The 72,089-nt window shown below is 38.8% G+C and overlaps 1 long non-coding RNA gene across 1 annotated transcript; it reads right to left on the bottom strand.

Moving 5' to 3' along the window:
- Window positions 1-28,563: 28,563 nt before the first annotated feature.
- Window positions 28,564-42,894, bottom strand: LOC123334522. The gene is made up of 3 exons (XR_006552524.2): window positions 42,772-42,894; window positions 29,484-29,641; window positions 28,564-28,693 (listed from the first exon to the last, which is right to left on the bottom strand). It is a non-coding gene; the product is annotated as an uncharacterized LOC123334522 (long non-coding RNA).
- Between the last annotated feature and the right edge of the window lie 29,195 nt (window positions 42,895-72,089).

Genomic DNA, 72,089 nt, shown 5'->3' with positions numbered 1-72,089 from the left:
CTTCTGGCCCTGGCTGTCACACGCCTGCCTCTCTGCCTCTGGCGGTGGGGTGGGGAGGGGCCTACATGCAGCCAGCTAGCTCTCCTTTGGTATTCGCTCAATTCTTTGTTCTGTGAGCAGTCCAGGCTGCACGTTAGAGCCTTTCTCGGGAAAATTCTCTTTCTTTTTTCTCTCTCTGGCAATCCAAGTTTGGGTTGCTGTCTCATGTTAGCTCCCTAAGATTGTCCTCAGGGCATTCAGTCCCAGTCCTTACCCTAAGCACTGAGTATGCAGCCCATGCCTCCCTGCCCAGCCCCCAACTCCCTGGTGGTGGACGCGAGCGAGCATCTGGCCTACTTCTCTGCTGGCAGTTGAGGTTAGGCACATATTCTGTGGTTCCCACCCCGCCCTCTTCTGGTTATGTTGCCCTCTGAGATTCCAAAACTCCCCACAGACCCGCCTGTGAGAGGGTTTCCTACTCTTTGGAAACTTCTCCTCCTTCACAACTCCCTCCCCAGGATGGGTCTCCTTCCCTAACTCTTGTGTCTCTCCTTTTGTCTTTTATATTTTGTCCTACCTCCTTTTGAAGAGAATGGGCTGCCTCTCTGGGTGCCTTATGTCCTCTGCCAGAGTTCAGAATTTGTTTTGTGGAAGTTGCTCAGCATTCAAATGATCTTTTGATGAATTTGTGGGGGAGAAAGTGGTCTTCATGTCCTATTCCTCCACCATCTTGGGACCGCACCCCTCCCCCATTTTTATAATATTAGTGAATGATGTTTCTTTAGCATTTTATAATTAACATTGTATGTTGTCATCTTTATTCAATCCTCATAAGCTCTTCTTGAAGAATGCATGGTTATTATTTTCTCTGTAAGGAAAACAAGAACCTGAAGTTAAATAGTTTGGTCTGAATCATTGAGCTGTACATGGTGGACCTAAAAGAGAGATGTCATGGGCTGAATTGTGTCCACCCCCCCAATTCATATATTGACGCCTTAGTCCCTAGTGTGATGGTATTTGGACTTGGGGCCTTCCGTGAGATAATAAAAGTTAAATGACGTCGTAAGCATGGGGCCCTAATCTCTCATAACTGATGCTCTTAGAGGAAGAGGAAGGGACACCAGAGTGCTCCCTCTCTGTACACACAGAGGAAAGCCCACGTGTGGATGCAGCGGGAAGGTGGCAGTCTACAAACCAGCAAGAGAGCTCGCACCAGAAACCACCCTGATGGCACCTGGTCTTGGACTTCTAGTCTCCAGGACTGCCAGAAAATAAAACTCTGTTTAAGCTACCCAGTGGGTGGTAGTTTGTTTTGGCAGCTGTAGCTGACTAATACAAGAGCTAAGCTTTTTCACTGCCAGGGTCTCTCTGCTTAACTTCTTAAATCTGTTCTGCATTATGTTTGTCAGTAACTCTCTGAGGATAGGAATGATACGTTCGTATTCCCTGGCATATCTTATTTGCATAGTAGATCCTCCGATGTTTAATAGGTTCACAACAGGTTTACAAGTGGAGGAGGCCATGATGTCAACTTTAAAGTGGAACTGCTCAGATCCAGAGGGGTCCAAAGACAGCAAACGTGGCTCTGCAGTTAGTGAAGAGCAGGGTCTGGAATTCAGGACCTACCACCAGCGTCTCAGCTACAGTGTTTCCATCACTTCAGTGGTGAATGTGGAAACTGAATGTGCCACCCTCTCTGCTGTTACTGTATCTTATTTTTTTAAGTCATTAAGCTGCATCATAGACATTATCTTATTAGGTATCTATGGTACATCTCAATGAATTTTCAAGATTCATTTGTATGGTCATAGAGCTATTAAGTTAACTGAAATAACATTTTATTGAGAAGTTTATTAATGCCTGAATTTGCCTTCAATTCAGGTCAAACAGTATATTCTTTAAAGTATTAGTTGCTCAATAGTGTCTGACTCTTTGCAATCCCATGGACTGTAGCCCACCAGCCTCCTCTGTCCATGGAATTCTCCAGGCAAGAATACTGGAATGGGTTGCCATGCCCTCCTACAGGGGATCTTCCCGACCTAAGGATCAAACTTAGGTCTCCTGCATTGTGGGCAGATTCTTTACAATCTGAGCCACTAGGGAATCCTCTTAAAACAACAACAACAACAACTTAAAATTCTTTTTTTTATTGGAGGACAATTGTTCTACAATATCATGTTGACTTCTGCCACACACACACATCAACATGAATCAGCCACAGGTATACATATGTCCCCTCTCTCCTGAGTCCCCTCTCCTCTCCCACCCCATCCCACTACCCCTAGGTTGTCACCTTTTTAATAATGTTTTAGAATGGAACCCAAATGCCACAGAAAGGCAACGATTGCAACTAGAGCCAGATTCTAACTATAGAAAGAAAAATGGTTATCACATGATATACCAAAAAGGGAATAGAAATCTAGGATTCTCAGTGTGACAAAACATATTTAACAAACGTATTGTTTTGTTTCTTATTAAGTAAAAAATGTTTAAATGTTATATTTGTGTGTGTGAGAATGAAAATGTGAACATATTTATGTGATTAATCTAATTGTACATACTGTGCTTGTCTTTATTTTCCAGAAAGGAAACCCAGACTCAGGAGTCCCAAGGACACATCCAAGGCCCATACATCTGTTTGTCCATCTGTTAAATCAGGCTGTGCAGGTGATTCGCTGCTCTGTGGTAGGTACACAACGTGTAAATGACTGGAGTTGGAATGGAAACCATTGAAACTACCCCTGTAAAGAAAATGGCAGGGTCTTTTACTATTATCAGGAGCTATTTTAAATGCTAAATCAAAAGGATGCCAACTGGTGGCCTTGTTGATAGTCTCGGTAGAGAAGGAAATGTTCAAATTAACATGAAGCTTCAAATCTATTTCCACTTCATAGAGAGGTCTGAAATTGATCATTACAGTAACATGTGAAGACTTGCGCAGCTGTGGTTGGTGGGGCTTTTGTTTAATGGATAAACAACACTTAAAAGTTGATGGTGCAGTTTCTCATTTTTATTTAGTTATGCATCCAAAACATAGGCCAATAAGTTAGATCACAACATTTCAGGCTCTGTTTCTGTTTCAAAAGTGAAGGTTTGAATCATGTGGATGTGAAACCAGCAAAACTCCACATGCAGAAAGGCAGTATGGCATGGTGGAACAGGTGCTGGCAGGGAGGCAGATCTTGGGTCCAGCCGAGATTCATCCCTTAGAGCAATCAGAGGCCCCTGAAGTGACCTTGGGCCTCAGGGAAGCTATTCTCCTCTGATAAAGTCCTTGTTTAACTGCAGACAGTGTGGTGAAAATCGCGTTTAATAGTACCATTTACATTTGTATGATCTTTTATAGTTCACAAAATCCTTCCTCTTTTTTTTTTCCCCCTCATAAATATGGGACTAATTAAGAGAGGCAATGCTCTATTTTTCCCATTTCAGTCGCAGAGAGGCTCGGAGGCTTAGGTGTGCTCAAGGCAAGGAACTGAGAGCAGAGGTCCTTGTCACCGTCATCCAGTAGGGTTCTCTGGCGGAAAGTGCAAATGAGTACTGTGTATGTGAGGGGCAAGCACTTGGCCACGGTAGCCCCTATGGTGAAAATAGTCTGTTAACAACAATCAATCATAACATTGGGCTTAATTTAAAAGTGTGTAATATAATTTATTTTGCCACTTACCCCAGTTTTTGTATGGGTAGATTATAGAATTTAGATGTTTTGTTTTCCACATCCATAAGATGGGGATAAAAAATACAGAATAATTGAGATGTTGTGATAATTAAATCATGTAAATGCTTAAAACTTACTTGGCATCTGGCAAGGATTCAATAAACATAATCATTATTATCACCAAAATTGGATAAAGAAAAGTTACACTTGTATGGGGTGGATTTTAGGGCTTCTGAGATGGCTCAGTGATAAAGAATTTCCCTGCCAATGTAGGAGATATAGGAAATGCGGGTTCGATCCCTGGGTTGGAAAGATCCCCTGCAGTAAAAAACGGCAACCCACTCCAGTGTTCTTGCCTGGAGAATTCCATGGACAGAGAAGCCTGGCGAGCTACAATCCATGGGGTCGCAAAGAGTCAGACACGACTAAGCAACTGAGCCCAGATGCACTCACAGGATGGGTTCTAACCCTGGGAAACCACTTGTAACTGAATAGTCATTTCCTGGTATTTTCATGAAATTGCCTTTACGATCCTGTAACTGTTCCTAGTTTGCTGTGAAGATAGCCTGACGTAGGGGATGGTAGTAGCTCACTAGACTAAGGGCCCAGAAATTAAATTGCATCTCATCACTGAGTTGTTAAACTGTATACCTTCTATCATAGCCTTGATTTCTTTGTGCACAAAATAAGAGCACTTGTATTTTTGTTCTTGCCTTAAGATTTAGGCGATGATCCGTTCACTCACTAAGCAAAGAGACAATGTGCTCATAGTTAAAGAGGCAAAAATTAAAAAGAGATAATCCTTGACCTCACAGATCTTCAAATGTAGTAAGGGGAATTCAATCTGTAAAGAGATGATTATAAGAAGGTACTATATACATACAAGAACTGAGATGTGAAAAATAGAGGCAAAATTAATGACTGCTTTTCAGTAAAATGGTGTGGAGATAAGAGTTGGTTTCTAAGAAAGATGACATTTGAATTGAATCTTGAAAAACAAGAATATAAGGATGGGCTTTTAGACAAAGGGACTAGCATGTACAACTTTACAAAGACTTATACAAATAACCCTTGAAGATCTATACTTTTGGAATTCTGCACAGATGTATTTACAATATTTCCCTAAAAATTTATCAAAGGCAGAAATTCAAAATTAATTGGGTCATTATTGTAGCATTACTCACAACAGCCAAGACAAGGAAACAACCTACCTGTCCACTGATGGATGAATAAATAAACACACACGCACACACAGAAACACATCTGGGAATATTATTCAGCCACAGGAAAGAAGGAAATCTTGCTGTTTGAGACAACACGGATAGACCTTGAGGGCATTGTTCTAAGTGAAATAAGTCAGAGAAAAGCAAATACCGTATGAACACATTGTATATGTAATCTTAAAAAAACAAACTCCTAGAAACAGAGAGTGGAATGGTGATTGGCAGGGCAGAAGGATGATGGAAATCCTGAGGTGTTGGTTAAAGGATACAAATTTCAGTTATGAGATGAATAAGTTCTGGGAACCTAATATACAGCAAAGAATGGCACATGACTAAGCGAATGAACTACAACAAATACGAAGCATGGTGACTGTAGTTAACAATACTGTACCGTACTTGAAAGTTGCTGTGAGAGTAGAACTTTAATGTTCTCACTGTAACAACAACAACATGCCAATAATGTGAGGGGAGGGGTGAATTAACTAACTTTATTGTGATTAATGCTTGTTGCTTAATTACTCAGTTGTGTCCGGCTCTCTGAGGCTCCATGGACTATAGTCTGCCAGGCTCCTTTGTCCATGGAAGGACGGAATACCAGACAAGAATACCAGAGTGGGTTGCTGTTTCCTTCTCCAGGGGATCTTCCCAACCCAGGGATCAAACCCACATCTCTTGTGTCTCCTTCATCGTACACCTTAAACTTACACAATATAATATGTCATTTATACAAAATAAAACTGGAAGAAAAAATAATAAGAAAAGTAAATTGAGGAAGTCAAAGGGAAGAGACAGGGAACCTGAGAAGAGATAAACCTCAGGGTGATTTAGGTACTTTGTTGTTGTTCAGTTGTGTCTGACTCTTTGTGACCCCGTGAACTGCAGCATGCCAGGCTTCCCTGTCTTTCACTATATTCCGGAGTTTGCTCAAACTCATGTCCATTGAGTCCATGATATAATGCAACTGTCTCATCCTCTGTTGCTCCCTTCTCCTCCTACTTTCAATCTTTCCCAGCATCAGAGTCTTTTCCAATGAGTTGGCTCTTCTCATCAAGTGGCCAAAATATTGGAACTTCAGCTTCATTACCAGTCCTTCCAAATAATATTTAGGATTTAGTTCCTTTAGGATTGACTGGTTTGATCTCCTTGCTATCCAAGGGACTCTCAAGAGTCTTCTCCAGCACCACAGTTCAAAGGCATCAATTCTTTGGCACTCAGCTTTCCTTATGGTTCAACTCTCACATCCATACATGACTACTGGAAAAATCATAGCTTTGACTATATGGACCTTGTTGACAAAGTAATGTCTCTGTTTTTAATACACTGTCTAGATTCGTCATAGCTATTCTTCCAAGGAGCAAGAGTGTTTTTTAATTTCCTGAAAGGAAATGTGAGCAGGGAAGAGCCATGTATAAGCATGCTCAGGTGGAAAAATGCAATGTGTAAGGTGTGTTCAATTTATCAAAAAGTGTTTCAGATATGCAGATGACACCACCCTTATGGCAGAAAGTGAAGAAGAAATAAAGAGCCTTGATGAAAGTGAAAGAGGAGAGTGAAAAGTTGGCTTAAAGCTCAACATTCAGAAAACTAAGATCATGGCATCCGGTCCCATCACTTCATGGCAAATAGATGGGGAAACAGTGGAAACAGTGACAGAAGTTTTTGGGGGACTCCAAAGTCACTGCAGATGGTGATTGCAGCCATGAAATTAAAAGCCACTTACTCCTTGGAAGGAAAGTTATGACCAGTCTAGATAGCATATTCAAAAGCAGAGACATTACTTGTCAACAAAGGTCCGTCTAGTCAAGGCTATGGTTTTTCCTGTGGTCATGTATGGATGTGAGAGTTGGACTGTGAAGAAAGCTGATCACCGAAGAATTGATGCTTTTGAACTGTGGTGTTGGAGAAGACTCTTGAGAGTCCCTTGGACTGCAAGGAGATCCAACCAGTCCATCCTAAAGGAGATCAGTCCTGGGGGTTCATTGGAAGGACTGATGCTGAAGCTGAAACTCCAATACTTTGGCCACCTGTTGTGAAGAGCTAACTCATTTGAAAAGACCCTGATGCTGGGAGGGATTGGGGGCAGGAGGAGAAGGGGACGACAGAGGATGAGATGGCTGGATGGCATCACTGACTCGATGGACGTTGAGTCTCAGTGAACTCCGGGAGTTGGTGATGGACAGGGAGGCCTGGCGTGCTGCGATTCATGGGGTCGAAAAGAGTTGGACACGACTGAGCGATTGAACTGAACTGAACTGATGTTGTATAGGAGCCGTGGAGAGTCTAGGTCATATTCTGTAGCAGTGGTCCCTAAGTGCTTCACTGGTAATTGCCTCATAAACAGTGAGAATTCTGGTTGATTTTTGAGTAGGTAAGCACATGAACTCATCAGTGGTTAAGTTTTCTTTTTAAAAAATAACTGTTGGGTGCACCTATGTGCACACAAGGGCCACTATTATAAGTGAAACTTTTAACAGCCCTTTCACTGTTAATTCCAGAAAAATTGTCAGATATTTAAATATTACTGGTTACTAATTCACATAGACTTAATATTATAATCTGGCTTTCATACTTTTTAAAGCACAAGATTGGTGATGTCAGTGTCCATTTTGTGATTTGAACTTATTCAGTGTGAAAACTTAGAAAAATGTTTTGGTGACATGATCAAAATGAAATAGTATATAAGCAACATTATCAGAACTGCATAGTAACCTTCCTTTAATCACTCCTTCCAAATATTTAGATTTATGCCTTAGTACCATTATTCAATGTGCATTCCTGAACTTCTTTAGTAATTAGCTGATTAGTTAATGAATGAAAAACCCAGATTAAGTCAGGGACTCAGCTAGGTGCTAAGAATTTAGAGACGATTCAGGCTTGGTCTCAAAGAGACGAGTACCTGGATAAAACATAGATTAGATGTACTGTGTTCATGGAGGAATGACTGAGAAAATGGTTGCTTTGTTATGCTGTTGTATCATAACTTCATTCTGGATGGGGTAATTGACAGAGCCATCTCTTCCTTCTCCTCACACCTGGACAAACCGGACATCATCCTGACCTCTGTAAAGTTACCTATCTGCAGCCTGAAGAGGCTACTTCAAGCTGTCATCTCAGTGTGGTGAAATCATGGCCATGTCTCAGCAAGCTGTCCATTTGTGCTCACTGCAAGGATCTTTGCCATCAAGTCTTTCCACCCCAAAGTAATATCCTTCATAGGAGAGATATATAATAACTGCAGAAAAATTTGGAGGAGACTCCAAAAAATAGAGGGAGAAGTTTAAAGATGATTTTTTTCACTTCTAATTGGGAATCTTAGGGGCAGCTTATCAGGTCTAAGTGGAGCAGAGGTCCAGAGTTCCCTTCACACGAGGAGATATGAAAGAGGCCTAACAGTGGACATAATGTAGACAGTGAGTGCTGGACTGATGAGAGAGAGACTGGAGGAATTTTTGACATTCCAGCAAATGCCAGTGTGGTGACCAAAAACCATGAAATTAAGCTGGTAACAATTTAGGGGAGGTGGTTATTTTTTTTAATGTGTGAATGAATATGGTAGTTGAAAACATAACTTATATGTAGATCAAATGTCTCCTCCCTCAGAATTCTCTATTAAGAAATTATCTGTCCTTTTTTATGTCTGTCTGAAGGGAAAGTCACTCAGTTGTGTCCAACTCTTTGCGACCCCACCAGGCTCCTCTGTCCATGGGGATTCTCCAAGCAGGAATAGTGGAGTGGGTTGCCGTGCCCTCCTCCAGGGGATCTTCCTGACCCGGGGATCTTCCTGACCCAGGGATCAAACCTGGGTCTCCTGCACTGCAGGCAGATTCTTTACCATCTGAGCCATCAGGGTCCACTCCTTGTCTGAGTCTTTCTCATGGCACTGTTTTTTGGTGGGGGCTAAGTACACTGAGAGTAACTGAGCTACTTCCATCTTTATGAGTTGCTGCCTTCTTATCTAGTTGTGCCATATTTGTTTCGTTACATCCTTCTCTCCGGCAGGACATAACACGATGCCTTGTACTTCTCACACAGTAGGTACTTTGTACATAACACGTGATGAAATTAACTGAATTGTATATAAAATGCCATTTAGTTTGTATTCTGGGAAAGAACCTTCTGTACACCGCGGCATAGGACAATGTGGAGTCACATCACTCTGCTTCTCATGGATCTGAGTAAATTCTCACACAAACACTTAACCAAAGAGCAGGAGTGTTGGTGAGATTCTGTTGGTCACAAGCAGACAGTTTTTCAGAGAATTTACCCTGAGTTTTGTAAAGCAGATGAGGCCATCTTGTGGTTCCATATGGATATTCATTATGTCTTCAGAATGACATTATACTTATCCATCATCATAGAAGTTTCTAAGGACAGGGTACTATTTTAAAGAATATGTAAACCTTCCATAAAGATTTATATTTTCACTCACAAGTAGATTATATATGGAAAAACTCTGGCTATGATTCCTCAATAAACATTAAGAAAATGAACAGAATAACTTTAGCATGGAGTCTATAATTCTAAGAATTTTCTTCCTTACTTGATCCTGGCTTCATTATGTAAGATTTTTCTTTTATGATTTTTATTTTATTCCGTTTTCATAATTGACATTATCTAATCTATTCATTCTTATTATGCGACTTGAAAAATCAGTGAACCGTTGATTTAAGCTTATTTTGGTCACCAACATCTCCATGAATCTGTATGAGGCCCAAAAAGTGGCTACCTCATACTGAAAAAATGAGATATTGATTCTTTTCCAAATTTTAAAATGTTAAAATAGTTTTGTTTATAATTGAAGGGAACTGCAATTATGGGGATATGATTATGAAATAGGCGCTGGAGAGTCTGAGAAAATAGAAACTACTCACCCTATTTAAAATAATTTTTGTATCTCAAATGTGAACCATAATGACCATGAAATCCAAGTTGTATTTTTACAATAAATGTATTGTAGAATACATTAGATGAATACATTAAGAAGAAATATTTATGTGTTAATTAAGGTATATGACAAACCAAAACTTTATAATCTGGAACTAAAAGTTTCAATATTTGACATTTTATATAAATTTACACATTTTATATATTACATTGATATACATTTATTGTATATATTTTATATTTTTCTCAATATGTACTTACATATTTATTTTCCAAAGTATTTGCATTTTAGAGTCAATTAATACTTTACTGATAACTTATTAAAAGACAAAAACAAACAAATAGAACCACAGCACAAAACATTCTCCAGACTGAAAAAGGACTGGCCATTTACATAGAGTATTTCAGCCTGTCTTAACCTGTATTCCACAGCATCAGGCTAAGCAGGACAAATACTTGGAGTGGAAGCAAATGCCTTTGCCAGGCTCTTATAAATTTATGTTCTCAATAATACAAAAATACTGGGAAGAGAGTATATTTTAACTTTCTTTTAGTATCACAGCTATATTTTCCATCTCTTAGTTAATATTAAGATTTAATCACTATTGGGAATTGAGGTTCACAAAGGAGAAAAAATAGTCCTTCAATGACCAAATGTGACTTTCAGAAATCACACTTGGTGATTAATGTGATTAATCCTGCATTTAAATGGAGTCAGAAAAGAAGAAGAACACCTTACTTCTTTGAACTGTATTTCGTATCACAAATGCTAATATCAAACAAAGAGTCATGTGAAAAAACTGTAAGAGGTAATTCAGTACAGAAAGTTACATGGAATTATTTTCTATTAACTAATCAAAATCGTCATTAATGTAAATGAAATCTACTTTAGCTTCAAGGAGTGTTGCTGAATCTTTAACGAATCTGAAAGAATAAAGAACGAATGTATAAGAATAGTAACATAATGGTAATGTATAATAATTATACATTGACCTAATTGCACAATATAGTTCAAAGTGTAATCAGTACTGTGAAGAGCAATTTAGTAATCACTGAAAATTCTTAGGTGTTTCCTTCATGGTCCAGTGACATAAAGCAAATGTTGTATGTTTTATGCCAAAGTCACTCATCACTTTTGAACTGGTTTTTAAGTTTATCCTTATTGAGTAAAAAAAATTCTATTGTTGATTTCCAATAAATATGAAAGTACTTTGACATTATGTTGCTTAGGGTGTACTTAAACTACATGCTTCAGCCTTTCACAGCTCACCCTGATACTGTTTTCCCCCTTATAAACAAATGGAAATGCTCTTTGAGTAAAATCTTCCTTAGCTGATATATTTTTGTTAATATAGAGATATGCTAATTCCAGAAAAAAAAAAAAAAACAAGAATCGTAATCACTAAATCAGAAACATTTTTTTATGAACAGTATTGAGTAACCTCCAGATCTATCTATCTTTGTAATGTAGACAAATTTCAGACAATAGATTTTTTTCTCCCACTTTAAAGAAGTAATTTTTACCTTTTAGAGGTTTACAAGTAGCAAGCTAGATAATCAGGGTTTTTTTGTACTCCAGTGGCACTAATAAATGACCAACAGCCTCTTTGCTAAGGCTGTCTGTGTCTCTCCTGCTTTCTAGGCATGGTGGTGGTTTAGACTCTAAGTCGTATCTGACTCTTGTGACCCCATGGACTGTAGCCCTCTAGGCTCCTCTGTCCATGGGATTCTCCAGGCAAGAACACTGGAGTGGGTTGCCATTTTCTTCTCCAGGGGCTCTTCCCAACCCAGGGATCGAATCTGGGGCTCCTGCATTGCATGCAGACTCTTTACTGACCGGCAACAAGGGAAGCCCTGCTTTCTAGGCATATTCCATTTAAATGGTTCCTTGTCCTCTGTGAACATGTATGTTCACAGTCTTGGCATGTGGGTTGGCCCAGTGGCCATCTCTAATGTTGTGGCATAGACTTGTGAGGGGAGAAAGCATTGTTCTGTTTATCCCCACTGCTTACATCTCTTGTGCATCACCTGGGAGTCTTGTTCAGTTACAGATGCAAGCGGGCTGGGGTGGGGCCTGCGAGCCCCTATTTTTTTCTTTTTAAAAATACATGTTTTATTACAGTTACACAAGAGAGTAGCTGGGAGTTAGGCCAGAGGTAATTGCAATATTGAGATGCCTTTAAAATTTTTATTTTAGTTTAGTCTTTTGGACTGTGCTGGGTCTTCACTGCTGCACAGTCTTCCTCTAGCTGTGGTGTGCAGGCTTCTCATCGTGGTGGCTTTTCCTGTTGCAGAGCCTGGGCTCCAGGGCGAGTGGGTGCAGTAAATGCTTGCGGGCTCTAGAGCTTGGGCTCAGTAGTTGTGGTACATAGGCTTCGTTGCCCTGTGGCATGTGGAATCCTCCCGGACCAGGGATGGAACTCATGTCCCCTGCATTGGCAGGCGGATTCTCAACCGGCAGCCACCAGGGAAGTCTGAGAGTCCATATTTCTAACTAACTTCAGGTGACCCAGTGGCTGCTGGCCCACTGGACCTCATTTTGTCTGCTAGGCATCCCCTATGTGATGTATTTTCATCTCTTCTCTTAATTAAATGAAAGCTCTTGAAACCTATTGTATCTTCATGTTTTCCCAGGAGGACCAAGCACAGCACTGTGCATATAGTGGGTACTCAATAAATGTTTGTTACTTATCAGAAAATAAGCAAGAATAAACCCGTTGCCCTCTGGTGACCTAACTTTTGTTCCCTTTCACAATGCATGAACAATAGCCCTCTTCTTAAACTGTAAGTTGATAGCGCACAACTCTGAAAAGTGGTTTTGCTGAGAATATAAAGTTAAAATTTTAAGGCTATGCTGGAAGTCGCAGGACCAGATGACAGATTTATAGCTGGTTCTTTTTTTGCCTATCCTCTGCCCTCCTTGTCTTGGTATGTTCTAGGTGTGTTCTGGGATGGGTGCCCTTTTCAGCTCATGGAAATCAAAGCACTGCATGGCATGAAGTTCTAGAGTGAGAGCCTCTTCAAGGGAAGGGAAGGTGAACAGGAGGCTGAGGATTATGACTTGAAAGTTCTCTCTAATTTGAAAGCATCAGTGGATACTCACGCAGAACTGCACGTGCATGACTTTGACCTATTTCTCCTCTTTCTAAGAAGTGAAATTGTATGTCTTTGAGGCAATATGTTTACTGTAAGCAATAAACAAATTGATTGCTCCTAAGCATTTTGGAATGCTGAAAAGGTCAAAAGTGTGGCTATTTTGTTTTGCTCTGAGATAACTAGGCATCTTATTTCCAAATGTGTGAAGTGAAGTCATTCCATGGGTCATTTGGACAACTTGACTTCTCTGTATAAGGGGTGGGTAACTCTGCTTAGCATGTAGATACTCTTTTATAGGCTCTGTGCTTAAAAACCATTGTTTCTTTTGTTTCTCCTAATATTCTGTGTAAGTGATGCCTTAGCTAAATGAGAAGAGTAGTTGAGAGCATATTAGCATCAAGTCTTAATATAGAGAGATTAAATGGCCTTCCTAAGGTCAATGCACTAGTTATTGACAAATTTTCAGCACATCTCATCTCAAATCCCCAAGATACTTAACCAAGGTAGCTCCTTCTTTCTTCCTAGACACTTTATTTCCAGGAAGTAGTTAAGGTCTATAAAACTTTTGAAAATAAGCAATATATTTTATTCTCAGAACTGAGAGTAGAAAAGCAATGGTTATATTGTTTTACAACTTATAGTAGAGTTTAAATTGGACTGTGTTTAGAACCCTGAGAAGATAATGGTAAGTCATTCTTCTTTAGAAATAATGTCATCATTTATGGACAGAAAATAATTCTCCATTCTAAAGAATAGGTCCCTGTAGGAGTTACTGAGTTTTCTATAGCGAGAGTTACTAAATAAAATAAATGATGTCCCAGAATATTCTGTTGCCTTTGATTTCAAATAGTGTATTTTATTATGGTTTTCATTCCTGGCTACCATAGGAGGCAGGAAGAAAACCTCCCTTTAGAATCTAGTACCAAAAAAACAAGCGTTTCCAGATCTTGGAGTCAGTGAAAATTCAAGGTACAAAATATCTTTTCTTGCCTTCATATACATTCCCAATGCTTCTCTTTATTAAACATGAATCATTTAAAAACATCAAGTTTTTGAGAAGGCTAATGTCATGGGCCAAAAAGAATGGAATCACAAAACCTGAGATACATTTCTGTCACTGAAAGTCTTTCTCAGAAACGTGTCTTCCCACTTTCCCTTCTTTAACCATTCTGCCCTGGCAATACCCAGAAAATATCAAGTGTTCTTTTCTTTATTGGTTTAAATGGGGAAACCGAAGGACAGAAAGCTTAATGAATTGGTCTTTTTAAGAAAACTTTTGAAGAAGCCATAGTTTAAAAAACAATACAAGTGAACTATGCGGAAGACAAAATTAAACAACATTAACCTGTTAAAAATACAGTATATTTACCAAAGGAATATTAGCAGGTATATCTCTAGATGATGGATCATTGATGGTTTTATTTTATGTTTCTTTTACACATTTTGTTCAATCAACATTTATTGGCTTTGTTAAAAAAACAACAAAAATAGTTTGTAAAAGATTAAGATGTACACATATTTTAAAATTATGCTAACAGTGTTACATACGTTTAGAGAGGTACAAAGGAAAAATCTTGAGAGGCAAACTGAGTAGAAAAGTACCATTAAATTGTAGCTTTGATAACAACCCCTGCTGTTTGGAGGGTAAATAGCTCTTTCTCTCTTATCCACCTCTCTGTCCCAGCTCATTGCTAAATGCATCAGGATTGTGTAGCTGTGTGCAGCATTATTTCTCAATTCTCACAAGTGTCCTCCCTTCCAGGATCACCAGGCTGGCACATTTCCTGTCTCCCCTCATAGTTACCGCTATATCATATGGACTGACGTCTTAGCTGGAGGCCTTTATTCCATCAACCCATCTCTGTTACATCAAAGATTTCTTCACCCACACTTCTGTTAAGGAATCCCACAAAGTCCCTATTTCTTGTTTTCTATTGTTCCAAGTTTAAAATTCTTTTCATGCTCTCTAGTTATGCTATAATTGGCTACCAAATGCCATTCACCACCTCTCAATTCTCATTAATTCTCTCACTCTCCCACGTGAATCACGCACAGTTTCATATTTGTTTGTTCTGCTGTGTATCTTTCTCTTTTCAATCGACTCAGATACCAGTGACCCTTGCATTTGGCCCAGTTCCCACGTTCTGCACGAAGCCTGATGGACAAGTCAGCTTGCAGATAACTCTCTTTTACTGATCCTCCCTTGCTCATGAAATCTGAAGATGAAAATTTATATGCAAAGCAGGAATTGACTACAACCACTTTTCATATACTAGACAAGTAGCTTTTTCATGTAAGGGGAGATGATTCTTTTTTTAGGGAAAAAACTCAATAGACTCTTTGGGAATAGTGAAGCTTCCTTGTAGCATAGATTACTGAAAGATCGCCAAATTCTTAAAATTAAAGAGCAGAAATATGGATTACCTGAGGTTGTGTATAAGAGAGGGTAGGAAGTTGGAAATACTGGAGAAGAGATGACATGGAGTCTGAAAAAATGTAGCTAATATCTCTAAGGGAGCATGGACAGTGAGATGTTACCCATGCCTGGGACAGGCTGAAGAATATATACACTTATTAGCTCTAAGTTAATGTGTGTCCTGTGCCAAAAGCCCCACCTTCCACTGTGCCAGACCTTAAGGAAACCTCTGTCCTGTGTTAGCAGTATCCTGAAGGAGTGAAGGAATCCAAGCGGTGGTGAGCGGGGAGCAAAGCTGTGCAGACCAAGGGCAGCAGCTGCGGAAGTGAGATGTTGAGTGTATACTATTCAAGAACAGAATCAGAAAACTGAAGCCAAAAGACACTGGGGGAAATGCTTCATCAATGATTCCCATCTAGTGGAGTGCTGATTGGGTTTTTCATAGCACATGAGAAAAAGTAAAGTTGCAGTATTTACATATTAAAAGGAAGGGGGCACCAAAGAGTTGGGGGCACCTAGGCGATGGCACCCCACTCCAGCACTCTTGCCTGGCAAATCCCATGGACAGAGGAGCCTGGTAGGCTGCAGCCCATGGGGTTGCGAAGAGTTGGACATGACTGAGCGACTTCACTTTCACTTTTCACTTTCATGCATTGGAGAAGGAAATGGCAACCCATTCCAGTGTTCTTGCCTGGAGAATCCCAGAGATGGGGGAGCCTGGTGGGCTGCCGTCTATGGGGTCGCACAGAGTCGGACACGACTGAAGTGACTTAGCAGCAGCAGCAGGTAGCTGTCTGGAGGGTCTCTCAATTTTGAGCCAACTATAACTCGTCTCTTAAATCTGTGATCGTTTCAGATCCGTAAGCGTTATTTCCTCCACAGATTATAATCTGAGGGAGGAAGTAACTTTTATACTCTTTCACATCTCCACAGTTCCTACTTTGAGGCAGCTGCTTAATAAATACTTGCTAGATTGCAGCTAAATTAAGTTGAAATAAAAGAGTGGTTCTTCTTAATTACAGGAAAGCTCATCAAATGTTATTGCCAATGTTGTGTGTCAAGTCATTTTTATATACTAATTTGTATACTAATTTTTAAAAGACTTTCAGAATACTTATCTTGAAATTTATGTGGAAAGATAAATGAAACTGTATTGTCAGATTTTATATAAAACAGACCAGTCAGAAAACATTTTTTTTCTCTGTACTGAATGGAGAATAATCACAGGGATTTGCATTTCTTGCTGTTAGGATTGTGGTTCTTAGTATTTGAATAAATCTTAAACTAGGACTCTTCTAAAGTAATCTTTCTCTGTAAGTTACACAACCAGATAAGTTATATAAGAAAGGTGGAAAAATTACTTTTATTCAACTTATAGTCTCTGTTTGTTTTGGCTATAATAAATTGTCAAGATATATGCAAGTATGGATGTGAGAGTTGGACTGTGAAGAAAGCTGAGCGCTGAAGAATTGATGCTTTTGAACTGTGGTGTTGGAGAAGACTCTTGAGAGTCCCTTGGACTGCAAGGAGATCCAACCAGTCCATTCTGAAGGAGATCAGCTCTGGGATTTCTTTGGAAGGAATGATGCTAAAGCTGAAACTCCAGTACTTTGGCCACCTCATGCGAAGAGTTGACTCATTGGAAAAGACTCTGATGCTGGGAGGGATTGGGGGCAGGAGGAGAAGGGGACAACAGAGGATGAGATGGCTGGATGGCATCACCGACTCGATGGACGTGAGTCTGGGTGAACTCCGGGAGTTGGTGATGGACAGGGAGGCCTGGTGTGCTGCAATTCATGGGGTCGCAAAGAGCTGGACACGACTGAGCGACTGATCTGATCTGATCGGATATGCAAGTAGTATGTAGTCATTTAGGATATTTGAAGGCTTATAATTCCTACCATTAAGAAGTCAGCCTGTCACTTTTAAAGTGCAGTTTAGGGAAGAAAACAAATATACATAATTTTATATAAATTATATAAATACTAGTATATTAAACCACATAGCATAACTTTCATCTTGTCCCAAAAGGCTGTCTCAATGAGTACGTATCTGTTGGTGAAATCACTCTTAAGCCTTTAGAAAGTGAAATTAAAACTGAAAATAGGTTGGGAGAACTTTATTCTTAGAGGCTAGTGGAAGAAAGGTCATATTCTTTAAGTTTAAATTCCTTTTATCTTATGGACTCTGAACTTGATTCACTTGGAAAAGTGGAAACTTCCTGTAAAAACTAATTTGATGGGTGAATCTGGAGAAGTGAGGTGTAGCAGAGATAATAGTCTTTAGACAGTTTTGCTGATGGATATTGAAGTGAGGCAGGATTATCATTCTAAGATGATTCAAATGTAATTAATGCTTTTCAGAAAATTCCATTTGAATGTGATGTCTGTGATACTTTGAACACAAACAGTGCATCCCCTGAAACTTTATATAAAACATCATATGATTCCTGTAAGTGTTCAAAAGTATCATCCATTATTTGTTATCTGAAAATAGAGAATCATGTTGTGTTAAGGAGGACAAATATATAACTAAATCACATGGCTGTGATTACCTGAAATGAACACAGCATTGTAAATTAACTATATTTCAATATAAAATACTTTTTAAATTAAAAATACTAATTAGTAACTAAGCACTAAAACAATTAATGCCCAGTGGAATATCCTTCCTTTTTTATCACCAGTATTGATGTCAGTCAGCATCTTGTCATATAATCAGTCAGTGCTTTGAAGATTATCAGTTGCTATGTTATCCAACAATACAATTCGGCTTGATTGAAGAGTGAAAGTGCAAGAGTCAAGCTTTACAAAGTGACCTGGGAAAACCACTTGGCTCTTGTACACAGCCCATAAAATGTGAGACTCAAGTCGGAGGGAAGAGGCAACATGGTTTGTATGTGATGGGCTTTCCCTAGGGAGTGATATGAAAACCAAAAGGCTAAAAGGTGAATCTTGAAAACAGAAATGAGCCTCTTTCCTTCTGTGATATGAAATTCAGATCTGAAGGGTAGAATGTGCCATAACACAATTTTCTTAGAATAAATATTTCTTATACAAATCAATGAATAGTTGAGTCATTGTATGAAAAATTAGTGCAAAATTGCAATTATAACAAGAAGTTTAAAGATACAAATTAAATCACCTTATTTTCATAAGTCATAGTTACAGTTTTCAAGGTTAAAGATAATTGATCTTTTTACATAATGTAATATAAAACTATTCATTCTCAGTTTAGGTGGACTCACTTAAAATGATCGTTTTTGGTAGCTCAAATTATCCTTAAGTTCACTTTAGCACTTTTTGTTTTAGTTTTTTTCTTAGACATTAAGAAATATTAAAGAGCATTATTAGAGGGAAATAATTTTTTTGTTTAAAAAGATGGCATATTACGTATTCTTTGTAATTCCTCATTCAAAATGGAAAGGCATAATTATGTTTAATGTTTGAGCTGTAAGAATACAAGAGTTTTGATCAAGCGTTTATTTAGTTGGTTTTCTCAGGGTAACTGCTTACTGAAGGGGCTTCCCAGGTGATGAAGTGCTAAAGAATCTGCCTGCCCGTGCAGGAGATGCAAGAGACATCGGTTCGATCCCTGGGTGAGAAGATTCTCTGGTGTAGAAAAGAGCAACACACTCCAGTGTTCTTGCCTGGAAAGTTCCATGGATAGAGGAGCCTGGCAGGGTATACTCCATGTGGTCACAAAGAGTCGTATTCGACTGAGCATGCGCGCGCGCGCGCACGCACACACACACACACACACACACACACACACACACACAGGAACTTACTGAACACCAGATCCTTCACAATGCCAGCCTTAGAACAGTGAACCAGCACAGTCCTACCGGCTCTTCCTTTTCATGTTCTTGGGCAAATTTCCTGGCCTCTCTAATGCTACCCATTAGAGAATTGAAAGGAATCTTTAATTTCCTTTCCAACTCTACCTTTCTATTGTTTTTGATTCTGAAATGGCCCACATTTAACTCTGATAGGAATCCTATTCTAAAATATGAAGACTATGAAAATACAGTTTAGCCTTCCATTCTCCCAGAGCTCTTCTCCTGGATGCTGCTAACTAGATTTATCTTAGATACTACTTCTTAACACATGATACTGATACCTTAATAGTTCATATACTATATTAAATTATTCCTGGCAGGGTCATTATTAAGTATATTGCTGTTAACTCCTCATCTAGTTGTAGGCAATGAGGACCAATTACATAGTGGCATAAATATACTGGTGCCCCAACTGTCAAGTCAAGAAAGCAACAATTTAAATGTCAAGTAAAGCTACTATACGCTGTGTTTTATGGAATCTACTGTAGAGCTTTAGAAGATGGAAATATTTTAATATCTGTAATGATTTAATTCTTCTCTTTATATTGCAAATAATGCATGTTTATTAAAAAGCATCCTGTGACCTTTGTAAATACTGTCTATGCCCCATTCCATTTAGAAAGTAAAACAGCATGCCCTCAGGATGTAACAAGTAGGTTTTCCTCTATCTTCATTGATCTGGAGAAAGTCCCATCTGATGTGCTATGTGTACCTTTAGTCATATTGAAACAGCAAAAAATAAGATCAAGAACCAAAACTACCAAGTGTGAGTAGTTAAAACGCTTGATTTTCAAAGGCTTTCAAAATGTGTATACATACTTAGGCAAAAAGTCCTTTATCTTTCCAAGGCCAATTTTTCCTTTGATTCCCTTAATTCCCTTCTGCCTCTTTAGTGCCTGTTCCATCAACTAATCCCTTGTTATCTCTTTTCAGTAGTGCCCACTTCATTCCATACATTTCATCTGTTAGTGTATTAATTTATTCAGAAGATTTAACAATATCTTTTCTGTGTTAAGCACTACACAGAACATGTATCAGTGAAAATTAAGAGTGGCATAATCATAACAATTATTAACATTTCTTGGGCTTTTCACACGTTATATCATTCTCACACCAAACCATGTGGTTGACATTGCCCTTCTACAGACAGAGACACCCAGAGAGGAACTTGCTAGTATGGTATGGGGCTGGCATTAGGACCCAGACCTTCAGACTGCAGAGCAGTATGGGGTCTGACCTCAAGGAGACACAGCTCTGTGTAAGAACGCAGACACAGACAGACAAGTATAATGCCTTATATTCATATTTCTTTCTCTTTCAATCATCACACAGCTATCCTAGATCAATTCCTTATTGCCTGTATCCTGGGCTACTGTAATAGCCTATTAACTGGTCTCCTTGTCTCCAAATCTTTCTCCTCTTCAACCTATCCTACAAAAAGTGATATTTTTAAAACAAAGTCCCAGTGTTATCACTCACCTCCTCAAAGGCCTTCAATGGTTTCCTTATTTCCCTACGAGCAAACACCTCAGCATTCAAACCTTTCACACCGAGTCCCAGTGTCCTTCTAGCTTCCTCAATCAGTTCTCCTTTTACCTGATCATCCTGTGCTTCTCCTTTTTGCTATTCAATATCCATGCAACTGACTGTCCCTTCATCTAGAAAGCCTGCTCCCTGTTTCCATAAGTCTGAATTTTGCTATTCCTACACATCTGTATCTTGTGTCTTTGTCCCAGGAAACTTTTCTGATTCCCAATTCTGAGCCTTCCTCACATTTTATATCACTTTCAGGATTCTGAGCCCTCACTTTTTGCCATAGGCATTTATGTATAGGACTTGTGTATCCACAGCATTGGTTTCTTAGGGCTGCCATAACAAAGCGCCCCTAACTGGGTGCCTTAAAACCGCAGAAACTTTTTCTTTCACAGATCTGGAGCCTCGAAGTGTAAAATCAAGAGGTCAGCAGGGCCATGCTCCCTGCGAAGCCTCTAGGACAGGGACCTTCCTTGCCTTTTCCATGCAGCTCCAGTTATTCCTTGGTTCATGGCAACAGAACTTCAATCTCTGCCTCTGTCTTTACATGGCATTCTCCCTGTGTGTGTGTGTCTAAACTTCCATCTTCTCTTAAGGACACCAGTCATACTGAATTAGTGTTCACACTGATGACTTCTTCTTATATTGATTACATCTGCAAAACCACTATTTACAAATAGGGTCATGTTTAGGTAGCAGAGGTTAGGATATTTACATAACTTTTTCAGGGAGGGGGCACAATTAACTCTTATGCTCAGTGTATTTGAGTTCAAGCACTGAGTCTTTAGCTTAGTACCATTCTAACTAGCAAAGCACCCCCAGGACAGGGATGATATATTCTTCATTTTGTATCTGCTTATCATATAGCTTTATTGTTCAACCTTATGCTATAATGAATCAAATTATTTAAATTTGGAAAGATCATAAAAAAGTTCTGAGGCTGCCAAGGAAGATCTATTAAGCAACAATTGTATGGGGTGTTACAAAGCCTCAAACATGGTGGTGGTTATTAATCAACACATTAAAAAAATATCTTAGTTTGGCAGAGAGAAAAGTCCCAAACACACCACCAGAGACTGGCAAATTCAATTTGAGGCAGTACGTGTGAGGGGAAAAAACAATTATCAGTTGAATATACTCTCAGATGAGCTAATAAATTAGCTAATTTAGAAAATTAGGTTGGAACTATTGTGTTATCTTCTGTTTTTAAGTAGTGAACTTAAAAAAAATGGAATAGAGTTGCTTCACAATGTTGTGTCAATTTCTTATGTACAGCAAACTGAGTCAGTTATATGTATGCATATATCCACTCTTTTTTTGGATTTCCTTCCCATTTAGGTCACCACGAATCATTGAGTAGGGTTCCCTGTACAACAGGTTCTCATTAGTTATCTGGTTTATACATGGTCATACATACGTGTATGGGGCCTCCCAGGTGGCACTAGGGGTAAAGAACTCACCTGCCAGTGCAGGAGATGTGGGTTCTATCCCTGGGTCGAGAAGATCCCCTGCAAGAAGAAATGGCAATGCACTCCCGTATTCTTTTTTTTTTCTTTCTTTTATTTATTTTTTTAAATTTTATTTTATTTTTAAGCTTTACAATATTGTATTAGTTTTGCCAAACATCGAAATGAATCCGCCACAGGTATACTCGTGCTCCCCATCCTGAACCCTCCTCCCTCCTCCCTCCCCATACCATCCCTCTGGGTCATCCCAGTGCACCAGCCCCAAACATCCAGTATCGTGCATCGAACCTGGACTGGCGACTCGTTTCATACATGATATTATACATGTTTCAATGCCATTCTCCCAAATCTCCCCACCCTCTCCCTCTCCCACAGAGTCCATAAGACTGATCTATACATCAGTGTCTCTTTTGCTGTCTCGTACACAGGGTTATTGTTACCATCTTTCTAAATTCCCTATATATGTGTTAGTATACTGTACTGGTGTTTTTCTTTCTGGCTTACTTCACTCTGTATAATAGGTTCCAGTTTCATCCACCTCATTAGAACTGATTCAAATGTATTCTTTTTAATGGCTGAGTAACACTCCGGTATTCTTACCTGGGGAATCTCATGGGCAGAGAGCCTGGAGGGCTACAGTCCGTAGGGTCGCAAAGGGTCAGCCAGGACTGAAATGACTTAGCACACACACAATATATGTATATATATATGCTAACATATATAGTGTATATGTCAATCCCAGTCTCCCAGTTCATCCCGCACTTTTCCTCCCCTCTTGGTATCCATACGTTTATTCTCTACATCTTTGTTTCTATTTCTGCTTTGTCAATAAATTCATCTGTACCGTTTTTCTAGATTCTACATTTAAGTGATGTTATATGATATTTGTTTTTCTCTTTCTGACTTTAAGGAGTGGACTTTTGAAGAGAACACCGAAGTCTCTCATGCCCAGAGTATGCTTATTGAGGATCAAAAAGACGGGGTTATGAAAACCAAAATGTCCAGGAAAGAACACAGTTTCCTTGTTAAAGTCAAGGGCTGTGAGGCTCACTAATCTTTTCAGTCAAGCTCCTTTCTTAGAGTGAACAGCAGTCAGGACACTTTCCTGACAAGCAAAGGTCAGGACAGCAATGTCTGAAGACAGGGTTATTCACAAGAAAAGCCGGTAAGTGGGTGCACGTTTGCCAAAGTGCAGACCTTCACCGCGGGAGGCCAATGGACAACCCAGCTGCTGGGCCCACAGAGGCCACTAGGGGGCGCTGAAGAGGGCAAGGCTGTGAATTTAACACACAGAGCCTCCTCGTCTGACAGAATTAAATTTGCTTCCAGTCATCAGTTGGACCCCTGGATCTCCTTAACCAGCTTGTTAATGGCAGTTTTTATCTAAAGAAGACTGAGTAGAGGAGTGACTGATACTTGAAGCCAGAAACTGTAAAGAAAAAGTGATACAGTTTACAGGGGAGACATAGAGTATTTGGGTCTTGGATCTGCCACTTATGAACCACAACTGTGAGCAAGTTCCTTGGCCTTTCTGAGCCCCCTTTTTCTCATTTATAGATTGGGAATAGCACTACCTTGTGGGGATGTCATTAGAGGTAAGTGAAAATATGCATTTAAAATGCTTAACATTTGGAAGGAACAGCTAACTGCTGTTGCCATTATTATTCTATTGGAAACAATATTGGAGCAATGCTGACATCTTTTCATAATGCAGGTACATATTTCAGAGTAAACCAGGCATGATGATTGACTGTTACTGGTTTGACTTGCAACATTTAGATGACTTTTTAGTTTACCTGATAAATTGAATGGAAACTTGGTTTGTTGAGTTTAAAAAATAAAATAATAATATTGAAACCATAGAGGTAAATCCTAGCAGCAGCTAAAAATACAATTTCAAATTATACAAGATTACAAATGAGAAGACTAGCCATCACTTAGACGGTGCTTACTGTATGTCAGACTCTGTTCCTGACCTTTACATACAGTGTGTCTGTGTATCAGTCGCTCAGTTGTGTCCAACTCTTTGCAACTCCATGGGCTATGGCCCACCAGGTTCCTCTGTCCATGGAATCCTCCAGGCAAGAATTCTGGATTGGTTTGCCATTTCCTTCTCCAGGGGATCTTCCCAACCCAGGGATTGAACCTGGGTCTCCTGCATTGCAAGCAGATGCTTTACCGTCTGAGCACCAGGGAAGCCCTGTATACATAGCCACCCACTCAAATTAAGCAATAGTTTAATATTAAATGGCCACAGAATCCTAGTAAACACGTTTGATGAGTTTGAGTTCTGTGTATGTTCAACCTGAAAGTTTCCTACTAGATCTAGGATTGTCAAACTTATTCTGTAAATGAATAGAGGGCAAAAATATTGGGCTGTCAGGGTCGTATGGTCTGTTGTAACTACTTAATTTTGCTGTAGTAAGCTACTTTTATAAAGAAGTAGGTATGACTCTGTTCTAGTAAAATTTTATTTCCAGATATTGACAATTTTATATGATTTTCTTTTGATTTGTTTACAACCATTTGAAAATATTAAAACAATTTAAATTTGCAAGCTGTAACAAAACAGGCAGGCCGCAGTTTGGATTTGGCTCAGGAGGCATGAATTGCCAAATCCTGTGTCAGAGATGCAAATATTGACATGTTAAGTAGCCATGAAGAAGGCTACAGTACATGACAGAAAATAGCATTACTTCTTTTCTCGGGTCTTTCTCTTTACCTCTGTAATCTTGAAACTTACTGACTGCTTCCTGTATCTAGTTAGAGAGCAGTTGATCTACTCAAGTTAGTCTGTCATACGTGAAGTGAGTATGAGATTGGGCCACGAGCCTGTGCAAAAACGGCCATTTTAGGACAAATATATTCTCTGTAACAGAACTTTCTGACACTTCAAGATCTGCCCTGTGGCCATTGATCATTCACTCTTGAGCAGTTCAGGATTTCCCTCTCCCCTCTCTCCCAGGTTGTATCTCAGTTCTGGGTGACCCCATAGCACTAAGGCCAAGCCCTGTGGGTAAAGGCTGGTCCTCACGTGTCACATGCCTGTAATCGCGTCTGTGGTCTGTGGTCCAGTGTCCGTTCCTGGTCACTACCAGCCCTCCATGCTGACATGCTGGGCATTCAGTTTCCAATCTTGTCTGTGGTCATAGCTGTGTTTATTACTACAAACTTGTTGCTTGTCATTTGAGGCCTCTTCGAGTTCACCAACACTGTTTTTAAAATTTATTTATTTTTATTGAAAGGTGATTGCTTTCCAATATTGTGTTGGTTTCTGTCATACAGCAACATGAATCAGTCATAGGTGTACATATGTCCCCTCCCTCTTGAACCTCCCTTCCACCTCCCACCCCATCCCACCCTTCTCATCTAAATTCTGCCCCCTCTGGGGGGCTTGGGCTTCTCTGATAGCTCAGTTGGTAAGGATGCGGGGGACCCCGGTTCGATTCCTGGGTCAGGAAGATCTGCTGGAGAAGGGATAGGGTACTCACTCCAGTATTCTTGGGCTTCCCTCGTGGCTCAGCTGGTAAAGAATTCACCTGCAATGTGGGAGAACTGGATTTGATCCCTGGGTTGGGAAGATCTCCTGGAGAAGGGAAAGGCTACCCACTCCAGTATTCTGACCTGGAGAATTCCAAGGACTGTATAGTCCATGGGGTTGCAAAGAGTCGGACACGACTGAGCAACGTTCCCTTTTCACTTTCAGGGGCTTATAAAATGTTGCCCTTCTCTGCCACATTATCCTAGGACTGTGACAGGCCAAAGGTTTCTGTCTCCAGCACTGTCGTCCGTCTAGCCTTCTCTATGTTGACACGTGCACACTAGGTAGTGGGTGAGAATCCTGCAAGGCTGCCACTTCCAGGGCTCATCATGGGGGGCAGAACACAAGGCCCTTCCACTTTGGGGCCTCAAACCTATAGGGGCTTCTGCTGCCCCATGTTTGTCTCTTCTCAGAGCCCACATCACTCTCTCAAACTGATAACTCTTAAATTCAGCTTCACCTCTGCTTCAGAGGGCTATTTTAAAATCACTGGAGTAACAGAAATTTGGTCTTATATTTTCTCTAGTCTTCAAAATATGTTCTTTTTGACATTAACTTTATACTTTGATTCCTTAGCCTCTGCCCTCCCTCCACCTTTTTTTTTAAGCCTCTGGCTTTTGGAGAGTCAAAAACCTTTTCTTTGAAACTATTGCCTCCGATGTATTTCCAGAGTTAATTTTGAAACTCAGAAGTTGAAAATTGACTCCCGCCCACACCCTTGCACCTGTGTGTGCATCACTTTAATGGTCCTTTCCTGAAAGCACAGAGGCCAGACTGAACCCTCCCTTCTAGGTGAACAGAGGAAATGTACCAGGCCCATAAATAGTTCCTTGGCTAGTGCAGGGCATTGCTGACATGCTGCTTTATCTGCCCTGAGCCCTGTTGAACTGGCTGTACACACAACATATGGTGAGATGAAGTCCACCCCAGAGTCCACAGGAACATTCCTTCAAAATGTTTTACTTGGGAGCCCAGAATTTAAATTTAAATTCTTGAATGGAAGAATCTATTTGGAATATGTTAGGTTCCCTGCCACATCTTCCAAGGAAGCAGATAGCCAAACATTCTATGGCGTTTCTTCAGGTTTTGTCTTTAGAAGTTAACATTTCCTGTAACTGAGTTTAAGTTATATATTTCCAACATCAATTTCTATTTTATCTTCTATGTTAATTAGCTGGGTCCTTGGTTTTGAGAGCAAAAGCAAAAGAATGTTGTCCCATGAGCAGCATGCCTCAAATAATAAAATGTTGCCAAAATTAAGAACAGAAAAACAGAAAACATTGTCTATTGAGCATGAAATGTCAAAGACATATGGTGTTTTTGTTCGAGTCTTTGAAGGTCAAAAACTTGTTTCATGTTTTAAGACATGAAGGAAGAGCTGACAGACGGTTCAAACAGAATTTTAATGTCAGCCTTCCTTGTAATCGGACCTTAAGGGCCAGTATCAAAAGCACTATTCTTATTCTCAAGTATTTTGAGTTTACCAAAATTGTGTAACTTTAGGTTACCATGTAGAGGTCTCACATAAGCTTCAGAATGTTTGTGGAGACAGAAATTTGCTGACCTGCTTTCAGTTGTCAAGTCAAAACCGAGCAACACAGGTTATTGCCAGCTCCAAATAAGAATGCTTAACAATTAAAACAGTTTTTTAAAATGTTTTTGAAACAAGTAGGGTAATTTTTTATCCTTCAGAAATCCCTTTGGTTCCTGTATTCACTTTTGTCAATCACTGTAAATGTGAGTGGTGAGTTTGTTTTGTATAAATTTTATTTATAGCCTAAAAAGTAAATCAAAGACATAAGGTTCACAAACTTTTCCTATTATCTTAAATTAACAACTCCAGAAAGTCTTGCAATTCATGGGACTTGGTGAAAAGAGATTAGAGCTTTTCAAAGGTTTTCACAAAGTTGACTTTATTTTTACGAAACTGCTTCTAATTTAGAAAAGTATTTATCTTCTACTCAACATCTAAGTGCTCCATCCAATTAACAAGACTTTGGCCACCAATGACATAGTTAATTCACTGGTTATCTCACAAAAGCGAATTTGATGGAATGTGTGATAATCTCTGGTTCTTCACATTATATTCAATCTCTAGCCAATTTCAGAATAAAAGTTAAAAGAATACTCTGTGATCCCTAACAACTGATTGATTAGGGATGACGTTTCAGGCTTTGAGCTGGAGATTCAGTGATTGGGTCTTGCCCTGGAGGTTTAAATTCTCCTGTCCTTTTCTGAGCAGCAGTTAAAAATGTAACAAAGCTGCCTGGGAGGCTGACATAGATCATCCACATTCTGGGGCACCGTACTTCACTTACCCTTCATTTGACAAAGATAGGCACAGCCAGGCCTAGTGTGTGAAGCCGTTGACAGATGAGCAAGTCCCGATGCTGCAGAAGTCAGAACACAAGAGCTAATAATCGTCTGGGGCAGTGAAGATGAACTCCAGTGCTCTTGCCTGGAGAATCCCAGGGACGGGGGAGCCTGGTGGGCTGCCGTCTATGGGGTCGCACAGAGTCGGACATGACTGAAGCGCCTTAGCAGCAGCCGCAGCAGCCTTCCTCCCTAAATAAACAGATGGAAAGAGTTTGCAGTTCATGTCTTTCCAAGGTAACAATTTATTTCATTTCTGTTTTACAGTATTGAACCAAAAGTTGTTCTCTTTGGGGAAATTTTATTTTTCTTTAATTATTCTACCCAAATGACAAGAGAGCTGAGTCTTCTGGGGATAGGTGCAGTGAAGTCAGAGTTAATTAGTTTTCTCACAGTGCACAGCATTTGGGTAAAATATCACTGCAGGGGAACACCAGCATTCAGATTCCTTGATTAAGTGGTGTGCTTCTAAAAAGGCAGAATTCTATCAGAAAAAAACTATGTGGAAATAATATTTCAACCTCCTTGAGAGTTGACAGCATTTGATACTCACCTTGGAGTTTTCCTTCGAGTAAATCCTTTCATCTCCACTTTATCTTTCCTTTAAGGTGTCAGATGGCAAGAGAAAATGATGGAGTGCCCTGCAGGTCCCTAGAGAACTTGAGAACCATGTTCCTATTTAACTGCAACATAAAACTCACAAATCAGTTTATTTTTCTCTTGTGATTGTCCAAGTTATACATTCTGCAGAATTTCAAGGCTAAACAAAGAAATCTGCCTCAGTGATCTTTTGTCATTTCATAGATGGGTATTCAGATTAGACTAAGAGCATTACACAGATACACCTATCTGTGGCACATAAATGAGCTCTCAAATTCAGTGTCTGTTCTTTTCTTATCTGATTACAGGCTGATTACATGCAAACATGCCAAGTATATGATTTACATGATTAATATATAAAGTTTAAGCATTGATGTTATTTCAGGTGACCCTATTATTAATTTATTAAGCACAGGTCTTGTAATGGAAAGAATTCTGTCTCACAAAAGAATAGCATTCTTAGGGACTAAGGAAATTGGCAAAGTATAAACCTCAGAGTTATACTTAAGACAAGTTACACATTGATATCCTCAAGTAAAGGTCTAAGAAAGATTGCCCTTTAATTCAGAAAAAATTCTGGAGATAATAACCTCAAGAATATCCCTGTTAATTAAAGAAAAATTATTTAGCAATTAAAGATACCAGGTAAGTAGCTAAAAATAAGTGTTTTCTTCAGCAAGCTCAATGCCTTATTCATTACATTTCTTCCTTAGAAAATAGCAGATATAAAATAGAAACCAAGAAAATAAGAGTCCTTGTCACAACTTTCCTAATTAAAGCCATTTTTCCCCTTTATTGGCTCCATTTTGTACATTCATTTCATATAGTAATAAACAACTTGAGCACCTAAAGTCTTCACGGAAAGAAAATTACCTTCTTCAGTGAGGAAATTTCAGACCTGAGGACTGATTTTCTTTCTTGTCTGTATTTCTGTCTTTGTCAAGAAAGAAGCATTTTCCACAAAATTATGGCCTGAAGAGCATCCGATGGCTTTTCCTTAGAGTTCACCTACTTAAGTCATGGATGGATCACTAAAGGATGAGATAAAGGAGAGACACTGTTCATAAAAGGGTCAAGCAAGTGCCTTTTGCTTATTTTCCTTACATAGCTGACAGTAGCAAAGGCACAAATCATACATTCAGTGCCACAATTACATATGCCTTCTTTCTATGTTTTTCCCAAGTAAGGTCAGCTTTTCATGGTTCAATTTTTAATGCGATCATTAGCTCACACCTTAATAAGGATTCTTGTCATCAGTGCTTTTCATAAATTCTGGCAGACAAAGTGTGAGATTGTTGACAGCCTGATTTGATGATATGAAGTCTTTTTTGCTTGTTTCTTTGTTTGTTGATATGAATTCTTATGATGATACAGTGGGGCAAACTTGATTTCTGTTTCCAACTGTGGAATAAAACAGTAGATTTTGTATTTTTTTAAGATGAGAGTTAATTCACCATTGTGAAATACCTGGAATCACTCCCCTAGGCCCATGTTTTGAGTTCTTAGGAATCATTAAAACAAGTCTTTCATTGAGAGACCAATGGTGCAGTGGTACATAGTAGTGGCAATGATAGAACTGAGCAACTCAGAAGATTTAGGGCTAGTTTTATTTGGCGGTTGCTTCCCACAAAAGAACAAATATAGTACTGGAGTTTTAAAACCTGTGCCTATTTTGAATTAAATTTACATTCAAAGACCAAATGTCAAGAAAAAAATACCAGTCAGTGGTAATACTGCATATAAAGCTACCAAATTCTCCTACCGGCCAAGGCTACAGCAAGATGTATAATCACTGCTGCTGCTACTGCTGCTAAGTTGCTTCAGTCGTGTCCGACTCTATGCGACCCCGTAGACGGCAGCCCACCAGGCTCCCTCGTCCCTGGGATTCTCCAGGCAAGAACACTGGAGTGGGTTTCCATTTCTTTCTCCAATGCATGAAAGTGAAAAGTGAAAGTGAAGTCGCTCAGTCATGCCCGACTGTTGTTAGTGACCCCATGGACTGCAGTCCACCAGGCTCCTCCGTCCATGGGATTTTCCAGGCAAGAGTACTGGAGTGGGGTGCCATTGCCTTCTCCATGTATAATCACACGAGAAGCCAATAAACAAGGTAAGGATCAAAAAGACAAAGACCTCTGTGCTCTGTAGGGGCTGGCTTCTTGTCTTTTCTTAGAACTGTGTGCTCGATTGCATTTATTTATTTATTCATTCAGAAAATATTTTTTGAGAACCTGTATCATGCCAAGTACCAGACTAGGCTGTGGACATATGTTAATGACTTCAGGGAGGTTAACAGTTCTCTCTCCCACTAGTTTTGATAACATAATGCCAAGTTAAAAATCAACTACAGCCATGTTAGGGCTTCCCAGGTAATGCTAGTGGTAAAGAACCTGCCTGCCAATGCAGGAGACATAAGAGATGTAGGTTCAATCCCTGGGTTGAGAAGATCCCTTGCAGGTGGGCATAGCAACCCACTCCAGTATTCTTGCCTGGAGTATTCCATGGACAGAGGAGCCTGGCAGGCTACAGTCCATGAAATCGCAAAGAGTCGGACACGACTGAAGTGACTTAGCACTCATGCACAGCTATGTTAGGTACTATTACACATAAAACAACAGTTCAGTGGGAGACTAGAAGGAGTTTACCTAGTTTGGGAGGTCAAGGAAAGATGTCCTAAGAAAGTAACTTTGAAGGAGAGCTAAAAGTTTATGCAGAAGGTCTTATGGCGGAGAGCTAAGTCATGTGAGAGATCCTAAAATACAGAGCCCTGCTTAGCGGTCCAAAACTGTGAGAGCTGAGACCAGAGAGGCAGGCTGGGCAACACAGAGCTATTCTACAAGGAACAGGGCTTTTAGGCCCTTATCTTAAAAGCAATGCAAAGTCATTGAAGTATTTTAAGAGGGCAAGGAGTCTGCAGTAATCATATTTGCAATTTTAAAAGATTATTTTGAATATAGAGATGTGAATAAATGGCAACCACTCCTTATAGTGAGACAAAGAAAAGGAGAAAAATAAAACACTCAGTTTCCATATCAAAGTACTCTGATTTTAGGTGTGCATGATGGAAAGACCACAATTGTTTAGATCATTTATGATTCTCCCATATAAATAACAAAAAAGGGATAAAAGAAGTATAAACTCCTCAGGACTAAGAGAAGAGCAAGAAGACAGAGCTGATAGAGGAGTGAGTGGTAGCTGAGTAGCTGTGTAGTGTGGATAACCATGGAAACCACTAATCTGAGCACAGAGAATGAAATAGGCTCAGAATTTGGGGCCATAAACCTCACCAGACCATGTGATTGCGATGCTGGGCAAAAAATATGGGCACTGGTTTTAAAGAAACTGTGTTGAGAGTGGAAGAGACAGAAGATGCAACTGGTAAATCATGCAATTTTGTTCCATTCCCAACTCTCTCCCAATCTGCATCTTTTCTTTGGAGAAATTTATTAATAGGGAGTTCAGATCCCATTCATTCATATAATCATTTATTCATTTGGTATATATTTGTTAGCTACATGCTATGTACTAGAAAGTGAACAAAACAGATAAGATCTTATGTACCATTCTAGAAGGGAATAGAGATAATATAAAGAGACAAGTAAACAAAAATACCAGATAGTGACAAGAATTATGCAGAAGATTAAAGATAACATAATTTGAGAGTGACTATTTTCAGATTGGCTAGTCAGGAAACATTAGCCATGGGTGTGTGTGACATCTTTAAAAATTGTGATTAAGAGCCAATCTGCAAGGTGAAGCATCAGCTCTTTTTCTTACTATTCAAATTCTAGAAAGTGAGCAGGCAATGAAGTCTATGTCCCCAAGGGTGAAAGAAAGTATTCTTCTTATCTAAATGGTCACAGAAAAACAACCTTTAGATACTGACAGAGAAGGATTTTTTAAAGTTAAAAAAAAAAAAAAAAAGATGGGAAAAGAAAAATGGCTGGCTACTTGAGGACCTTATAGTGAAGCCTTAAATTAACAGTCGCCACCTCTAGACACAGAACATCCAATCAGCTTTGTAAAGCTTTGATTTTAAATATGACTGGTCAGCCAAAGTTAACCATATAGTGTAAGGGTGCTTCAGTCAAGACAAAGAGAACAAAACAGAAAGATCTGATATAAAAAAAGGAAAAGGCAGATAGTAGGAGAAAAATCTAAAAAAACCTTCTTGAATTAATATCCCAGACACACAAGAGAAGGTATTTTATCCTCAAATTAAAATCCAAATCTATGCAAATGAACTATCATAAGAAAAACCTTTGAAAAATTAAAAATATGAGTGCCAGAGTTTTTACAAAGTAATGTCAGATAACAATATTAAGATAGTCACAATAATATTAGCAGTGGTCATTGAGTTAATGAAAAATTGTTGTCACTTAATAGGTGGAGGACAGCAGAGAAGTAGTGGTGGACAGTATAAGAGAATTGAGCTCTCATCTAATATAGTTGTGTTGTTGTTTAGTTGATAAGTTATGTCGAATTGTTTGTGACCCCATGGACTGTAGCTGCCAGGCTCCTCTGTCCATGGGATTTTCCAGGCAAGAACACTGGAATGGGTTGTCATTTCCTTCTCCAGGGGATCTTCCCCACCCAGGGATTGAACCCGTGGACCTGTGTCTCCTGCATTGCAGGTGGATTCTTCACCCCTGAGCAACCAGGGAAGCCCATCTAATTTAATGGAAGCTTTAATTAGAATCCGCCTGCAAAGCAGGAGACACAGGTCCATAGGTTCAATCCCTGGGTGGAGAAGATCCTCTCTACGAGGAAATGGCAATCGATTCCAGTATGCTTACCTGGAAAATCACATGGACAGAGGAGCCTGATGGGCTACAGTCCATGGGGTCACAAAGAGTTGGACACAACTTAGCAACTGAGCATGCATCCAGAGTTGATAAATATATGCATTTCAGGAGAATAACTGAAGTCTTCTAAACAAATTAACTATCACTTTAATAAATTAAAATCACATATTTCTATCAGCTTTTTAAAAGTGAGATTAATTTGCTTTTGTTAAAATTATCAGTGTTCATTTAAAGGTAATGTAATTGATAGGTATGTTCGACTTTCACACATCTTAGAAGATAATCAAAATAATGTTTTCAAATGACACAACTTTTAGTAAAAATGTGAGGTCTTGTTAGCATATCACTGTCTTTTAAAAAAAAGTATGAGCAGAATGCTAATGACTTATTATGCTACTTTCCCTGGTGTCTCAGTCGGTGAAGAATCCACCTGCAATGTGGGAGACCTGGGTTTGATCCCTGGGTTGGGAAGATCCCCTGGAGAAGGGAATGGCTACCCACTCCAGTGTTCTTGCCTGGAGGGTGCCCATGGACAGAGGAGCCTGGCAGACTACAGTCCAGGGGGTCTCAAAGAGTCCAACACAACTGAGCGACTTTCACTTTCACTTTTCTCCTTCTGAAACCACTTCTGTTATCGGGTTTTTAAGCACAAACATGTATAAAGAAATGAAGTATCTTTTCATCAGAGAGAAGTTGATACCATCATATTTCTAGGGGATACTGTTTTTTTCCTTCACTCAACAAACATACATTGAACAGCTAGCTACTAGACATCTCTCTTCTCAGAATAAGGAATATAGAAAGGAACAAAACAAATAGCCTGCCCTTATGAAATTTATATTCTGATAAGACCAGAAACAAATACACAGATGTAAGTATATAGTAAAATATATAAAATGTTAGTAGTAATAAGTGCTTTGGGGAAGAATAAAGCAGGATAGAGGGAATTCAGGTAAAGGTGATTCTTATTTTAAATTTGGTAGTTAGGGAAAACTTCACTAAGAAGATCTTTTAGTAAAGATCTAAGGGAACCAAGGGAGCTAATGATGGGAATATCTGTCAGAAGAGCATTCCAGGCTAAGAGAAAGATAAATGGTGGTGGTGGTGGTGGTTTAGTCACTAAGTCACGTCCGACTCTTGCAATCTGTGCACTGTAGCCCACCAGGCTCCTCTGTCCATGGGATTCTCCAAGAAAGAATACTATATACATAAACTCTAAGTTGGGAGTGTGGGCAGGCATGGTTATGGAATAGTAAGAGGCCAGTGTGGCTGTTGAGCAATGAGTGGAGGGTAGGTGGTAGCATGAAAAAACTAAGATTGTTGAGTTGCATGTTTTGTAAAACCTCATAGACCATTGAAAGGACTTTAGATTTCATTCTGAACAAAAAAAAATCTGGTTTACAGATCCACTCTGGCGTCTGTGTTGAGAACAGCCTGAAAAAGAGCAAGGGTTAAAACTGAAGGATTAATTGGAAGCCTACATAAATAATCCACTGGAGAGATCATGGTGACTTGGATCTGAGTGGTAGTAGTGGGCTTGAAAGAAGCTGGTCAGACTCTAGATATGTTTTGAAGGTACATTTGAGTTTGCTGATAAATTAGATGTAGAGAGTAATAGGAAGAGAAATAAAAGGACTCAAGATCTTTGCACTGAGGAACTTGGAAGAATATTATTGTTAACTGAGATGGGAGAATCAGGTCCTTTCTGGTGTTCAGTTGATGGTGGTGGAAAGATCCCCTGGAGGATGGTACAGCAAGCCATACCAGTATTCTTGCCTGGAGAATCCCCATGGACAGAGGAGCCTGGTGGGCTCAGTCCTAGGGCAGCAAAGAGTAGGACACGACTGAATATATAAGCCTCAGTTCAGTTCAGTTCAGTCGCTCAGTCTTGTTCGACTCTTTGCGACCCCATGAATCGCAGCACGCCAGGCCTCCCTGTCTATCACAAACTCCTGGAGTTCACTCAGACTCACGTCCATTGAGTCAGTGATGCCATCCAGTCATCTCATCCTCTGTCGTCCCCTTCTCCTCCTGCCCCCAATCCCTCCCAGCATCAGAGTCTTTTCCAATGAGTCAACTCTTCACATGAGGTGGCCAAAGTACTGGAGTTTCAGCTTTAGCATCATTCCTTCCAAAGAAATCCCAGGGCTGATCTCCTTCAGAATGGACTGGTTGGATCTCCTTGCAGTCAAGAGTCTTCTCCAACACCACAGTTCAAAAGCATCAATTCTTTGGTGCTCAGCCTTCTTCACAGTCCAACTCTCACATCCACACATGACCACCAGAAAAACTATAACCTTGACTGGATGGACCTTGGTTGGCACAGTAATGTCTCTGCTTTTGAATATGCTATATATGTATATAAATTTCAGGGCAAAGGTCTAAGCCAGCGACAGGATTTTGAAAGAGAATATCGTATATTAGGGCTTCTCTGGTGGCTCAGACAGTAAAGAATCAGCCTGCAGGGTTGGGAAGATCCCCTGGAGGAGGGCAAAGCAATCCACTCCAGTATTTTTGCCTGGAGAAATCCCGTGGACAGAGGGGCCTGGCAGGCTACAGTCCATGGGGTCACAGAGTCAGATATGAGTGAGCGACTAAGCACAGCACATGGCATATTAAACCATGAGACTGGACGTCCAGAGATAAATATCAGTAACCTCAGATATGCAGATGACACCACCCTTATGGCAGAAAGTGAAGAGAAGCTAAAGAGCCTCTTGATAAAAGTGAAAAAGGAGAGTGAAAAGTCTGGCTTAAAACTCAACATTCAAAAAACGAAGATCATGGCATCTGGTCCCATCACTTCATGGCAAATAGATGAGGAAACAATGGAAACAGTGAATGGAAACAATGGAAACAAAGAAAACAGATTTTATTTTCTTGGGCTCCAAACTCACTGCAGATGGTGACTGCAGCCACAAAATTAAAAGATGCTTGCTACTTGGAAGAAAAGTTATGACAAACCTAGACAGCATATTAAAAAGCAGACATTACTTTGCCAACAAAGGTCCATTTAATCAAAGCTATGGTTTTTCCAGTAGTCATGTATGGATGTGAGAGCTGGACCATAAGGAAGGCTGAATGACAAAGAATTTATGGTTTTGAACTATGGTGTTAGAGAAGACTCTTGAGATTGCCTTGGACTGCAAGGAGATCAAACCAGTCAACCGTAAAGGAAATCAGTCCTGACTGTTATTCATTAGAAGGACTGATGCTGAATCTCCAATACCTTTGGCCACTTGATAGGAAAAGTTAACTCTGAAAAGACCCTTATCCTGGGAAAGATTGAAGGCAGGAGGAGAAGGGGAAAACAAAACATGAGATGGTTGGATGGCATCACCGACTCAATGGACATGAGTTTGAGCAAACTCCAGGAGATGCCAAAGGACAGGAAAAACTGGTGTGCTGCAGTCCATGGGGTCTCAAAAAGTTAGACATAACTGGGCAACTGAGCAACATAATAGCTAAATAAATCAAAGACTGAGTTTCAAGGATATTTTATTATAAAGAGGTCAGGAAGCAGAAGGGGAAAAAGTAGTCTGAGAAAGATCTAGGCCAGGCTTCCAGTATTCCTACCACCTTCTGTACCATCCAGTAGACTAGGAAGTTGCAGAACAGCCTATTGAAGGCATTGCTGAGGGGCCAGTTGGGAGCTGACACTTCAGGAGGAAGAAGAGCTGTTCTCAGGATGAGATCAAGAGGTGGAAGGAAGGGAGGTCTCTCCCAGCGACTCACTTGGGGAAGTTTCTGCTTCCATCTCCACTACTTTAGGTTCTAGGTCTAGAAGTTCTTGTTCCCTAAGAGGGCATACTTCTGCCTGGAAGCAAAACTCCCAGTAAACTTAAAGCCATGGTTGATGCCCTCTGCGGAGAAGGCAATGGCAACCCACTCCAGTACTCTTGCCTGGAAAATTCCATGGACAGGGGAGCCTGGTGGGCTGCCGTCTATGGGGTCACACAGAGTCGGACATGACTGAAGTGACTTAGCAGCAGCAGATGCCCTCTGAATTTGGGTTCTTTGTGTCAGATCAGCAGGTAAAGAAAGGACTCATTATAACATCAGACAGCTGTAAAAACAGGAGAGTATGGCATTATGATTCAGTTGAATGTAGTGGCTAAAACAAACTTTACTCTGTGTAGTCTCTGTGTGTGAAATGTGTGCCCCAGCTAGGAAAACTTTATAGGGCTCATAGAATGACTCCCCTAAAGAGATATGGGAAGTTTGTGTTCAGGTCATCTTCCTAAATTTCCAAGTACATTGGATGGCTCTAAGATATCACTGTTGTCCACACTTAATTCAAGAAAGAAATGATGGGTTTGTTTTTTTTACCATAAATAGAATGAGAAGATGAAAACCATTTCAGAGTATAAATTTTAATATACTTTCTTTCTTTGAGAAAAAAAAAAAGAGATGCATTTATTTCTCCTCTTCAACTCTGTCCTCCCGACCCCCAACCCCAGAGTCATAACAAAACAGTTTATGCTTTGCAAATGATTACAGAATAAAGTGAGAACAACTTGCAAATTTTAACTCTCTTCCAGTTCATGTAAAAGCAGGGTGTGTGTGTGTGTGTGTGTGTGTGTGTGTGTGTGATTCTCTTGTAGTCAACCACAAGTAGAAGCCCAGATATCATCTGATTTAGGTAAACATTTGCTAAATACCTACTCTCTCCCCAAACCCAGATTTTTCCTAGTTACATCATTAATTACAGTAAAATGATCTACCCTAAGTGGGCTTCCCAGATGGCTCAGTGGTAAAGAATCCACCTGCCAATGCAGGCGGAGAAGGCAATGGCAACCCACTCCAGTACTCTTGCCTGGAAAATCCCATGGATGGAGGGGCCTGGTGGGCTGCAGTCCATGCGGTCGCTAGGAGTCAGACACGACTGAGTGGCTTCACTTTATTTTTTCACTTTCATGCATTGGAAAAGGAAATGGCAACCCACTCCAGTGTTCTTGCCTGGAGAATCCCAGGGACGGGGGAGCCTGGTGGGCTGCTGTCTATGGGGTCGCACAGAGTCAGACACGACTGAAGCGACTTAGCAGCAGCAGCAGCAGCCAATGCAGGAGATACAGGAGTCACAGTTCAATCCCTGGGAAGGGAATATTGCCCAGAGAAGGAAATGGCAACCCACTCCAGTATTCTTCCCTGGAAAATCCCATGGACAGAAGAAACTGGTGGGTTACAGCCTATGGGGTTGCAAAGAGTTAGACATGTCTGAGTGACTGAACACAGGAGGATTTACTCTAAAACTGAAAAAATGGTATAAGAGAAAACCACATAATCAATTAATTCTTCTAACTTAAAACACAAGATGATGTAGCCAACAGTATTTAACTTTTTTGGGAAAAAAAAAAAAAACCTCTTTGAAATAATCTACTGTAGTTTTAAAATGAACTAAATTAAAAAAAAATTAAATAGAATTACTCAGAGGATGCTATTTTGTAGAAGACAGCATGATGTCATTTTCAATCATAGCAAAAATTATTTTCTCCTGCTGTTCATTTGAGTGAAGAGAAAATTAATTTATAATCCCTTTGATGGCCTTTGTTTTCATTAATTTAATTTCCACTACATGTTAAGATCAGAGATGTCAGTGACATCATCTTTTGCTTGTAAAACCAGCCCAGTGGGGGCTTTTTGTTAAAGAGGATTGTTATAACAATCTCTCTAAGCTAAATAATACATTGCAGAAAATAAAACAGAAATAGCATACTGAAAAAAAATTAAGCACACATCATAGGAGAAGTTTATTTCAGAAAAAAATGCATTCAGTTGTGGCACTGCTTTTTCATATGAATAGACGTTGAATCATTGTCTTCAAGTAGTAGCTCTTAGGGCTCAGCTGTTGAGAATCATCTGTACTTTGGGGCAACGTGGAGCTTCTCCAGCAGAGATTAGGATTTAATGGGTATGGAATGTGGCTCATGGATCTTCATTTTTACAAAGACTCCAGGTAATTCTCAAATGATTTGTGGTTTGAGAATCAGTCCTAATTATAAACTTTTTTTTTCTGTTCATCCCAGATGAGTGTGATTATGCTTACCTTCCTAGGCTGAGGCTGACCAAAGTTTTGTTTTGTTTTTGTTTTTTCAAATAAAGGTGATCAGCAGAGACAAACAAATAAGCAGATAGTCCTTTGTCTCCTTGAGGTTAAAGGCTCAAATGTTAAGTGCCTGGTTCATGAAACATCCTACCGTGAATGAAGCTCACTTCATAAATATGCCATGCCCTCAGTTATAAATTAATACTGGAAGGGCAGGAGACAGTAAAAAAGCAAGACCCATTGGGTTTCTTGAGGGCTGCAATATTGGGAAAGGAGGAAGAAAGACACAGAAAGAGAAGGCTGGAAGCTAAGGAAACTTTCATAGGCTTTATAACTTTGCGTAAATTCTGTATTAATATTAACTTAGGCAAGAGATAAATAAAAAGACTGCCTAAAATATTTCTGATCTTGTAGCTGCCACAAACAAGAGTTTTCAAGTTTTATGATGTGTTTGCTTGTTGTGGTTGTTACTGTATAATTTTACATGGTTGGTTGTTTAGTTGCTAAGTCATGTCTGATTTTCACGACCCCATTGACTGTATGTAGCCTGCCAGGCTCCTCTGTCCATGAAATTCTCCTGGCAAGAATACTTGAGTGGGTTGCCATTTCCTTCTCCAGGGGATCTTCCTGACCTAGGAATCGAACCAGGGTCTCCTGTATTGTAGGCAGATTCTTTACTGACAGAGTTATGAGGGAAGTTATAACTGTATATGACTTCACAGGAAGTCCTTGTGTTTTGCATAAATGCATTTTGGTTCCAAGTAATTAATTTAGGGGCTTCCCTTGTGTCTCCAAATTTGCTGGTATATTGAGTGCAGCACTTTCACAGCATCATCTTTCAGGATTTGAAATAGCTCAACTGGAATTCCATCACCTCCACTAGCTTTGTCGTAGTGACGCTTTCTAAAGCCCACTTGACTTCACATTCCAGGATGTCTGGCTCTAGGTGAGTAATCACACCATCATGATTATCTGGGTCGTGAAGATCTTTTTTGTACAGTTCTTCTGTGTATTCTTGCCACCTCTGCTTAATATCTTCTGCTTCTGTTAGGTCCATGCCATTTCTGTCCTTTATCGAACCCATGTTTGCATGAAATGTTCCCTTGACATCTCTAATTTTCTTGATGAGATCTCTAGTCTTTCCCATTCTGTAGTTTTCCTCTATTTATTTGTATTGATTGCTGAGGAAGGCTTTCTTATCTCTTCTTGCTATTCTTTGGAACTCTGCATTCAAATGGGTATATCTTTCATTTTCTCCTTTGCTTTTGGCTTCTCTTCTTTTCACAACTATTTGTAAAACCTCCTCAGACAGCCTTGGGATTTGATTTAGGTCATACCTGAATGGCCTAGTGGTTTTCCCTACTTTCTTCAATTTCAGTCTGAATTTGGCAATAAGGAGTTCATGGTCTGAGCCACAGTCAGCTCCTGGTCTTGTTTTTGCTGACTGTATAGAGCTTCTCCATCTTTGGCTACAAAGAATATAATCAGTCTGATTTCGGTGTTGACCATCTGGTGATGTCTATGTGTAGAGTCTTCTCTTGTGTTGTTGGAAGAGGGTGTTTGCTATGACCAGCAAATTTGCCAGAAAATTTGGAAAACTCAGCAGTGGCCACAGGACTGGAAAAGGTCAGTTTTCATTCCAATCCCAAAGAAAGGCAATGCCAAAGAATGCTCAAACTACTGCACAATTGTACTCATCTCATACGCTAGTAAAGTAATGCTCAAAATTCTCCAAGCCAGGCTTCAGCAACACATGAACCATGGACTTCCAGATGTTCAAGCTGGTTTTAGAAAAGGCAGAGGAACCAGAGATCAAATTGCCAACATCTGCTGGATCATGGAAAAAGCAAGAGAGTTCCAGAAAAATGTCTATTTCTGCTTTATTGACTATGCCAAAGCCTTTGACTGTGTGGATCACAATAAACTGTGGAAAATTCTGAAAGAGATGGGAATACCAGACCACCTGACCTGTCTCTTGAGAAACCTGTATGCAGGTCAGGAAGCAACAGTTAGAACTGGACATGGAACAACAGACTGGTTCCAAATAGGAAAAGGAATATGTCAAGGCTGTATATTGTCACCCTGCTTATTTCACTTCTATGCAGAGTACATCATGAGAAACGCTGGGCTGGAAGAAGCACAAGCTGGAATCAAGATTGCCGGGAGAAATATCAATAACCTCAGATATGAAGATGACACCACCCTTATGGCAGAAAGTGAAGAGGAACTCAAAAGCCTCTTGATGAAGGTGAAAGAGGAGAGTGAAAAAGTTGGCTTAAAACTCAACATTCAGAAAACAAAGATCATGGCATCTGGTCCCATCACTTCATGGCAAATAGATGGGGAAACAGTGGAAACAGTGTCAGACTGTATTTTTCTGGGCTCCAAAATCACTGCAGATGGTGACTGCAGCCATGAAATTAAAAGACGCTTGCTCCTTGGAAGGAAAGTTATGACCAACCTAGATAGCATATTCAAAAGCAGAGACATTACTTTGCCAACAAAGGTCTGTCTAGTCAAGGCTATGGTTTTTCCAGTGGTTATGTATGGATGTGAGAGTTGGACTGTGAAGAAGGCTGAGTGCCGAAGAATTGATGGTTTTGAACTGTGGTGTTGGAGAAGACTCTGCAAGTCCCTTGGACTGCAAGGAGATCCAACCAGTCCATTCTAAAGGAGACCAGTCCTCGATGTTCATTGGAAGGACTGATGCTGAGGCTGAAACTCTAATACTTTGGCCACCTGATGTGAAGAGTTGACTCATTGGAAAAGACCCTGATGCTGGGAGGGATTGGGGGCAGGAGGAGAAGGGGATGACAGAGGATGAGATGGCTGGATGGCATCACTGACTCGACGGACATGAGTTTGAGTGAACTCTGGAACTTGATGATGGAGAGGGAGGCCTGGCTGTGCTGCAATTCATGGGGTCACAAAGAGTCAGACACGACTGAGCGTGTCTGACTGAACTGAACTGAACTTGTGTCTCCTGTGTTTGCAGGCGGATTCTAATTCCCAGGTAGCTCAAGGGTAAAGAATCTGCCTGCCAGTGGAGGAGTCCCTGGAGACGCAGGTTCGATCCCTTGGTGGGGAAGATCCCCTGGAGGAGGGCATGGCAACCCACTCCAGTATTCTGGCCTGGAGAATTCCATGAACAGAGGAGCCTGGTGGATTACAGTCCATAGGGTCACAAAGAGTCTGACCCAACTGAATCGACTTAGCAGGCCCACATAATTAACTTAGACCACTTTGGATCGACGGTATACAAGTAAACAAGAATCTGCCTACAGATTTATCAACATTTCCTTTTGTTACTGACCATTTCGAGTTGCGCCCCAGCAAGGGTCCTTCTGCCTAGTCTTGTCACAGCCAGTAGAAAGAGACGAAGTCTGGTTCAAAAGCAAAGGAAAACGTCGTTCTTCAGTAACACAGTGGAGAAGTGTGAGCCGGCACGCTAGAGCACAGGCCGTGGGCTACAGGGCTGCTTTGCTGGAGTTGTTGCGGGGCCAGCACAGCTGCGTTGCTCCCGCTTAAGACTGCAGTTCCCACAGCCTCTGCGCAGGCGGGCCGCCATCGTAAACGCAGGGGCGGCGCTTCTGCGCAGGGCTCCCAGAGCTGCGGGTCTGGGGCAGGCGTTTGGCCCTGGGAAGCCTGGTCTGAAACCCCAGGACCAGGCATCTGCGGGTGGCATCCTATGAACAAGTGTAACTACATGAACCGTGGATGAAAAGAACCAGGAAAGGTCAGACTTGATTACCTACATTGTTTCTGTTTCCCGCGGAATTTTTAATGGGCTTTGCCAGTGATTTTTCTTTCCTCTCTTCCTTCTTCTTTTCCTCCTCATCCTCTTTTCTCTCTCCTGCTTTCTGCTTTCAAGGCATGTTTGATTAGGTAGGTTGATCGTTGCTGGCTTACAAGTGGAGACTGTTTTGTTGTAATTGTTGGGAGACTGATTTCAGCCTTTCTGGACACATGGGAAAAGATTTTGGATGTATCAAGTTTTCAGGAATAAAAATATTGCAAAAGAAGGAACGGAATGAGAATAAGTGGTTTTAGAACAGGCAGGAGAGAAGTTCTGGTTTGCTTTTAGATACGTGAAAAAATAAAAAAACAGCAGAGGTCAGAAATCAAAAGGAATGTTGAATAGTGTTCAAACTTTGTCATAACGGTGAGTTGCTTAAAAAATAGAGTGTTGTGTTCAATGTCCTCTTTCTCTGTTTTTATTTAGTGTCCTGTCTGCCCTCAGCTTTTGGGGATTTAAACGTCAACAAGTGGCTTTATTACTTCAGTTTGAGAATTGCTGGCAGGGCCTGAATCTTGTCAGAAAGTTCTGAGATATACTGTCTTTTGGCAGAAAGAACAATTGCACAGGAACCTGATAAAGCATAACTGAAATCAGACTGCATTGTGATAGATGAAGTAGAAGTACTCTCTAAATAAAGCATGCTCCCCTCAATATGTGAATTTATAAGCACTGCCCGTCTCTTTCTAGCCTCTTAATTCTCTCTGAAGGTTTTTAGTTTCCTACAGAGCAGAGTATATAGTATGTACTGCCTTATGCACCAAAGATAAACTAGCTTCCCATGTAGGGAGGATTGTATTGCATATTTAAAATACATTAAATATTCACTGAATTAAAGCTACATTTTCTCATCACATTTCCAGAGTTTTCCTTTTAAAAAGTCTTTTCTAAATTTGAAATTTTAAGAAATTTTCTTAAAAAAATTCTTAAAATTTTTTTATTACCTAATAATTTTAGGTCATACCTGAATGGTCTAGTGGTTTTCCCTACTTTCTTCAATTTCAGTCTGAATTTGGCAATAAGGAGTTCATGATCTGAGCCACAGTCAGCTTCTGGTCTTGTTTTTGCTGACTGTATAGAGCTTCTCTATCTTTGGCTGCAAAGAATATAATCAATCTGATTTCGGTGTTGACCATCTGGTGATGTCCATGTGTAGAGTCTTCTCTTGTGTTGTTGGAAGAGGGTGTTTGCTATGACCAGTGCGTTCTCTTGGCAAAACTCTATTAGTCTTTGACCTGCTTCATTCCGTATTCCAAGGCCAAATTTGCCTGTTACTCCAGGTGTTTCTTGACTTCCTAGTTGTGCATTCCAGTCCCCTATAATGAAAAGGACATCTTTTTTGGGTGTTAGTTCTAAAAGGTCTTGTAGGTCTTCACAGACAGTTCAACTTCAGCTTCTTCAGCGTTACTGATTAGCGCATAGGATTGGATCACTGTGATATTGAATGGTTTGCCTTGGAAACGAACAGAGATCATTCTTTCATTTTTGAGATTGCATCCAAGTACTGCATTTCAGACTCTTTTGTTGACGATGATGGTTACTCCATTTCTTCTAAGGGATTCCTGCCCCAAATCACTGCAGATGGTGATTGCAGACATGAAATTAAAAGACGCTTACTCCTTGGAAGGAAAGTTATGACCAATGTAGACAGGATATTAAAAAGCAGAGACATTACTTTGCCAACAAATGTCCGTCTAGTCAAGGCTATGGTTTTTCCAGTGGTCATGTATGGATGTGCGAGTTGGACTGTGAAGAAAGCTGAGTGCCAAAGAATTGATGCTTTTGAACTGTGGTGCTGGAGAAGACGCTTGAGAGTCCCTTGGACTGCAAGGAGATCCAACCAGTCCATCCTAAAGGAGATCAGTCCTGGGATTTCTTTGGAAGGAATGATACTAAAGCTGAAACTCCAATACTTTGGCCACTTCATGCGAAGAGTCGACTCACTGGAAAAGACCCTGATGCTGGGAGAGATTGAGGGCAGGAGGAGAAGGGGACAACAGAGGATGAGATGGCTGGATGGCATCACCGACTCAATGGACGTGAGTTTGGGTAAACTCCAGGAGTTGGTGATGGACAGGGAGGCCTGGCATGCTGCGATTCATGGGGTCTCAGAGTTGGACACGACTGAGTGACTGAACTGAATAATTTTAGGGTTGATTCTTTTCATCTTGAGTGAAATATCTATGGTGCTCTGGTTTGGGGATTTTTATCAACTAAAGCTAGAAACTTCAATACAACTTTATGAAATAAAGAAATGCAGCAAAAATAGTTGAGTGATATCCTTACACAATTGCATACATACATTACTATGTTTTTTTTTTTATCATATATGTGTGATATGTATTTGCACTAATACCAGGCACCTGGAAATAATTAGAAAAGTAGCTCTTAACTAAGCAAGTCTCATTTGGAATTTGAATCTAAAATTGTGTAACATGATATGTAAGTTATGTATCAATGAAAACTACATTTTGCCTGGCTTATGTAATTTTTTGATAACAATTTTTTTTTCAAACCCATCTGTCATAAAATTGTTTCTATTCTCTTTGTTGCTTTGTTTTAAAAGATTTATCTGACAGCAGGCTTAAGTTAACATACTTATAAAAAGACACAATTTCCAAGAGACAGATGTTTCCAAAATCATTTTTCATTTCATATCTGAATAGTTTTCTTACATTAAGGACTTCCCTGGTGGCTCAGATGGTAAAATTCTGCCTATAATGCAGGAGACCTGGGTTTGATTCCTGGGTTGGGAAGTTTTCACTTGGAGAAGGAAATGGCAACCCACTCCACCACTGTTGCTTAGAGAATTCCATGGACGTAGGAGTCTGGCAGGCTATAGTCCTTGGGGTCACAAAGTTTTTTTTTTTTACACTAATGCCATTTATTTAATGAAATGTGATATTGTGCATGATAATCATTTTGCTGTTGCTTTTTGGAAATAAACATGCTGTGCATTGAGTCACATGTAATTGACTTTTGTTTCGATCAAAATAGTCAAATATCAACCAAATATCACCAAAATATTCCACCTATATATGTACCAGAGATTCATTTTTTTTTCTTGTATTTCCATTGGGTAGTGGTTTGGGGGTGTGAGGGAAATATCTATTTCTTTGGTTCGTGATATTGTTTCTTATCCTGAGTGTTCTATAAATGTAGGATTATGTGTGGCTAAGAGCATTTATCCTTTCTCTGGTTACACTTGTACCTCACAGGGATTTGCATTACATAATACATTTTTGTGTTTCTATTATAATTTGTCCTAAGTTTCTTCAAAATAGATATTTTTTGAAAAGGAGAAAAGGCGAGATAATTTGGAATTTAGAGAAATCTCAGAAAGCAAGAGGAAAAAGATTTATTTGATAATGCAGTAATGTATGAATTTATGGGCCTTACTAAGTTCCTCAAACAAAAATCTATTTCTATTGCATGCTAGACTATGTTTCCTTAAAAACAGCAATTTTTCTGTTTTAAACAATGCTTAGAATCAATCATAGACATTATGAATGGAAGGCAGATGTAGAGGTCACCATTTAAGCAAGTTCTACTTGACCTGTTCCAAAGTAATCTGTCTCTATCTTATTTCTAATAATCTCCAGGGATGGATATTTCAAAACCTCTTTCAGGAAAATGTTTCAATGCTTAAGACCTATAAGTACTAAACAATTTGTCAGTTATTTATTTTATTTTCATGTAATCAAAAGTAATAAATGTTCATGTGACATTTTGAAAGCTCCAAAAATTAATAAAAAGTGAACACCCGTACTCCCATAATCTTATTGGTAAATTCTATATCCTTTAATGATTTTTCTTGATATTATATTCTTTAGTTTTATATATGTGGATGGAAAAGGAAACATCTAGGCATATTTCTCCATTTTATCAGTATCATTTTTATAATTTCCTCCTTCATCACAGTTTTTAATTTCTTGTCTTCTGGTATTATGACCTGGGTTTGTACTCTAACTTCTTCATATCTCTATTGTGTTGTGAAACCCCAATTGGATGAAATATTTTGTTGGCTCTTATTGTTAATATTAATTCTGTATTTTATTCCTTTGGACTTTTGTTATCCCCTGGTATTTCATTAAAAATGTGAGGGCTCCATTCATTCTCTTAAACCATCAGAATATCAATTAATGTGTTTTATTAGGCTTTGAAACATACTGGAAATAATTTGACAGCATAATAAAGGGGGTAGTGAACCTAAATATATCTCTATTTGAAATTCCATAGCTTGCTCAAGTGTAATTACTAACTGAATGCTTTATAATAATCCTCTTTGGAAGCTGAAATTATGGTTATACTCAGGGAATGAGGGAGGGAAAATAGATGGTTTATTGTTCTACAACCTTCAGTAGGTACATTCATTCACATTGAGAATACTTTGAAAAAACTATATGTAAAAAGCTCAAGAATACTTTGGCAAATTACCATGAAGCAACCATTCACATACACACATACACCGCATTATTTGAGTATAGTTTCTCTACAGTGTTGTTAGTTTCTGCTGTTCAGTTCAGTTCAGTCGCTCAGTCATGTCCGACTCTTTGCGACCCCATGAATCGCAGCACGCCAGGCCTCCCTGTCTATCACTAACTCCCGGAGTTCACTCAGACTCACATCCATTGAGTCAGTGATGCCATCCAGCCATCTCATCCTCTGTCGTCCCCTTCTCCTCCTGCCCCCAATCCCTCCCAGCAGCAGGGTCTTTTCCAATGAGTCAACTCTCCGCGTGAGGTGGCCAAAGTACTGGAGTTTCAGCTTAAGCATCATTCCTTCCAATGAACATCCAGGACTGATCTCCTTTAGGATGGACTGGTTGGATCTCCTTGCAGTCCAAGGGACTCTCAAGAGTCTTCTCCAACACCACAGTTCAAAAGCATCAATTCTTCGGTGCTCAGCTTTCTTCACAGTCCAACTCTTACAAATTCATACATGTAAATAAGCTATACATATATATATCCCCTCATTTTTTGGATTTCCTCCCCATTAGGTCACCACAGAGCATTGAATTCCCAGTGCTATACAATTATATCTCATTTGTTATCTATTTATACATAGTAATATATATATGTCAGTCCCTTATCTCCCAATGCACCCTACTCCTCCTTTCCCCCTGGGTATCCATATGTTTGTTCTCTGTGTCTGTGTCTCTCTTTCTCCTTTGCAACTAAGATCATCTACACCATTTTCCTAAATTCCACATGTAGGCATTAATATATGATATTTGTCTTTCTCTTTCTGACTTAACTTCATGCTGTGATAGTCTCTAGGTCCACCCATGTCTCTGCTAATGGCATGATTTTGTTCCTTTTATGGCTGAGTAATATTCCATGTATATATGTACCACATCGCATCTTCTTTATCCATTCCTTTGCCTATGGACATTTAGATTGTTTCCATGTCCTGGCTATTGTAAATAGTGCTGCAGTGAACATTTGGGCACCTGTATCTTTTTTAATTATGGTTTTCTCCAGATATATGGCCAGGAGTGGAATTTCTGGGGCAATCATTCATATATTGAGTCACTTAGCAAATACTAATGAATGTCTACCATAGCGCTGGCACCAGAGATACAAAAATGAATGATATGTTTCCTTCCCTGGGGGAACTTGCATTTTGATAGAGAAGACTGAAATATGAACAAATAATTATAGTACAGTATGAGTAGATGAAAGTGTAGAGTGTAATGCATGAACAAATTGTAGTGTTTGGGAAGACTTCATGGATAGGGCATCATTTGCATTTTCTCCTGTGCTTGGAACATAAAATATGTACAAGAGGAGAGAATAAGAAAAGATAGGGAACTTTTTGCAAAGAAATCTCATTTAAAAAGAAAAAGCAAATGTCTGAGTAATGTTGTTTAAATGTTTCTATTTTCTATTTCTAAGAAAATGTTTCTATTTTATAGAACATATGTCCAAATAGAATTATGATATTTTTCTTAATTTCCTCAGTCTGAATTAGTTTTAAGTTCTTTTTTCTTTTTGATTATCTTGAAACAAAATTGTTATATAACTTTATATTATTACTCATGAAATAAATACTGCAATGGAAAACCAGAGATTTAGCACTGTCTGTACTAAATATTTTGTGTTTCTTGGCCTTGGTTTCCTATTCCATAAAATGGATAAGATGGCTTATATAATCTTGTGTTTCACAACAAAAATATTCTGAATGTTTAATTATACATGTAGTAAGACATTGCTTCAGATATTAGGATGCTAAAAAATATCTGACTATTCTGTTTTCCTGATGTTCTAAATTGAATATGGAGAGGAACAATAAGAGCTAAAACAAATGTTTTGGTAAATAGTACTGGTAACAGTAAAATGTGATCTTCACAGTTCTGAATACAGAGAAGGCTTAGCCTTGCACAGAAAGAGAGAGCTGGATATCTCAAAGAAAAACAGCTTCAGTATACCACAGCTATGTTCAAGTGTGGCCAGGGATAACTTAAAAAACGTGAAATCGATCTACTGTGAGTGCTGTGGAGGGCTATGCTCCATTCCCACTCTTTTCTTAGCAGTTATTCCAGATCCTAATTAAAAGTGGTTTTTATTATTATTTAAATGTTCCACAGGGAAAGACATGTCACCTTTTAAAAATACTTTTGCAGAACAAAGTGCCTCAATGTCATGACATAAGGATACAGGCAGGAAAAGACAAATGAGCTTTGGCAGTTTTCCCACATGGATAAATCCAGAAGGAGAAGCTAATAAATCAAGAAGGGTCATTGCCTTGAAAAGGAACATTGTCCATTCCTGAATATTTAAACTTACAGAAGTGGGATTCATTCTCAGGGTTCATTCTACCTTTCACTATTTTTGTATCAAAGGTTGTGGGAGGGGGGAGCTGAAAGCTAAACCGGGGCTGAAAATAACAACAAACATGTTTAAAGAATTTCAAATGAGAAAAAATGTTCTATTTTGATAGCAAAAAAAAAAAAAAAAAAAAAAGACAGCATTTTGGAACTGGGAGAGCATGCAAAGTGATAAAAATAAAGCCCATGGCCCACTGATGTGAGGTATGACAAAAACCATCACAGAATTGTAAAGTAATTATCCTCCAAATAAATAAATACATTTTAAAAACAAAAACAAAAAAAGGAACAAGGCAGATGTAAAAATGAGAAAAAACTTTAGCCAATGATCAAAAAATTCTCTTCTGAAATTATCAGTAAAATGTGTGTAAGAAACAGTAATTTGTTTTAAATTTTGAAATTTTCCATTTAAGAAAATGTCTTCAAGATGCTTAGTCATAATTTTATTTAATAAAGCCAAAAGGTAAAATTGATTTTACTATTTAATATAAACAAGCACTTTGCAGAGATAGCTCATTTAAAATCTCAAGTTACTGAGGCATTTATAGTGCTTATTTTCTTCACTTGAACACAGAATTTTTTAAAAACTTAAATGACAGTTAATATAAAATATTTAAAGTTATTTATATTCTTTTGTATGTTTTTTACTTTCATAATATTTTAACTACTAACTTAAAAAATACAAATACAGAATATAGATTTTTTTCCCAACAGTTATTCTTCTAAGGAATATTTTGTAGTTACTAATACTCCTATTTCTTCTTCTTTTTCTCTGGATGTTAAATAATTTTAAGTGCTATTACCTATATTCATCTACATATTTTACAGAGAGAAATAATAAAAATGTACTTCACATATAACTATGGTGCTTAACTTTTTTTTTCATTTTTATTTTTTTTCTTTAGCACAAATGAAAGATAAAACCCAACATTATAGTCTTAACTCCATATAAAATTTGTCTGCCTTGACTCTTAATCCATTTCTTTATTTTTCATTATAGAACTAATAGACGTTTTAGTTAATTATTTTAAAAGGCATTCACATTTTCCTTATGTTTTCTTATCCACTCACCATTTTTTTAGGACTAGCTTGAATTAGTTACATCAGCTATTTACTGTGGGTACTATTAAGGTCATAGTTTCAGGCCACATCTGGGCCTGGAAAGCTGGCCATCTGCTTTGTGAATGTTTCATGTTAGTCCCAATGGTAATGCCAAGGAGTTGTGATACTATAGCAAAATGCATCCCACTACTAGGAAAACTCAATTATATTCCCTACAAAAGAAGACAAATGGATTAGATGAATAGACCTTCAGAATGGAATTTCATCTTATTCGTTACAGCCCATTGATCAGATGATCAAAGACCTAAATACTTCTGTTTTAGAGAAGCAAATGCCAACTTCTAGACATCCTTATCACCACTTCCTTGGTGGCTCAGATGGTAAAGAATCTGCCCACAGTGTGGGAGACCCTGGTTTGGTCCCTGGGTCAGGAAGATCCCCTGGAGAAGGGAATTGCAACCCACTCCAGAATTCTGTCTTAGAAAATTCCATGGACAGAGGAGCCTGGTGGGCTGCAGTCCATGGGGTCGTAATGAGTTGGACACTGAGCAACTAACACGTTGACTTCACTTTTCAGACATCCTGATTTTATTGTGAAATAAAGCACATAAAAAAAAGTAAAAATATAAATGTGTGAATCGTGAATTCATACATAACTGTGTGAATTATGCAATTCCCCTGCAATTCCCTTCCTTTCCACCAAAGTCAAGAAAATACTGTAAGCACTCCAGAAACCATGAGGTTTGGGGTTGTAATAACCTCCTACCTCTATTATAGAGGTGGCTACTATTCTTATGTGGTGGTGGTTTCCTTTTGCTATTTTTCTTCATAGTTTTGCCACATATGCTTGTTTGCCTAAATAATATGGCTTTGTTTTACTAGACTTTTAAGCTCTGTGTTTTGCTAGGTTTTTAAGCTTTGTATAAATAGACATTAACTTATGTTTCTTCTGCTTTGTATTTTAAGAGTCATACTAGTTGTGTATCTGTGTTGTTTACTTTTGTTATGTGAAGATGCTTTGTTTTTTTTTACCCATTCTATTATAAATTGAATTATTAGGAATAAACACTTCTGTGAACTTCCCTATACATGTTTCCTCAAATAGATGTGCATTAGACTATAAAGGAGTGGAATTTTAGGGTCATGAAAACATTCGTCCTAAAGGAAATCAGTCCTGGGTGTTCAATGGAATGACTGATGCTGAAGCTCAAACTCCAATACTTTGGCCACCTTATGTGAAGAGCTGACTCATTTGAAAAGACCCTGATGCTGGGAGAGATTGAGGGCAGGAGGAGAAGGGGACGTCAAAGGATGAGATTGTTGGATGGCATCACTGACTCAATGAACATGGGTTTGGGTGGACTCCAGGAGTTGGTGATGGACAGGGAGCCCGGGTGTGCTGCGGCTCATGGGGTCGCAAAGAGTCGGACACGACTGAGTGACTGAACTGAACTGAACTGAAAACATTCAGATAGATAGTGAATGGTCCATTCAGGTTTCCTACCAGGTTTATTAGATTCCTCTACTATCTGGTTCTACTCTCTCCTTATAACTAATTTTACATGAGTAAAAGCAAATATGAATATAGTCCTGGGGCTGTGTGTGTCTTTCTTGATATTAGTTAAACATACTTCTTAGTGATAAAAATTAATATACAACATATATTCCTGCCTAAATCTAATAAATTTTAATTGGCGAATTATCTACTGTGTAGTTAGGTGTTTTTTTTTTTTTTACTAATTTGCTGTCACAAATAGTTAAATATATAGATAATAGTATTCATAAACAGTCAAAATTTTCTTTATTTTGTTTGAACAAAACCCTAGATGTAAAATTGACTGGTTAAAGATAAAACAAGAGTTTTAAAGTTTTCAGGAAATTTAGCACAATTATTTAACAATGATTTTTAAAATTGTCCATTTTTCCTTAAAAGGTCTAATTTCCAACATCTGCTGGAACATTGAAAAAACAAGTCAGTCAGTCAGTCAGTTCAGTCACTCAGTCGTGTCTGACTCTTTGTGACCCCATGAATTGCAGCACGCCAGGCCTCCCTCTCCATCACCAACTCCCAAAGTTCACTCAAACTCATGTCCATTGAGTCAGTGATGCCATCCAGCCATCTCATCCTCTGTCGTCCCCTTCTCCTCCTGCCCCCAATCCCTCCCAGCATCAGGGTCTTTTCCAATGAGTCAACTCTTCGCATGAGGTGGCCAAAGTATTGGAGCTTCAGCTTTAGCATCAGTCCTTCCAAAAAACACCCAGGACTGATCTCCTTTAGAATGGACTGGTTGGATCTCCTTGCAGTCCAAGGGACTCTCAAGAGTCTTCTCCAACACCACAGTTCAAAAGCATCAATTCTTTGGCACTCAGCTTTCTTCACAGTCCAACTCTCATATCCATACATGACCACTGGAAAAACCATAGCCTTGACTAGACGAACCTTTGTTGGCAAAGTAATGTCTCTGCTTTTGAATATGCAAGAGAGTTCCAGAAAAACATCTACTTCTGCTTTATTGATGATGCCAAAGCCTTTGACTGTGTGGATCGCAAAAAAATGTGGAAAATTCTGAAAGAGATGGGAATACCAGACCACCTGACCTGCCTCCTGAGAAACTGTATGCAGGTCAGGAAGCAACAGTTAAAACTGGACATGGAACAACAGACTGTTTCCAAACTGGGAAAGGAGTGTGTCAAGGATGTATATTGTCTCCTTGCTTATTTAACTTAGATGTAGAGTACATCATGCGAAATGCTGGGCTTGATGAAGCACAAGCTGGAATCAAGATTGCCAGGAGAAATATCAGTAACCTCAGATACACAGATGACACCTCCCTTATGGCTGAAAGTGAAGAGGAACTAAAGAGCCTGTTGATGAAAGTGAAAGAGGAGAGAGAAAAAGTTGGCTTAAGACTCAACATTCAGAAAACTAAAATCATGGCATCTGGTCCTATCACTTCATGGAAAACAGATGGGGAAACAATGGAAACACAGAGAGACTTTATCTTTTGGGGCTCCAAAATCACTGCAGATGGTGACTGCAGCCATGAAATTAAAAGCCACTTGCTCCTTGGAAGAAAAGTTATGAGCAACCTGGACAGCATATTAAAAAGCAAAGACAGTACCTTGCCAACAAAGGTCCATCTATTCAAAGCTTTGGTTTTTCCAGTAGTCATGTATGGATGTGAGAGTTGGAGTGTAAAGAAAGCTGAGTGCAGAAGAATTGATGGTTTTGAACTGTGGTGTTGGAGAAGACTTTTGAGAATCCCTTGGACATCAAGCAGAGCAAACCAGTCCATCCCAAAGGAAATCAATCCTGAATATTTATTGGAAGGACTGATGCTGAAGCTGAAACTCCAATACTTTGGCCATCTGATGTTAAGAATGGACTCATTGGAAAAGACCCTAATGCTGGGAAAGAAGATTGGAGGCAGGAGGAGGGGTCCATAGAGGATGAGATGGTTGGATGGCATCACCGACTTGATGGACATGAGTTTGAGCAAGCTCTGTGAGTTGGTGAAGGACAGGGAAGCCTGGTGTGCTGTATTCCAGGGGGTGACAAAGAGTTGGACGGACTGAATTGAACTGAATTTATAAAATTATCCATTTTTCCTTATAAAGTCACCAGTTTTAGTATTGAATATAAATATTTTATAGTTGCCAGTTTTATGATGAAAATAGTATCTTAATAAGCATTTCTTTATTAATGACTGGGTTCTTTGGTAGCACAGATGGTAAAGAATCTGCCTGCAATGCAGGAGACCCTGGTTCAATCCCTGGGTCAGGAAGATGCCCTGGAGACGGGAATGGCAACACACTCCAGTATTCTTGCCTGGAGAATTCCGTGGACAGAGGAGCCTGATGGGCTACAGTCCATGGGGTCACAGAGTCGGACATGACTGAGCAACTTTCATTTCATTTCATTTCTTGTTTATTAATGAGAGTAAATTTTTTGCATAGTATTATTTATATTATCTCTTCATAAATGTATATCTTTTCTTCCTTTACTGTTAGGAAGATATGTATGTTATTTACTTGAGGTTTTGCAAAAACTTTTAATGTGATATACAATATTTTGTCTGATAAATATGTTGAAAATTTATAAATGCTTTAATTTTTTTGTATTTTTCATCATCTAGTGTCAAAATTTTATATAGCCAAGTCATTTATCTTCCTTAGTAATCTTTGCTTTTGTTGTAGATTCTCTAAAATTATAATGACTGTTCACCAGTGTATTTTTCACATACTTTTGTCATCTCTATTCCCAGACTGCCATATTTCAAAAGTTTGTAGGGCACCATTTTTACCTCATACCATATTTACTGCCTTTAATTATTATTCTCACTGGAATTTATATTAATATATAGTGAATATGTGGATCATGTAATTTTTTCCAAGTGATTAAGCATGTTGTCCAAATACCAATAACTAAATAATTATTTTCACTATTGATAGGATCAACATCATATACTTTGTTTCTGGACTTTTTGTTTTTCCCATTGTCTTTCCTGAGTCAGGACTGTGTATTATCATCTGGTTGGACAAGATCCCTTAATTTTATTCTGTTTCAACATTTCTTCTCTTTTGTTAGTCACTCTTTAAAATGAATTTTAGAGTCATATTGTCAAACTCTGAGATATTATGTCATGGGGTATTTATTGGCAATGCATTACACTTTTAAGTGCAAATTTTGAAAATTTGCAGATTTACAATGTTGAGTTTTCCTAAACAGAAACATTGTTAGCATTTTTATTTATTCATTTCTCACATGTCTTGACACTGGGTATTCTGTAATAAGTAAATTCTGGAAACATGCCTAAGTATTTAAGCATATTCAGCATAAAAACCTACCTAACCATGTAGGTAGACAAAAACCATGTCTTTTATTTTGACTCAAAGTAAATGGGAATGTAAATATACTTTGCTATTTTCATCTATGTGTTTTTTAGAAAATTTCTGTTACAGAGAAAGCTTTTATAAACAATTCTTAAAATATTATGTGGCAAAACCCAAATGGAACAATAAGAAATGCAGTTACTCTACCAAACAGTTGAAGAATAAATGATCAGTCTATTTGCAAACACTCATAAAGGTGGACAGACATATGCATGGGACTTGCTCTAATCTCCTAAAGATTAAAGATTGGAAACCACTAAAGAGACAAGATCAGCTAGTGCTCCATTACACCCAGCTGGTATGCCTTGGTGAGTAACTTTGAAATAGTGTAATGAGTGGTATGCAAATATGTTCTAGCACGCCAGGAAGCAGCACGACTCAGCAGAAGCACAGATATGAGAAAGGGACCTGCTGAGACTTCAGATACTGAAATGATAAAGTCATACTATAGGACAACTATGCTAATATATTGGAAGGCCAGAGAATAGGAAATGTTTGCTCAAGTTCTGAAAAAAATAGAGATATAAAAGATAGAACAATTTAATAACCCAGATTTAAAGGGCTGCCATCTATGGGGTCGTACAGAGTCGGACACGACTGAAGCGACTTAGCAGCAGCAGCAGCAAGGGTAGTATAAAGTTTTGAGGATACAGCCAGAGCATGATTTTGGGCATGTTAACATTAAGATGTCTGTTATACATCAAGGTCCAGATGTCAGTTGTCTGTAATCCTATGACTGTGGAGGTCAGGAGAGAAGTCCAGTCGGGAGAGAAAAATTTCAGAGTCAGCATGGTGATATATTTCTTTCCATATACAATTGAGGGCTCAATGCACAGTGGTAGCAAAAACAGATTTGTTTCATCTTAGAGGCATGCTGTTTTCCAGTGAATTGACTTAGAAAGGAAGTTAGGAGTGTTGAGGGGTATAAGAAAGTGATAATAACATGGTGATTTAGAAGAACTGGGAGTCCTAATTTTTCCAACACATTTGTGTCTTCAAATACAGTGTGAAGACGTGATGTTTGGGGCTGCAGTTCTCTTGAGACAATAAAGACCCACTTTTCTAAAGTACTGACATTTCCCCAAACTGTAAAATAGATATAGCTTTACCCTCTTAAGGTAAAAAATGGTAAGTAATCAAAATTTCTCAGCAATTATAGGAGCCATTAAAGCAACTATAAGAGACTATATTAATAATAGAAAAGCAGGATCAAGAGGCTTTCTGAGTCTTGATTAGTAGCGCAGTCTTGCTCCTTTTACTAGCATTCTGTGTCATCTTGGGCAAGTAGCTTAATTGTTATGAGTCTTCATGTCTTCATTTCTAAAGCAAGGGCATTCAGGTATATATAAAATATTGTAATACAAGTATTTCTTATAAAATTGCTTCAGTTAGGATGCCTTAGTACATGCTGCTGCAGCTGCTAAGTTGCTTCAGTCGTGTCCAACTCTGTGCGACCCCAGAGACAGCAGCCCACCAGGCTCCCCCTTCCCTGGGATTCTCCAGGCAAGAACACTGGAGTGGGTTGACGTTTCCTTCTCCAATGCATGAAAGTGAAAAGTGAAAGTGAAGTCGCTCAGTCGTGTCTGACTCTTCGCGACCCCATGGACTGCAGCCCACCAGGCTCCTCCATCCATGGGATTTTCCAGGCAAGAGTACCAGAGTGGTACCATTGATCAATACAAATTGTTCATATTTTTAACAATGAAAATCTACTGAAAATTCAGAAAACCATACTTTTGCAGAAGTTTTGAAGGGTTATTTTAAAATCTAGTGGGCAGTCCTTCAAAATTATACATCATCTCTAGAAGCCAAAACATACTCAATAAATGCAGCTCTTCCAAAATTAATCCCATATCCTTTAAAAATAAGCTCTAGACTTCTAGATCAGGAGAACAACATGCGAACTGCATATATATGTTTCAACAGGTTACTTGACAAAGTCTTTTAGGACAAATCTTGCCCGCCAAGGACGAGAAGTAGAAATATTTCATAGATGGTAATATAATTATTTGATGGTTGAACAAAACCCCAGAAATTCTGATAATACATTTTGCCTTGATATTTCTTACCATCTCTTGAATAAACCCTATGAGAAAAAAATGCTTAATGAGCCCATATCTTTTCCTTTCCATCGGATGCTGAATACACAGGATGAATGTGCCTTAGTCCTGTGACAGGAAGCATGTGGGTCACAGGCTAGCTTTTTGACCTGATACACCTAGCTTTGACTCTTGGAGCTAAGATCCACTTAATGCCACTGTATCCTCTTCATTCTTTTTCTGCAGCTACATCTTATATTCCTATATTAAGAAGCTCAATACTTAGCCAAGTTAACAGCAAACAGATGAATTATTTTAACTATTAAAAGGATTGAAGGGAGTTCTGATTTGGGGTAAGATAGAATATGTGTATTCTACTCTGCTGCTGCTGCTAAGTCGCTTCAGTCGTGTCCGACTCTGTGCAACCCCATAGAGGGCAGCCCACCAGGCTCCCCCGTCCCTGGGATTCTCCAAGCAATAACACTGGAGTGGGCTGCCATTTCCTTCTCCAGTATTCTACTCTAGATATCCCAAATATAGCTGTAAAACCTGGGCACAGTTCATGAAGAAGGGTTCGTTTTGGAGTCTGAGAAATAAGTAATAGCAGTTGGCCGACTAGGGAGGAAGCCTGGAGTTCAACATATACCAGATTGTCAGTGACTTTCCCATTTTCCTCATGTATATCCTGGTCTGGATGCAAAGCAGTCCAAATGCCAGAAGAGGGCAGGAAGGTGCAGAGTTTCGGGAGAAACTCTCTAGTTCTGTCATGCGGAGTAGGACTGGGGGCTCCACATATTCAGAGAGAGTGGGGGATATCCCCCATTTAAAGTTTTTTCTTTTTTTTTCTTCATTCTCTTATATTCGGGCTTCCAGACAAACCCATAGTGGCTATGGAAACAATAGCATCAGTGGTGGCAGCAGGAACCCAGAGGAACCTCTTCTTTAATTGAGGTATGGATTGAAGAAGATACTTTTCTCCTCCCGCCATACTGTTCCTTAACCTCACATGCACACCAAGTATGCACAAGAGTGGAGTAATTAAAACCCCAGCTTTCTGGTCAAGAACCAGAAAGAGAAGAGAGCTTAGAACAGGGAGACCTTAGAATCATTTATAAGCTCTTGGACTCACTCCTGAGCTCTAAGTTTGTGTATCTGATCCTAAACAGGTACCAAAAGATACCAAGAACTAACAGACCATCAGTGACCACTCAGGTACCAAACTGCCCGCTAAGTGGCTCATATATGCGGCAGATGCGAGTAACTCTGCAAAGGTTTGAAATGGAACTAATGTTGAACAGAACATCATGTCAACCAAGTCAAAGAACAGAAAAAGTATGGTGTTAAAATATTTGAAGAAATGATGGCTGAAAATAATTGACTAAAGACATAAATCTGCAGGTTTCAGAAGTTGAATAATCTCTAAACAATGATAAACCTAAGGAGATCTAAGAGTGGATACATTGTAATCAGACTACTGAAAACTAAGTTCAAAGAAAAAATATTGATGGTAACCTGGAAAAATGACTCATTACTTTTAGGGAACCACGACCCAAGTGATTTTGTGTTTCTTTTCAGAAACTGCAAAGCCCAGAAGGAAGTAAAACAAAAATTTTAAAGTGCCTCAGGAAGAGAACTGTAAACCCTGGGTCTATATTCAATAAATATATCCCTCAGGAATGAAAGGGAAATAAAAACATTTTCAGATGAAGGAAAACTAAGAGAAGTTGTTATTAGTAAAATGTTTAAAAACTAATTGCTAAAACAAATTCTTTAGACAGCAGAAACATGATGCCAGAAGCAAAGTTGAATCATACAGAATGAAGGAAGAACAGAAATGGTTGTTAAATACCTGTGTAAATATAAAGTCTTTTCTTGAGTTCTTTAAAAATATTTTACAGTTAATACAGGAAACTAAAAACTTGGATGAGCCTCAGAGGCGCTGTGCTGAGTGACAGCTTGTCTCTGCCGCTTTCCTATTGGGTAATAGTTTATGCGTCACATCCTTTATCTCCTTCTAAAGTAGTCACGACCTCCGTGTCTATCACATCATCTAGTTTTACCTTAATAATAATCATTAGCACAATATTAACTATTCATAATTTTTTTTATTTGTCATCTTTGTGTCCTCTTTCCCACCTGTCAGTGGTGAATTTGTCCTATTTATTCACTGCATTCTTAATATTCAATACTTTGAACAATGTGTAGTATACAATATACATTCATTTGCTAAACACATTTCTATTTAATGGCTAAATTAATTGGTATTTTAGTAAGGCTGACGCTAACACATTTGTGTCAAAGAAATTGAAATGTGGTGTCTTATAGTAGCTAATATCTTATGAGTGCTTGCTAGAATTCCAGATGTTGTTCTAATGCTTTCCATGTATTCCTATAACATTCATAACAATTCCACGAGGGAAGTACTGTTCTTATACTTGGTCTAAAGATGAGGAAAAGAGCCATAAGAAGAAAACAATTTGTCCAAAGTCACACACGTGTTAAGTGGTGGACCCATGTGGTGAAATCAGGAAATTTGACTTTCGAGCTCTTACCAGCATGATATTGTCCCTACTTCTACCTAGAAGCAAAGTCATCATCTGAGGTGCTGTTTGAGTACTCTAGGCATTTGGTGATAAGGCTAGAACTTAGAAAAGAAAAAAAACACGTATGAGGTGCACAACGAAGTGCTGATGACAGATTGGACATGGAGCATAGGAAGTGGACGTTAAAGGATATCTTTGACTTGATACCAATATCAAGTCAATGACCGCACTCTTTCCTTACTCTTATTTTTGTCAGTAGTGAAAAGTAGAGAGGAAACAGATTTTGGAGGCAGGATTTACACATGTAAATGACAAGTAAGCAGTTTGATGGGAATAAAATTATAGATTTGGTAATTATTAACACACAGTCAGTAAGGAAATGGCAACCCACTCCAGTATTCTTGCCTGGAAAATCCCATGGACAGAGGTACTTGGCAGCTTAGTGTCCAGGAGGTTGCCCAGAGTTGGACATAACTGAGAGACTAAGCACACATTATGTTTTCTTATTATAAGTGGTATAATTCACAATTTTCATAATTTTGAATTTGGGGTACATTTTAATATGGAGGTTATATGTTATCTCTTATCTGATGTTGTGTCTTACAATTGAAGATCTTTGGGATCATGTGTTATGAGATGGAGAATGTTGAGAAAAGATGAAAAAAGTTAAGGATTGAATCTTTAAATTGAGAGTTTAAGAGAAGAAGACAAAAATAACAGGAAACCATGAGGAGAGTAAGATCCCAGCCTTCTCTGGTGTCACCTTACTGAGCTAACTGATTTCCTTTCGGCCCTGACACACTTAGTCTCAGTCAGTTGAGAGGGACTAAAACCACTTGTAAACTTGCTTATGTCCATTTCTTTCCATCAGTAAAAGTTTAAAGTAGGTTATAAAGCAAAATTTTGTGGAATAGCCACCGTGCTCTTTTCCCCTATTCTTGATACCCCAGAACATTCCCTGCTCTTAGACCTGAAGTAACACAGGGGGACTGTGTATCATTTCTTTGGGGAATTACACCCCATCAACCCCCAAAACACACAGTTCTCCATGAGTAAGATTTCTACCTTGATCATTTTGCCTTTCCATGTCTGATTAATCTCTTGCTGTGTATGAAACATTTTAAACTTTATTTAAAGCTTACCCTCTGAGAATTATATTACTGGCCTACCATTCTCTCCCAGGTAAAAACCCTAAATTTATTTAGGTCCAAGGCTTAATTGTCCTTTTCTGTTACTTTTGGGCCTCTTTGAAAAATAATAAAATTTCTTATGCATTTTTCATGGCCACAGAGTCAAGATCAGAAAAGCCAAGAGCTTTAAAAAGTCTGGGGCTCTCTGAACCATGTACAGCAGAGAATTTTGTGCAAAAACAAGGGAAAAGAAAACAAAATAAAGATCAGATTAAGGGTGAGGGTTAGATGTAATGAGATTTGATTTTCCTTGAGACATTCAAGAAGGAAATTAATAGTTTAGTGGAAAATATTAGATATATTCAAGGAAAAGTTGAATTTGAGGAAAATGCTCCCATGTGTAAAGGATTTCAGGAGAAGACTAATTGAATGCTTGTAAGAATGGCTGAAAAAATTTGGTTCTAAACTACCAAAGATTATTTTCCAAGCTTTCACAGTGTCTGTTTTCTGGCTAATGGGATAATTAAAATGTCAACTAAAAATGGGTACATTTCAATTACAGCCATACCTTGTGCAATTAAAAATGCCTCACAGCAAAATAAACCTGTTGTTATTATTATGGGGGGAATTTTTATTAGGTTAAGAAATGTATTATCAGATTTGATTGAGGTGATGCAGTAATGTCACCTTTATTCTCATAAATCAAATAAGGTGCCTGGAACGTGAACTTTTAAAAACATTTTAAAATTCTCAGCCTGAAGGAAAATAGATAAAGGCATATTCTATTGCTTTAGCAATCTTAGAATGGTAATTACCCTCCCAATAGGTGAGTGAGTAGGAACATTTGGCAGACCACAGGAGTTTAATGCCTATAAAATGGCCTTTTCTTCAGCTTAATAGCAGGTGTGTAGTGTTGGTTACCTCATTTTCACTCTCATTAAGCAGAAAGTAAGTGATGTTAGATGATTGGAAAACTAGTCTCCAGATTTTTCTGTCCTCTTCCTTGGAAGATTTATAGATAATCCATTAAATTTTTAATTAGCATTATATATAACACAGTAAGAAAAGAAATATGAAATACAAACAGATTCTTGATTCAAGGTGGAGTTTTATTTCTGATGGCCAAAGGGTAACCTTTACTTCAACCATATTTTAAAGACAAACGTGAAGCATATAATAGAAAAAAAAATTATGTGGTGAATTCTTTTACAAAACAAATAGGAACTGGTCAATCACTATTACCTTAGTTTACTTAGTTGCTTAGGTAAAAACCTGGGAGCCATCCTTGATTCTTCTCTTCATATCTGACATGCAGTCCATCATCAAGTCTTCTCCATTGTCTTAAAAATTAGAATCCCAGGCACTTCTCTACAACAGCTCTATACCAGCAACTTTGGCCAGCCCTGGTTCCCTCAGCAGCCTCCTATACTGTCACCCCGACATTCTGTTCTCCACTTAGCAGTCAGAACCAGCTTGTAAAGTAAAAGCAGATCAGGACTTTCTCCTGTTCACACGTTACGTAGAATACAATCCCGGGCCTTTCCTGTGACCCGCAGGCCTCTGTGACCAGGCCTTTGCCTTCCTCTTAGAATTCATCCACTGCCGCAGCCACTCTGGCTCGTTGTTTCCAGCCCGGGGTTTTCTCCCTGCAGCACTCCTCATCCTGCAGGCCTCTCCATGTTGCCCACTTAATTTCATTCTCGGCTTTCTTTGCTTCCTGGAACAGACCAGGAAGTCTCCCAAGTTAAGGCCTCTGTGTGCTCTCCCTGTTCTTGGAGTCTCTTCCTCCAGGTACCTGGATGCTTCGCAGAACTTCCCTTGAGGCCCATCTGGCGTCCTATTTCATTTGCTAGTTGCCCCCAGTCCCTGCACTCTGGGTCTTCTCTGTCACCTTCTACTTTCCTCTATAGCACGTATCAGCTTCTGAAATACCATATAATTTACTTTTTTTTCTTTTTGTCATCTTTAGTATTTGTCTTCCCTTCAAGCTAGGAACTCTTTGAAACTAAGATTTACTGATGTCTTTTTTGTTGCTCATTTTTGTGTCCCGTTGTGTAGAACAATGCCTGGCATACAGTAGCCCTGGATTAAATGTTTAAGTGAATGAATGAATGAGATTTAAGTGCATAAGAGTCTGTCAAAGGATTTTTTAGATTTAGAGAAGTAATTTCAAAATTAAGACTAATAAGACATAAAATATTCTCATAATAGTTTATAAATCTTCTGCCTTCAGGAAGTAGTTGAATACATTCTCTTGTTACTGAATCCAGTTGCTGATCTGAATAATTTTTTTAAAGGCAAAATATAAGACTGAAGAAATTAGCTATTTCTGTCATTCTGTGTTAGGAGATAAATCTCAACTTTCAAATCAACATCAGCATATATTTTGTAATGTAATCTTTTAGTAATTAATTGTAGCAGCTCCTTTAAATTCTTTTTCACTTCTCCTTACTAAATGAGTATATCTTTAATATATTTTTGTATCCTTTCATTCCTTGATATTCTTATTTCGTGTAGCTTAGAAGGACTTCCCTGGTGGCTCAGATGGTAAAAAATCTACCTGTAATGCAGGCAACCTGTGTTCCATCCTTGGCTTGGGAAGATTCCCCTGGAGGAGGGCATGGTAACCCACTCCAGTATTCTTGCCTGGAGAATCCCATGGACAGAGGAGCCTGGTGGGCTACAGGCCATGAGATTGCTTATAGTTGGACACGACTGAGTGACTAAGCACACAGAAGATCTATTTTCCTCAAAAAACAGAAACTTTTACATTTATTTGTACTCTATTCTTATTCCTTAAAAAGTTTTAAAATATAGTTGATTTAAGAAGGAAAAAAAACTAATATCCTTCTATATATATGGTAATGGTAATTATTAAAGGAAATTAGTAAAGGAAAAAATACCACTTAAACTTGAAATAATTATTAAATATTTCAAGAACTTTTAAATAATAGTTTGCTGCTAAGTCACTTCAGTTGTGTCCGACTCTGTGCAACCCCATAGACAGCAGCCTGCCAGGCTCCCCTGTCCCTGGGATTCTCCAGGCAAGAACACTGGAGTGGGTTGCCATTTCCTTCTCCAATGCATGAAAGTGAAAAGTGAAAGTGAAGTCGCGCAGTCGTGTCTGACCCTCAGCGACCCCATGGGCTTCAGCCTTCCAGGCTCCTCCGTCCATGGGATTTTCCAGGCAAGAGTACTGGAGTGGGGTGCCATTGCCTTCACCGAAATAATAGTTTAAAGTAGCTTTAATAGTATTACACAAACTTGCATTTGTACTGGGGATGGTTCTGATTTATTACAAAGAAGTTTGTATAGTATCTTCTATTTATCTATTGCACAATATAATTTTATTTGGATTGAGTTGCAATAAATAAAGCATGCTGCTGCTGCTGCTGCTGCTGCTAAGTCACGTTAGTTGTGTCTGACTCTGTGTGACCCCATAGACGGCAGCCTACCAGGCTTCCCCGTCCCTGGGATTCTTCAAGCAAGAACACTGGAGTGGGTTGCCATTTCCTTCTCCAATGCATGAAAGTGAAAAGTGAAAGTGAAGTCACTCAGTTGTGTCCGACTCAGCGACCCCATGGACTGAAGCCTACCAGGCTCCTCCATCCATGGGATTTTCCAGGCAAGAGTACTGGAGTGGGGTGCCAATAATAGTCAATAATATGCTTGATATGTAAGTGTAGTCACTATTAGTTACATAATAAGAAGAGAAAGTGTCTTAAAATGATGCTGTGTAAGGCTAGAGAGTATGACATGACTTTTGGTATGTTTGACAGACTAGTGAGACAGATGACGACTTTTCTATAAGGATTAATTTACCTGTCCTTTTTTTTTTGTGATTACGCTTCCAAATTTTACCTGGGTGCCTGGTCACTCAGTGAGGGCCAACAAGACTCGCTTGCATCCATGTTTGGTCGTGTGACTAATTTATATTTAAATAGTGTGAGACAAAATAATACATGTCAATTCCAGGTCATACCCTTAAAAGGAATAGACAGACACTAAACTTACTTTTTATTCTTTCTTGCTGTGATATGAATGTTTTGGAAGATCTGGAGAAACTACCAGGGATGTAGAGATGCAAATTGTACATAGAAAATGACAGAGTTGTCCTACTGGTCTGGTATTGCAATCCTCTGAGCTGTCCTCTGAAACAGTGCAGAAGGTCTTCTGTCTGCTGTCCTCTGAAACAGTGCAGAAGGTCTTCTGTCTTCTGTTGAAGCTTTTCTGGGGGATTGTTTTGTTATGGCACTACAGACTTACTGAATAAGACCAGAGAATATGGGACAAAAACTTAAAAATAAGCAAACATTCATTCAGGGTTTCTGTGCTTAAAACATTCCACAATCAATTTTTACTGAGTTTTGGATTTGGGGAATTTTGAAAGAATTACTCCATTGTTTTCTAGTTTCTAATAAAATCAATGAAGAAACCAATAACAGACTGATTTTTGTTTTTGAGTTCCTGGTAAGGTGGCAAGTACTTTTTAAAAAATATCTGGAAGCATTTAGTTTCTTCTCTTGTAATCAGAAGATATATAGTGTTTCTCAGTTCTGGGAACTTTTATTATTTCTTAATAATCTCCCACCTCCAATTTTTATTCTTCTTTTTTTTTTTTTTTTGGTCTTCTGGATTTTAAAAAATATCTCACATTTTTTTCTCATATTTCTGTTTATTTTTTTCCCAAACTTCTGAGCTCTAAGCCAGCAGTAAACATATGGAAAAATAGCCCTGTATTTGAAGTTTCAATTCTCTCATCATGTGAGGGCCAAGAGAGCTTTTTCAGTGTGTTTTAACGTGAAGCTCAGCACCTTGCACAGATTTATTGCTGTTGATTTCTTACAGATTAGAATTTTTCATGCCCAGCCCCTTTGACACCCCAGCCTTATTGGAATAATGCTGATGATAAAAATAAAATTGTTAATAATAGCTGGCATTTAGTGAGCATTTCTGTGTGACTAACATGGTTTTAAGAATTTTGCTTGTATTATTCCCTTAGCACTTCATGAACTGAGAATTGTAATTATTGCAACTGGGGCAAGCTGACAGTAAATGACTTGCCCAAGTCTCACAACTAAGAGCAGGCAGAGCTGGAATTCATGGTGACCTGCAGTAAAAGTTTTAACTCCTAGTAAATGCGTAGAATACCAAGAGGCTGTCATTTGTATTTTTCCATTGAATCATGTTATATATTTGAGTTTAAACCTTCAGGTAAGAGGAGTTTTTCCAGAAAAAAAAAAAATTGCACGTGTTTATCTCTGAAGCTCTGTAGGAATCCTTTGAACATTTTATTGGCGTATGTTTTAAATAGTTCTACTGCAAGGGAGCTTCCTTTGTTTATTTCTAACTCATGACTTCTGTCCGTCTCCTTAAGCCTGCTTCTGACCTTTATCTTTTCTTCAAGCTGTAAGAAAACAAGAGTATTCCAAATTAGCCTTGAATTTCTAGTTTGGCTGGGCTATATCAGAGATAATAGCCTGATAAAGAATAAGCAAAAGGTAGATATCTGGGGATTGTTTAATTCAGAGACCTTTTGGAAACTGCTCAAGAAAATGTTAACTTGATTGGGGAACTAGGAGGGAAGAGTGAGAAGCACACAAAATTAACTTTTACTATTTTGTTTCCTGTTTTAAGTGACTATTACTGCATTACTGCTGAAGTGTGTTAACATGAAATGTTGAGTCAGGATATATAGTCGCCAGACATATGTAAAATTATGTCTCTTATCATGAAACTAGAGATACATAATTGGGGAAATTTATCATAAATTTAAGTCATATAATATTTTAAAAAATAGCTTTCTTTGATTCTTTAATAGAATTAAGGATTAAACTTCACATTTTACAATAAATATTACTATGTTTTTTATTAATATCTGTTGTAGTTTTATAAATTATATAAATTAATATTCTTTTTAAAGGCTGTTAGAAATTCTAATTCTCCCTGTTTTGCATGGAACTTGTTGACTTCTAAGACCACATTTTTCCCTTTACTGGAAACAGAAAGCATATTACTAAGAAACGGATGTAAAGTAATTCCATGATCCTTAGCTGGTTCCTCAAAGAATCTCCTACTTCCCACCCCCACTTGTTTACATTTTGCAGAGGGAACACTAAACCATGGTAATATTCATCTGATCATTTCATAATGATGGATGCAACAGCCTTTCAGAAAAGTCAACTGGGAAAAAATTTAAAAATAGTTATTTTTTTAATATATTGAAGAAATAGGGAAATATTAGAATGTCAGTGAAAGGGAAATGGTCATACACTGTCACAAAAGATGAATTTTGTAACACAAAAATGTAGGCAACTTGTGTTTTACTGTCTTTGTGAGAAAGTCCATGAAATGGAAATATAAAATTTACAAGACAAATTGGGCCCTTTGAAAATTAGATCCAAGTGTTTGTATGAATATGTGTCTGTGTGTTTTGGGAGAAGTTGTGAAGAATAGTTTCAATCACATGACCTCTATTTTAATTTTATCCACATGACCTTGGATCCTACAGGGACCTCTTAAGATGAAAGAAGTAGGTTGGTGCAGGTGTCGGAGCAAGATCAAAGGACAACAGGCTGTCTTCAAAAAAAAATAAAACAGGAAAATAACAAACTGGAGCCAAGTGTTCAAGTGCTTTCATAGTGAGATCTACTTCAATGAAAGCCTTCTGTGAATTTGTGATCCAAATTTTATAAAAAAAAGAACAACAACATACTTGTACATTCAAAATAATCAGTTAACCTTCAGGACATGTTAGACAATACAAAAATCTCTATTTGAAGAGAGTCATGATGAGATCTGTCTTCCAGAGACATAGCTTATTTGTGAGTAATTGTTACCAATAGATGAAATGTACCCCTATGGAGACAAAGATAAACTAAAATGTTGTTCCTGGAACTTACACTTTAGAGGAGAAGCTGATATGATGCAACTAATAAGATTAATAAAGCATAATTTTAAAAGTGGTAGGTTCAAAGAAAATAAGTCAGTTTTGGAAAAGTGTATGACACAAACTTAACCTAATTTGGAAAAGTAAAGGAAATGATCTTTCCCTTGAGATCAGAGGATTGAGTAGGGGTTAAACAGGTTCAAGTGGAGAGGAAGAAGAGAATCCTATATTGAGGGACAAAGTATATGTAAAATCCCTGTGGAGGGAGAAAGCCTGGAAAGAAAGCCAGAGTGACTGGAGAAGGGGTAGGCAAAAAAAAAAACTGGAGAGGTTGATAAGACTCAGACCATATAATAGTGCTCTGTAGGCTGTGTTAAGAATTTTGGTCATCATTCTAAGACAACAGGAAAAACAGATTATAAATTGAGCTAAGTAGGGGGAGAAGAAAGATTAGGGGTGCAATAAGATCACATTTACATTTTGAAAATGTTAATGTTCCATACCATAGAGTACAGGTTGGATAGGAACTAGAATAAATTCTTGGAGGCCAGTGATTGTAGCAATCCAGGTAAAAGATGAAGATAAATTTGACTAGAAGAGAGGCAGTGGAGATGGAGAGACATTAAAGGAATTTAGAAATGATACGTGAGTTGCCTGAACTTGGTAATTTCTTTGATATGGGAGGTGATGGAGTTACGTATCCTTGACTCCAGCTTAGTTTTTAAGGAATCAGATGGGTGACAATGTCATTTGCTGAGGTACTGTAAGTATTAGGTATGTGGGCGTAAGCTCATGTTCAGTCTAGGATGTACTGATATTACTGGGGAAAAATTTATATTAACTGTTCTATAGGTGGCTAAAGATAAAAGTCTGGAGCTTAGGAAAAGTTATTGTGAGATATTAATTTAGTGAAGCTGTGGAAATGGATGAAATTAGACTACAGAAAGTGCATGTTGTAAGAAGAGAAGGCAACTAAGAATAAGCCTGCTGCTGCTGCTGCTAAGTCACTTCAGTCATGTCCGACTCTGTGCGACCCCATAGACAGCAGCCCACCAGGCTCCCCTGTCCTTGGGATTCTCCAGGCAAGGACACTGGATTGGGTTGCCATTTCCTTCTCCAATGCATGAAAGTGAAAAGTGAAAGTGAAGTCGCTCAGTCGTGTCCGACTCTAGCAACCCCATGGACTGCAGCCCACCAGGCTCCTCCATCCATGGGATTTTCCAGGCAAAAGTACTGGAGTGGGGTGCCATTGCTTTCTCCAGCATAAGCCTAGATGGTGTCATTTAAAGGCTAGATTAAGGAAGATGAACTCTCAGAGATGGGCTAGAAGGAGGTGCCGAATATGTAGGGAGAAAACAGAATATAGTTCAGGGAGCACAAGGAAAACAGAACTGAAAGAAGTGAATGATCAGGAGTGTTAATGACTGAGGAATCAAAAAGATCACGACTAAAATTATTAAATTTTGTGGCAGGATCCTTAATGATCTAAGGAACAGTATGGTTGTTGGCATATGTTTTATTCCTCAAGCAAATATCTAGGAGTAGAATATCTAGGTCATATATGTCTTAACTTTCTAAGAGGACTTTTCCATGCAACTATATCAGACATTCTACCAAAAATATATATGAGAGTTTTAGGTGTTCCATATCCTCACCAACACCCAGTACTGCTAGACATTTTTATTTTTTAACAACTTTATTGGGGCAGGGTAAAGTTGACAAACCATAAATAAATACATTTTAAGTTATATCATATTTAAGGTATGTATATACATATTAAATTATGTTTAAATCATATATACCTATTTTAATTAATTGTACCACAGTTTGATACAATTGACATAGGTATACATACACCAGGCTTCCCTGGTGGCTCAGCTGGTAAAGAATCCACCCGCAATATGGGAGACATGGATTCAATCCCTGGGTTGGGAAGATCCCCTGGAGAAGGGATAGGCTACCCACTCCAGTATTCTTGCCTGGAGAATCCCCATGGACAGAGGAGCCTGGAGGGCTACAGTCCATGGGATTGCAATGAGTTGGACACATCTGAGCGACTGAGCACATACATACACCTGTGAAATCATTACCACAGTCAAGACAGTACAGATACAGTCAGGACAGTACACATGTCCATGACCCCAGAAGGTCTCTCTTTGTCATCCCTCCCTCCCATACTCCTCCTCTACTGTCCCCTGGTAACCACAGATCTGCTTTCTGTCCATACATTAGAACCAGTATAAAACACATTTTGCATGGGTTTCCCTGATGATAGCTCAGCTGGTAAAGAATCCGCCTGCAATGCGGGAGACCTGGGCTCGATCCCTGAGTTGGGAAGATCCCCTGGAGAAGGGAAGTACTCCAATATTCTGGCCTGGAGAATTCCATGGACTGTATAGTCCATGGGGTCGCAAAGAATTAGACATGACTGAGTGACTTTCACTTTGCTTTAAAATAATATGGTTTGTCTAATGCTAGATTGTTAATTAAAGCAAACTTAGCTGATTTCAAATTATTACTGAAATAATACATGTTTACTACAGTAGAGTTAAAATGGAAAATTTTAAGCATAAAAATGATTTATGTCTATAGACATCACACATACAGAGAATCTACATAGCAGGTGGATTTTTTACCAGCTGAGCCACAAGGAAGCCTGAGAATACTGGAGTGGGTAGCCTATCCCTTCTCCAGCATATCTTTCCAACCCAGGAATTGAAGTGGGGTCTTCTGCATTCAGGCAGATTCTTTACCAACTGAACTGTCAGGGGAGCCCATGCAAAATCTGTTTTGTACTGGTCCTGTGTATAGGTCAGTGAAAGCATTTTGCTTCTTTAATAGATCAAGAAGGGTAGGTGTGGGATAAAGAATAAGCATTCATAGAAGAAGAAAATGATGGAGAAAGAACAGGGAGACTGAATTCAGGAATATTACTTTACAAATTTGCTGGAAAAATTACTCACCAGAGACTAGCTTCAACTTTTATTTCAGCCTTTTTTCTATTTCACTGTAGCCAAAATATTTCATGTAGAGTCACAAAACATTTAAAAAATTTTCTTTTAGAATTTCACAGTTGTCTTTTATGTTTTTAAAATATGTCATGTCAGAAGTTAATAGGAATAATTTCCTTTGTTAATCATTTCACAATATATTACTTTACACTTATTTTACCATGTTCTTTTTTATAAATTCAGTCTCATTAGTGTTGAGACTTTTCAGAGAAAGCACAAACATAAATCAAATTTAAATGCTACAAATTTCAAGTAACTTAATTTAAAATGGTTTCAGTTCAGTTCAGTCGCTCAGTCGTGTCCAACTCTTTGCGACCCTGTGAACCACAGCATGCCAAGGCCTCCCTGTCCAACAGCAACTCCCAGAGTTCACCCAAACTCATGTCCATTGAGTCGGTGATGCCATCCAACCATCTCATTATCTGTCGTCCCCTTCTCT

Source organism: Bubalus bubalis, chromosome 7, assembly GCF_019923935.1.
Source record: "Bubalus bubalis isolate 160015118507 breed Murrah chromosome 7, NDDB_SH_1, whole genome shotgun sequence".
In the NCBI taxonomy this organism is placed as follows: Eukaryota; Metazoa; Chordata; class Mammalia; order Artiodactyla; family Bovidae; genus Bubalus; species Bubalus bubalis.
The sequence above is the reverse complement of the archived record's forward strand: the minus strand, read 5'-3'. Positions and strand labels throughout refer to the sequence as shown.